The sequence below is a fragment of the Galendromus occidentalis genome, unplaced genomic scaffold, assembly GCF_000255335.2.
Source record: "Galendromus occidentalis unplaced genomic scaffold, Mocc_1.1 scf7180000076932, whole genome shotgun sequence".
In the NCBI taxonomy this organism is placed as follows: domain Eukaryota; kingdom Metazoa; phylum Arthropoda; class Arachnida; order Mesostigmata; family Phytoseiidae; genus Galendromus; species Galendromus occidentalis.
In genome coordinates this window covers 138,230-190,631 of record NW_003804921.1, presented here as the reverse complement: position 1 = coordinate 190,631, position 52,402 = coordinate 138,230, and the positions used below count along the sequence as shown (strand labels likewise).

Genomic DNA, 52,402 nt, shown 5'->3' with positions numbered 1-52,402 from the left:
CACATGGAGTCGCCATCCCTCCTCAACCCAGATGGATTGTGATTTACGGCTGAAAGAGTGGAATTCTGCGGCTGTCGTCTCTAGTCATTTTGCTTTGCCGTCGCGTCGCCTCCAATCAGCCCCGGGAGTTGAATATCCCAAATCAATTCGACGTCCAGTACATAGAGATCCGGAGTCAGTCAGTTGTGTTTGCTCTGAAGCGACGGTCACTATATCCTTAGAATTAACGACCGTCTCCGTAGTGTTTCGGAGGTGGCCAAAAGCTCGGTACACCGACCGTTGAGATTCAGTCCGATCCCCGCATCCGCCGATGGAAGTGACCTGAAAGTCAAATCCACCAGAATTTCACCTGTCCAGCGCACTGAATGTGACTTGGGTAGAGCAGGAGAGTCGCTGACTCACGGGATAGGCGCCTACATCGAGGCTCGTAGAGGTTAGGGCATGGAGCTTGCCCGGGATGACTACGTTTACACCATCCGACGCATTCGTGCTCAATCGTGAACAGGTAGATTTTTGTAATTGAAAGGCAGTGGTTGAGAAGTGTGAGGGTATATAAGAGAGCACGATTCAGTAGAATAAACAATTGGAGATAACGAAGAGTCTTTACTGGCGCAGTCGATTTGGAGAATGGCTAGGTCACCGTCCGGATCTATGCCTACAGATCTGTGAGTCACGCAGATTCATTCATGGAGAGTTGTTGGAGAACTTCATAATTCAAGGATCCCGTCTCTGTCCGAGACAAGGCACTGCTCAAAGCTGCGAGTCGCTCAGTCTGGCACCGTAGAAATTGAGTGCTGGTGTAGGACGTCAAGAAAATCGGAGGCCGGAATGACCTTACACTACAGTCCGAGTGGGGTCCCCCTTCGAGAATCTCGGCCCCGTTGGATTGAAGTTTTCCAAGAAGTGTCCGAATGATTCCCATTTTACGCTCAATCCCAGGAGGGATTGGATCAAAAGTCCGGGGGTGTGAGGGTATATAAGAGAGCACGATTCAGTAGAATAAACAATTGGAGATAACGAAGAGTCTTTACTAGAAGTAGTACATTTATCAATTGTTACCATAATCAGGTCTGAGGATACAAATTACAGTCATCCTTCATTGTTTACCAGTAGCGTACGAGAACTCTCTGACCAACAATAACGTGACGAACATCGAGAAACACAGCAAGGTTCGTTTGACTAGCTTTGATTCCATTCGTTTCTCTCTGCGTATATTCTCTGGGTTTCCGCTGTCGTTCATTTCCCGCTCTCAACAATATCATTATCGGTGCTTCTTTCCATGAAAAACTTCATCTCCCTGTTCCACGAACTTGATGGTATCGCTTTGGCAGGCTACGTTACTTTCCCGCATCAGAATCAGAAGTCAAGAAACAGGTCTCGCTTTGAAACTGGCGGTCCGGCGAGAAGGTACCGCCACACGGCGACAGTTATAATTATACACTTTTCAGAATCGATTGTTGAAATCATCCTGGCTCGATGACAACGCGTCCACCGACTGATTGAAAGGAAGAATCAGACGTGATCCGCTTCTCGGAATGATGACGCGCAGGTGCACACGGAGCCGTACTGTATGCCTTGCGCCGAGAATTCGTCTGCCCGTCCGTCAAGCATTCATTCATCTCTACATTCATGATACCACCGTTCCATTCATCAATTCATTCCTCCTTTGGAACAATGGTGATACTTGCGCTCGATCAGCATGGTCAACTAGTAAACATCCATTCCTTCGAACAAGCATACGCAAACAGATACGATGATCTCGCCGATTCAGTAAATCCGATCAGGCAGCTCTGTCAGCAGTGGTTGGCGTGGCGAAACTGGCGTGATCAACACCGACAGACGCGAGTGCCGGCCGTGACTCCAGTTCGGACAAAGCGAGACCGTAACCGTCCTTTCGAGCGTCCTGTCGAAACGGCGGCGGCGAAGATCATGCTAACAATAACCGAAACCATCTCCATGCGGAATGGCGCGCTCAAGCTCAGCAACTCCTCGCAGCTGGAAGGTTCGACAGTCCTCGCAGCTGGAAGGTTCGACAGTCCTCACAGCTTGGTGTAAAACTCCATCAAATCGACAGCTTGTGACTGCACCGCGTGGATTCAAGCTCAATTGCGACAACTCGCGCTCAATGCCGTCAGATCAAAAGTTCCGTTAGCTGATTACAAAATTATTACCTAACATAGATTAGCCAGGTACCTCAGGACAGCCAGGACTTCAGATGTCAGCTAGCGGATATAACTTACGTAACTGTCTCAGGACCCCAACGATAGCCTCGAGGATTATTTCGGGAGTTCCTCTCCATTGCATTGCATTAAGACCGTCACTTACAATTAGTCAGTCGAATCATTCGAGCGAGTTAGAGCTTCCGTATTTCGAGCAAACGACCGATAGATTCGAAAGCGGAGCATTTTTTCCTTCAGTAGGTTCGGGAAAACGGAAATTCCCCTGAAAGAAGACTTGCTTGCGAACATGAACGGATCAATTGGCAACGTCTGCGTACATATGCTGCCGGGATTCACGTCAACCGAACCAAGGTAGTATGAATCACGGAGGGCAGACATTCGAGCAGTGCTTCCTTTCTTGTAGAAGGTCAAGGTCATGATGGTCAACCATCCTTGGGTCGGGTTCTGTTTGGCAGTGATTCGGTGAACGGGTGAAATCATAATTTGTGGCGTGATACTCCGACTCTCGTCACAGTAAACGACCCCAAAAAATGCACGGTATCAAGGTATCGACAGAGGGTCCCGATGACCGACCAGGATTGCCTTCCTTCTTGGGGATTCTCTCGAATTGGCGCTCTTTCTCAGAAAGTAATTCTTCAACGTCGAAAATTTCGTCGCATTCTCAGGCCGGATTCCCTTGTTAAACACAGGCGTCAATGAGAAGACCCTTCCACTCTCTCACAGGATTCGCTGATTGACTTTTGGGCAAATCGTCGTGCGGTAGAGGCGGTTTTCAGCTTATCGTTGAGGCTTCCCGTCTCCTGCATCCAGTCCGGGAAATCCCTAATTATATCCGTTCCATGGTTTGATCAATTCCAAAACTCTCTTGTTCCTATTTGGAAGAATGACGATCATAAGTGTTACGAGCCGGATTCGAAGAAGCCCCCGTGATAACACGCCTCACGGGTGCGTGATCGGATCGAAAAGAGCAACCATCGACAAACATGGGAGCTTCTTTCTGCATCGTTCCTCCGAATTTGAATGTATCGGGACTCGCAGCTGAAGAGGTGTGATATCTCAGAGAAAGAGAGAGAGAGCAACGGCTTGTAAGGGAGCGGAAGCGCTCGATCGCGGCGAGGTGAGCTCCGGAACGTCCATCATTCAACAGCGACGTCATTTCGGCATACCCGCGTATGCCCGGAAGAAGCACACAGTGCCGAGTTTCTCGAAGGGATCGATCATATCTTGAGACGTCTTGGACAGACTATATGGGGAGAGTTCTTTGATGACTGGATCTACATCGGTAAGATGTAAAAAAAAAGATGCCATGAATCGCGGTTACTGAGAGCACTCCACAAAGCAACGTCGGCGTCGGTGGGAGATAGCTCATAATTATATCTTTTTCATACAAAGCCCGAGGGGAAAGTCAAAACGCTTCCTTCTTCTGTGAAGTCGTGGGGGTTGATCCCGTCGTGCGACTCATATGCACTCTCAATCTCTCAATACTTTGTTGCTTTGTGTGAATTTTGGCATGACGTTATCGATGATGATGATGATATTCATAATGATAACGCTTCGATGATGAATAGAAAAGCATGACCAACGTGATATTTGTCACGGCTCGTGATGATAAGGAGTACTAGGAGTGACGATAGCTTGTGGAAGGCTCGAGCAGTGTCGCTTCGGAATCTCAGAATGTCGGTGTGAAAGCTCCCAATCATTCGATGTACCGATTCTTCCAGGTTTGTCACATGAGTGTGAATATTTGCGCATTCATCGGAAGTTACCAGGGACTGATGATGGCTCGGAGTATCTCAGGAATAGGAGTCGAACTCGCAACAAGGCACGATGCAAAGCAAGCTGCGAATCGATCTATTGCAGTATCGAGGATGACTCCCTCCTTTCCGAATTCGCTCAGCATCGCCGTGTTCGCTCGCATTCCGTAGAAAACCGCTGTCCGATAGCCGTCGTGGACGCACGGTATGGGGAAGCGCTGCCCCGTAGGCGACCCCGGAGAAGTTCCCCGCCCGCTCCGGCAGCGCCCACTGATTTTCTCGCCGAAACTCTGTAGATAGTTCTATCTACCGACAGTTGGCGAATCTCTCAGCAGTTCCTGCCGGAGAGTGTCCCTGGTCGGACATGCCTGGTCGGTTTCCGATCTCCAGAAGGATATGATCAGAGATTCAGTATCTCTCGACCGAGATTCCCCTCCGATGGTCGGAAAAGTTTGTAGACTGATCCTCCGGGGAACTAAAGCTATGAGCTTAAGCTGCGTGGCTTCTTCCAGTACCGCCGTCGAGCCATATGAAACTTGGAACTTTGTAACGTTTTCCATGAACTAAGGCAGCAACCACGTTGAGCACTTTCGGGGGCTCGGTTGCACGGCGAACCCCGTGTGATGTTCTGGCTCTATTCGGACGTTCCTAATGACGATGATTGATGGGTGTCCTAAGTCGTCGCTGTCTTCTAGCATGATTTACTTTCTCGGCCTCCCCCTCCTCCGACTATTCGACGTATTTTCTTTCTCTGGTGAAGACTTTGTGTCTATCTCCTCTCATAAACGACGGCAAATGGGGGGAATGCCTCGTTTCCGGTGTTTCTGGTTGTCTTGGTGGTGCTGGTGGGAGCGGTTACGATATGCCGGAAAACAAACATGTTTCGTCGACGAAAAATTGGTCCACTGCATGACGCGTCTCATTACCAGAGTGAAGTCCGTTTCGCAAGTCCAATATCAACTTAAGCCTCCTACTTCGCACACTAAGATCATCATCATTTGACATTTCAACATTCAAACGAGTCTTCTCGACGGTGGTGGTCAAGTAGATGCGGGAGGGAGGGAAGGCAGATGCGACTGACTTCCCATTAACAATTCATGATTCGCCCGACGTTGTCGCAAAATATTTGCAGCTATGGATACTTGGAGAGGCTGCTCCCGCTTGTTCCGGCTGTCAAGCTCGATCACTATCGGAGTGATGCTGATGCGTGAAATCCCCTAAGAAGAACCCCCTAAATTGAGCTTCATCGGATACAAGGATGAGCATCTTCGACTTCAGCTCGAAACTTATCGACGGTCGCTCCAGCTCATTTTCGGCTCCGGAAATATTCTTCCCGTAGCCTACGGTACGAAAAAAAATCGAGTCTTCCTCGTCGAGGGCGAAACGGAGACGCTCCGGGAAAAAAAGTCTGAGGAAACGTGCGGCGCATGTACGAAGTGAAGTAATTCACAGAAAAACTATGAGTCGGGTGAGTTGTGCAATATGCAGCTACTGTAATGACCCTGCCGCGGATCATAGGCTCGAGATCCGAATATTTCCCGAGCAAAGTACGAAACACACATCGAGAATCCAATCAAGACGGGGAAAAAATTGTATACGTGCGCACAATGTGACGCGGGGGTTGATCAGCAGCCTCTCTGTCCTGCCAAAGGGGGCCCTTTATCGAGTGGTCAAGACAACTGGGATCAAGATCACATAGTGTCAAATCGACGTTATTTCTCTACGGTGTGCACGAACGATCACACAACGCTGTTGGCTAGACAGCTGGAAATCATCGACAGAAGCCTACGCTCGCTGAAAGAATAGAGAATATTTCTCAGACATAACTCGACGTCACGCGCTCACGACGTCATCCTCCTCATCCTCGTCCCATTCTACCTCTCCGATTTGCGAATCATCCATACAACACCACGGGTGAACCCCCGCTCTATCTCAGGCAGCTTGTCATTTGTTGCCTGCTTGTCGTCGGAAGCCTCTAAGGGAGTCTTCTTCTGAGGATTATGAGCTCTCAGCCTCTCATACTTTTTTGCGAGTCACACCGGTGATTTCCTGGCGCATGATGAATAGAAGGAAAACGATGAAGCGTTCATTCCTCAAGACGCGAGACCTGGGAGCGAGACGGTGGCATTTTGTCGCGCTCCTCTTGCTCCTTCTATAAGGTGACGATCACTGGCAGACCTGTGCCGTTCCTATTGAAGATGTCACCATCCTCATGAGATCCCGACGGTATCGACACGTTCACTGTCACCTTATTGGCATTGAATTCAACATCTCCGAGCCTGGCCGGAGGATATGGGGTCACGTAGACGACTCCTTCAAGCAAAAGCTTGTAATACAAGGCGACAATGAGGAAAAAGTAGATCTGGAAGGAAGAATTTCCCCTTATTGACCGACACATAGAAACTCACGGATTGCTTGATCGAAGGTCAAGGACATATGTATGTACATCGGTCGAACGACTCCCGAATCCAGTCCTCAAGCAAATCGACTGGTGTCTCCATGAATACTCACTCGAAGACTGAGGAAAACGACTAGGAAACTCCCAACGACTCCAGCGAATCCGACATAAAGCGATACCACGAAAAAATGAATCGCTCCAATAACGTTGTAAATGATACAGATCGAATTGTACACAAGCCAAGGCACCAAAAGGTACCGGTTGCCCTGAAAAATTGGATGTCGGACCGTTAACCCTGTGAGACGCCGACGGATCAACTCCAAGATGACGAGGAATTGTCTCGCTGTCAACTCACATTCTGGATAGCTTTGATTAGCAGAACACAACCTAAAATTTCCAAAACAGCATCGACGATATTTATCATCAAGATGATTGGTAGCCCTGGAATGGAAGATTCAGGGTTCAGATTTCTGATTGGGACCATACTCATCCCGATGAGCGTTTCTAAGGACGTCGCGTAGAGAACTGGGACGCGCGACACTCTCCTGATATTCGGGTCCCGAGCTTTCTTTAGGTCTTCATGATCCAGCATCACTTACACTGGTTTTTACTCGTTGGGCTGATATCATCATCAATGTAAGGTAGTTGAAAATATCCAAGACAGGCGAAGACTAAGTTTATGATACGGACAACCTGAAACGAAATGGACGGAGCTTAATTGAAGAACCACGCGATAAGATGGTGTACTCGGCTTCGGGAGATGCGGTGTCCTCTGCTAATCCTAGTGATTAGCATGAGCAGCTCGAGTCGCAATTCTGTAGCAATTCCGCACTCGATTGCGCGACGACGCGGCAATCGTCACAACCGTTTAACTGCCACCGATCGGGATTCCCCGGTTTTGTGAGAAAACTGAGGGACGCCGGCGTCCCTCAGCGGCCCTATAACGGTTTTAACGAACCTGCAAAGGTTCCAAGGAGTCGCTCTCCGAAGACAATAGCCACCTCCTAGCCCTCGTGGTCTCGATCTGAGTCCGGGATCTGCGTCCCCGCTCTCTACAACCCCCAGAGAAGTTCAGAAGTTTCTCGCCGGGATTCCGCCCGCATCATTTCTTCGACGCATAGCTCGAGGGAGAATGATGTCGGAGTGGAAAGTTATTAAGAAGGGTTGGGAGCATCAATGAAGGCTACAGGTGAATGGCTCGGTCTTGAGCCTGTTCGTCTAATCAGGGCCATAGCCCATTCATGATTGTAGTAATCGATCAGAGGTTACGAAGCAGACGAAGTCCCAAAGACCTAAAGTTGGGCGTCTCCCAGCTCGGCAGGCCTGCTCAATATCGAATTTCGTCGAGCGATCTCGTCAGGGGAACCAACCTTCGGTCCCAGACAACGTTCGCTTGGCCAGATCAACAGACTCAATGGTTGCCTGTCCAGTGCGATTTCCAGTGTATTGTATGCTGGGTTATCGCTGTTGGTTCTGGGATCGGTGATCGCAAGGATCATCGACGATTCATAAGCTCTGATCTATGAGCGCGATATCGAACCCTCCGGAAGTGAATCGCATACGTGTGGGCGATGCTTCAGCTCGAAGTGCACATGTGTAATCCAGAGCGAAGCTTCCCTGATCGAAATCATGATTTTCTTCGAAACATACGGATCCGACGGCAGAGTCGCTAGCCGACCATGATGTTTGCGCGTATCGGCAGCGAAAGAGTTGACGCGCAGGACTCGACAATCTCGGTTATATTTAGATACGACTAAATTAGTCTCTGTGCTCCTGCCGATAGCACTCGAAGCAGGCTCGAGGCAACGAATGGCAAAGACATGATTCGCTTTTCCGGAGCTCATGAGCATTAGCTACGCCGAGCAGTTATACTGAGAGGGGCTCCGAGCGGACAGTAGCCCCAACTGAAATTCTCGGCTCACTGTGCTGATGCACAAGTTTTTCAACGCGCACGGCACCCAATCCCGTTTCCCGAATGAAGTTTCCGGACAGGCCCCTGCTCATGAGGGTCACTCGGACCGGAACGAGTGATTCCTCTTGGACGCGAGCGTCATGGACGCTCCCCAGCCTGGCGGGAAAGATTTCACCAGCACCGTGACATTTTCGGTAGACGCTCGTCTAAGGCACCCATCGGAGCGGACACGAAGACGCGCTTTCAGCGAGTTCCGACCCCCGGCGGACACTCTATCAACAGATCCAGATGAGAGACGAGCGGCCCCCGACATCGACACCGAGGATTGAGAGGAATAAGCAAATCGAGGTCTTGGATAGCGAGAATTTGGCTGTACGTGCTCAACTTACAATGATCACAATTGCGATAACCATGGTGGCTTCCTTAACAGTGCAGCCGAAACAGCAGTATCGTGTTTTCCATAAAGCAGCGTTGTTGACAAAGCTACCAATTGAATTGTGGCGTGAGCTCGACGATGTCGTCGTCGGGTCGACGGGGCTCTTGGCCGCTGATGTTGACGACACTGATGGTTCGTTGCTGATGATGAGTTCATGTTGATGTCCTCTTCCCCTGGGTGTTTGGGGAGCAGCTTGGTGTATACTCGATGAGGAGCACGACGACGCACCATTGGGGTTCGACCTGGAGACCGCCACCGCGACTCGCGGTATCTCACCTTCGATCCAATGAAACAGTGGAACAGCTGCTGCTGGTGGCCCCGAAACGACTGACGATCTTCGTCGGGCCTGTACCCAATGAGCGACTCGTCGCTTGGAGTGCCAGGGCTACTTGAGAGATTTTGGGTCGGATATAGTTCGCACACACGCTTCGGTCACACGTCGAAGGCAAGCGCGAGCGAGCGCTTTCGCTCAGTCGTTCGCGAGCCACGCACAGTCGAGAGCTTCGAGTGCACCACAGAATCCAACGGAAATGGATTCGTTCATTCAATCAATCAATCCATGGATGGGCGAGATGAGAATTTACAAACGAAGTGGCTCCGAGCGGGGAATTTTCAGCGGGTTCAGGCACCTATTCGATCAGCCTGTAAAACAGCGAGTCGGCCCTTCCTCATTCCATCCGATGGATCTACGAATCGATGATTCCATTCATCCATTCATTCCTGGATCGGGGAATCGTTGTGCCGCTCATGAGCAATTCGATCAGATTGATTGACCAGCGGAAGGATTCGCCTCTCGATGGGCTACCTCTCAGTCAGTCAGTCAGTCAGTCACTCAGCCAGTGGTGCTGGTCGAGACTCACAAACGCACGAATCACACACGCGAGGATTTCTTGCGAGATGGAACTATACACTCGCGCCTGCCGTCGAGAACTGGGCTCCGAGTCCAGCTGCAGATTCACACAACCTCAAAATCAGCCAGGTCAACAGCTAACGACTATGCTCGATTTCCGCATGGCACACACTCGGATCGCTATTGTAAAGATGGCGGACATACTAGGAGTCCATAGCCGACCACCCATCCGAACAGCCAGCCAGCCCGCCCGTGTGCTCGCTTCCCTGCTGTGCCCTCCCTTTCAAGGGCCGTCTGAGCAGCTCGGGGGAGAACTGGGGCCCTGTAGTCGCCGCCGCTGCCGCCGCTGCTGCTGCTGCTGCCGTCGAAGGAGGCAGCAAAGTGCGCGCGCAGGACCGAACCAAAAGCAAGCCGGAAGCCCCTTCTAGCTCTCATCGTCCGCTCTGGCTCACTCCAGGCTCTTGCCCACCCCGAGACACATTCACCCACGCACGAGCGTGCAGGAGCAGTCACGCTCTCCCCGATCAGTTGACGCGCATAGGGGTTTCCTTAGGACGGAATACGGAAGCGATGAAAGTACTCTCTCTAATTTCCTCGCGAGCTAATTTCGCGCATTGTTTTGTTCCCGATGATCGCCTTTCATGGTTTTTAGGCAAATCGACTCGGAATAATTGGAGAGGCGCCACGGAAGCGGAGCTGAGCGCGCGGACGGATGGTCCTGGGCTTGGAAAGCTTCCGAGCTCCGGAGACTGGTCGGCAGAATTATGCAAAGATGTGAAACTGCGAAAAGAGCATGCTAATCGTCTTGGCGACGTGATATGACGAAATCGATGGTTAGGGAGAGGGGTAGGGCGGACTACCAAAAGGCGAAATGATAAAATAATTTGTTAAAGTTCTCACACGCATACGACATGTCATCTTGCGCTCGTGTACGTCGGAATAAGCATCTTACGATGTGTGCCTTCACACTTCACTTCGGGTACTTTGCATTGTCCGTCGTCGGTACCTCTCCGGGGAATGCATCCGCGCCAACGGGGCTTCGATCCTCCGGAAAGGTCCTCTCGGTAGAGACGATGCCTTCGCCGAGTAGACCCGTAATTTCGGCTGGCAGGTGGGTACTCTAGAGTTCTGGGCCGTGAGCTCTAGGATTGAAAACAAGAAAATTCAAGCTGCGCGTTTTATTCCAGGTATTCCGCTCCGAGAGGGTTCGCTAAAGCTCGTCTACAACATACTTGGCTTCCGAACACGGATCAGGACGCCGTGTTCCTCTGATCGGGTCAATTTTCAGGGTCTTCAACTGATGCAATGCGGAATGAGATTCCATGCCGCCGTGCCGAGTGGATGCTCAGCATCTGGGCCTATTGGCTCGGAATAGCGGCAGAGATGGAGATGAAAATCGCTTCCCTTGTCGAATAATTCCATCTGATTCGATGAGATTCTATATATCGTATTTTGGACTCCTTGCGAGAGCATCCGATTTACAGACCAGATGATGCGAAATTTTCAGGGCGGCAACTCCGATAACCCCTAACTAAATCGCGGAGAGCAGCAGAGATCGTGAGCACATTGGCTTTATTGGAGGGCCTCGTCCCTGCCTTGTCTCTCTGCGAAAATCCTCCTGAACGAAACGTCGCCGAAGATATCCGATAGGTAGATCCGACCATTGTATTGCGATATTGTGGTTTGCAGCTCATTGCATTGGTGCACGACGACATGGCTGCGGAACATCACTGTCGTTTCCTCGGATTTCGTCTCGAATTTTTCGGAACTCTGTGTTCTCACCGAAGCTATATATGTAACAACATTGAGTTCTTGTCTCTCTCCCCGTTTGCTTTCTAGCTCCTCCTATGTGTGAACAGTCGCGTAGAACCGAGAGCGAAACGTTCATGGTTTCCATCGGACACCAGTAGGACTCACTACCCTACACGGAATAGGATCGACTTAGAGGCTAAGCGCGAGGTTCTTCGTTTCCCGGACTTATGATGAGCGATCGACTAGGTGTTGACGGCAGCGCTTCCGGGGTTATAACAGTAATCATGATCTCTATGATTGAAGGTACATAGGATCTGTTCGTATTCCTTATGAATGATCTTCCGAATGGCAGGAGCAAGTTAACACGAGAAACTCTGTCCATCCCTCACGAATCGTGAGAAGAATCGCGGTGGAGTGAGGGTCTCGCTTTTAGTTTGTTCAGTTCCTTGGATTCGACACACTCGAAAGTGGTTTATTTACACGCTTTCTTCCTACTTTTCACCAGTTGAGTGTCCGAAGTTGCGGATTTCATAGAGAGTCCAGACGCCGAGGTTGAGGTGGACGAGGGAATTTCAGAGTTCAGGAATTTTTTTACTTGATCCGACTTCACATTAAGTGTAGGTCGGACGTTCCGCTCAACCGCTGCAAGGAGGAAAAATAAGGTTTGGGTGAAAACTGCGGGCACAAAAGCGGCGGGATGGCCAACCGACATTCATGCATGAGGGAAGCACTACGGGGTTATGATATCTAGAACGTCTAGTGTATGAAAAACATGATAGAGGAAAAGAGGCAAATCAGACGCTAAGTAAGATCCGACTGAGAACATAGTGTCACTACGTGAAGGCCAACATAAGCCGACCGATGCAAAATCAGCGGATGCGCTTGAAGCGATCAACAGCGAGATCAGAGCCAGGGTCTCGGGAGAGCGAAGAGAATTTCGGGAGAACGAAGGGAATTTCGGGAGAACGAAGAGAATTTCGGGACAGCGGAGAGAATCTCGGAAGTGATCCACCATGCCTATCCCTGGAAAATCAACACCCGAATGGGACACATGGCGACTGCTGCGATTGAAGCAGAAGAGGAGGAGAATGTCCCGGGGAGCCGGGGTCCGCTCGCGATCAGGGAAATCAGCGCAAACGATTTGAATCGAGACACAAAACCATGACGCTCCCGATAGTCCGCAAAAAAGCGATTCCGTGCATCGAATGGGGGTGGATCGCTGCAGCGAGAACGACTAGACGGGTGGAGCAGTCGCATGATCACACTCGACCGAAATGAAACCGAAGCCCGATTTCCGGGAAGTTCAAGAGGCAGCCCACGAGGAAGAGCCCCTGCCCCCACGGAGGAGCAACCTTTGAGAATCTGAACACTCTTCGGCTTCCGGAATCCCCTGGCCAGAGATCAACTGAAGTGGTTGCTGATCAACCGATGAGCAATCTCACACTATGAGGGAGGGCTCCAAAGAGCCCTTTAGGTCTGCAGGATCCGCGGCGATCCTGCGGAAATCGGGATAGCGAACCTTGAACAAGACTCCAACAACCGAATACAGGTCAACTGAACTCCCGTGTCTCCAGATGCCGTCCATAATGGCATTGTACCTGCTCACGTGATCTAACAGCTATAGAAGTCAAAAAGCCGTGCCCAGCTCGCACGTTTCGCTTCTACTTAAGTAGGTGTGTCGACGTAGTCGATGTGAAGCGCTCCGACGTTTCTAGGCTCATCAGGATATCCTTCGACGTTGATTACTTCAACCAGGAATGGCCGCTCCCGGGTATCGTCGTATTGCAGTGGCGGCCGATAATCGGATATCCATTCTACAGTGTATTTCACAAGTCGATGCGTAGCGCTTCTTCCTTCCTCTTCGTTTGTTCTTAGGCATCAAATGACTAATGATCCGTACTAGTTATTACTACCCATAGGCATAATCATATGATGATACAGATAGTAGTCGGTGGGGAAATCGACAGTCTCCGGTTGTTCTTCCTGACCTTATTGGATGGAAGAATAATACATACTCGAGAGAACAAAGGTCTCGGTAAGGACAGCGCCGGGAATCACAAGAGGCTTCGTTGGAGTTCACCGAATCGTTATCCGTGGAGCTGGTACAAGCGAATCTCGGAAGGAGGAAAAACGCTCAATGGAAGATCCTCGGAATCTCTGTCTTTTGGCACTCAAGTTTGAATATTTTTCGAGATCATCACGAGCTCGGAAACGATCCGTCCTAACAAATCCCGCTCGTGAACGAGCGAGGACTCTATGGTTGATCGCTTCTGCTTTTTTTTGTAACTTGCGAGTGCTCTGCGGAGATTCGCTAACACTTTGGGATTGGCTGGTGCTAATCGCAAGTCGTTCATTCAGAGTCGTCGCGATGACGTACTGGCTCTGTGCTGCTGGGGAGGATAATAGATTCCACCCAGACAAGCGGAAGATTGAGGAGCACTCGATCTTCGCGCTCAACCTCTAGTCCCCGCTTCTCTCGATGACGCATCTTCTTCGTCATCTTCGACTTCGTCATCGTCGTCATTGTTTTCATTATTGATATCGTCTTCGTCGTCGTCACATTCCTTAGACGAGTGCTTCCTGTCCTCTCTACCTTTGAACGCTTGCTTGAGTCCGCCCTTGATGCCCATCTTGTTGCGAGTCGATCCGCTCTTGGAACTTTTCTCCGAGTCGTCTCCGTCCTTGACACTCCTTCGACTGCCCCTGCGGCTGGAACCAGTGACGCTGTTGCCAGCCGAGTCGACATAAGTTTTCTCCTGAAATAGTTGCATGGGCCTCGTGACTAAACGATGCGTCCGAGCACTGGATCTTATACTTAGACCTTGGTCAATATTACTGTAAAAATCGATTCTCGGATGGGAATTCACCTCTCGGTTGGGTATCGGCTGCAGAGCCGTTCGCTGATCTTCCATGCGATTGCCTTGAACTCTCATGATGAGATTCAAGAAGTCGTCGTCCGGAACCGTCGGAGCGCTTCTCGCCTCTCCGCTAGATTCACCGGCAGCTCCCAAACGTCCAGATGAGTCGACTGATCCCATTGAGAGATTATCCGCGTGTTCTGGTAGTCGGGGTCGCTGTCCCTCCAAGCGAGTGCTCTGGCACCTTGCGAGGTTCTCGAAAAAAGCTTCGCCAGCTACCTGCATTCTGTTTGGAGCAACCTGTATCGAAAGGAGTTCCTCATGAGCTCGAGAATCAAGACCCAGACCTCGACCGAAAACTTGTTACCCCATCGTTCAATGGACAATAATGGTTTGGAGGAGCTTTTACGCTGGCTCCGACTCGCTCGCGCGCCCTCGATATCGGACTCCCACCTGCGAATTGTTGTTGTTGGCGGTGCTTGTATTGTTGTTGTTATTTGTACCAGGATTCGAAAGACCAGGCAACGAAGGCAGACTCGTCCTCTGTTCGTCCATGCGTCGACTTTGCATACCCTCAATCAGATCGAGTAAGTCCTCTCGAATCTGCAATGATTATTATTATGATGATCCATCAATTTCCTCCGGCTCAATCCGGATCATTGAGGAGGGCACACCAAGAGGTCATGAACCCTCGCTCCGTCCCCGAAGGCGAATCGTGAGAGCCAGAGTTCCAGAATGAGAAAAGGGTCGAACAGTATCTTACCTCTGCGGGTCCTGAAACGCCGTTCAGAGAGTTCCGCGGGCGGGTTGACGCTTGGCTTGCGGTCGCGTTGAGGCCTTGCGTGTCCATCGAAACCGATCTGTTGCGAAGAGCACTTCTCTTGGCGGATGCCGGAGGCGGACCAGCACGCGGACCAACGGAATCTTTCCTCGATTGTGAAATTGCAATACTGCAGCGTTGATCTTCCATCCGGTCTGCTTGGAACTCGCCGAGCATTTCCAGAAAGTTATCCTTTTCTTCAAGAGTGACTTCGGGCCGACTCGTCCCCGGCTCTAGACGGAAATCGTCTTTGTGGCCGAAGATGCGCTTCTTGAGACTAGACTTTCTGTTTTCCTTCTTCTCATCGCTGGAGGCGGACTCCGGTGTCATCTTCACGAGATCCATGTTCTCCATGGATCTTCGACGTAATTTCTGGGGCGGTTTCACAGGCGTGCCGAGTCTTGCCGAGATTTCTTCTACTGCTTGAATCGCTGTACTTTCCCCATCAACGTCTCCGGTCTGTTGAGTGAAAGGGTGAATGATTGAACTCCCAAACTGCTAGATAAGTTCTCAATGAGAAATTCTCCATCTTCGCTGGGAGCGCTGATCGTGTCCACGAAGTTCGATGCTTATAGGCAGGTACTCACTTCTCTCGTGAGCTCCAGATGTTGATTGGCAAAGCTGAGAGCTTTCTCCAACTCTCCGAGACCCTAGAATAGCGAGGCATCGTTCTCAGAGTCCGCACAGCATTCGTTCTCCGCGCAATCTGCATGACATTCTTTCTCAGTGGCCACATATTGTGTGCTCTGAGCATTTCGAGCTCACCTGGTGGCAATTCGAGAGTGATAGGTAAGCTTGACGCTCTCCGATGCGATCCTTGAGTTCCTTTGCGATTCCCAAATGCTTCCTATGGAAGTCGAGTGCCGTGTTCAAGTCGCCGATCAGAGTGTATATGTTTCCTAGAGAAAAAAATTAAGGTCATTCGGCTGCACTGTCTTCATCCTGGAGTCAAAGAGAGAGAGAGAAAGTTGGCAAAACATGATACGGGAAGACCCGTTTCCCGGAACTGACCCAACGAGTAGCAGGCCTGGGCTTCCACAGCACGGTCATTCAATTGTTGGGCGAGCTCCAAGGTTCTTCTGTAATACTCGGCCGCTCGATCGAACTCTCCGAGGAACACGTGGCAATTGCCGAGGTTCGAATACGCACGACGTTCTGCAGCGCGGTCACGGAACTCAGTGGCGAACTTCAATCTCTGCTCATGGAATGTGATCGCTTTGCGGAAGTTCCCCAGGAGATAATGTGTGTTGCCGAGGTTTCCGTAGGCGCGACCTTGTGCCACACGATCGGAGAGTCTCAGCATGAGATCGAGGTTCCGCCTGAAATTGAGCGTATCTCGTTGTCTCTCTAGATAACTGATTGCAGGGCTCCGGCAGTGAGCCCAGTCCCACCGACTGGGTATCACGTTCGAATTTCTCTCGCATCATCAGAAAGATATGGGCGGAAGTTGACTTACTCATAGCATTCGACCGCCTTGTGGAGGCAAACTCGAATTTCGAGCGGGTAGTCCCCTGGCTCTTGCCTCGTTTCTTTTGCTAACTGCTTGCCTTGTGAGTGGTAAACGTTGCCGAGGTTGTAGTAGGCGCGACCCTCTCCGATCTGTGGACCCATCGAAACTCATTTCAAAGGAGGCGAGAACCGAGTCAGAGTCCGCCGCCCTCTGTCAATATCTAACTGTGAGTTTAACTCGTACTGCCATTGGGGTCGACTCCGCTCACGCCTACCAGGCGATCAAGAATTTGCCGCGGGGAGTCTTCGCGAATTTCTGTCGGACGAACTACTGGGCCCAGCTCCGAGCCCCACTCGGACGTTCAGCGAGAAGAAAAATATGAAACATCGATACACCGAGAACTTTTCATTCCTTGGAAAAGGCCGATTCGGAGAAATTACGCTCTCTCATGCACTAATACTTTAGCGAAGGACACAGCTCATGCGGAATGGGTTGTATCGAATCATAATAATCATGACGGGTTAAAATGAATGACGTAGATGATTTAGTGATCTGTGCGTTTGTCGCTAGGGCTGGAAATGAAGTGACAGAGGTTAGTGCAGTTCGTGGAGATTCGCATCAGTCTGCCAAATCTATTGTCCCATTATGTGATGTCGGCTGCCCTCAGGATGTGTCAAGCTTGACAGTCTACTGGGACGCACAGCAATCGTTGGTCTATTCATCTACTCTGGAAGTAGCTCTTCCGTTCAGCTGCAGAGAAGCGTACAGGAGCACTCCCAGACTCTTGTGCGAAGAAAGATTCACACGCCCGCGTACAGTCTGAGCTCCAGGAAATAATCCCATGGAACGGAAAGTGCCCGGTGGTGATCATTCGAAAAATCGACTTCTCTCCCGAGCGTAGTGCGCGCAGCGGCGTGGTTGGTGCACGATAGCCTCATTAATGCGAAGTCCTGGGCTTCCAGGAAATTACCTTGTCGTTCTCCCTTTTTGAGATCAGGAGATGCGCTTCACAAAACTGGATGGCTTCCTCGAAACGTCCCAGCATTTTCAATGTGTTGCCCAGGTTTCCGCTGGCCTTGGCCTCGCCCAAAATATCGCCTTGGACCCTTTGAAAACTTCCGATTAGTTTTGGAAAAATTACGTGGAATCAGGATTCCCTCTCATCCAAGGATCGATTCATATCCGACCTCCTGGTCGAGGCTCAATCTCGAGAAAACTCACTTGACGATTTTCAAGTCCAACTCGTGGAATCTCAAGGCTTTCTCGTAGTCCGCGAGATAGAAATAAGCATTGCCCAGCTGAGAATATATGGCACTCAGCACGCGGCCATCATCGGTGCCGATCTGGACCGCCGCCTGGAACGCATCGGAAAAAAATCTTATGATCAGTGCTTCCGCTCGCCGAGCCTCGTCGAAGACGATCACGATCAAAATTTGATATAGGCAGGTGGCTGATCTTCTGAGACTCTCCTGAGGGATGAGAGGGCTCTCGATTCGACTCACCTCGAGGAACGCGACGCCAGCCGGGAAGTCTCCACTTTTACACAATCGCTCCCCTTCGAGCGCGAGTTCCAAACACGTGTTTGGCTGAACTTTGGGCGAAACGCCCTGCGTTGGTGGCGTCATGGTTCGAGCTGAATGAGAATTTGTAGGGGATTGGCAAACGATGGGGGTGAAAGCGACGCGAACATCCATTCATTCAAAATTATACTGGCAGGCAAAACTATAATATGATCTACGAGGAAGCATGATATCGAAAAGTCAGGCTCTCCGTCGAAATCCTCACACGGAACTCGGGTCGAGGCCTGCGGCCCAAGCTCACTGATCGATTAGGCATTCAAAATCAAGGTCTTTTCTACATGAGGGATTCAACTGATAGTGAAAATAAGCTCCACTCGACCACCTCCGAGGATCCGAGGAACGAGACAATGCTTACGGGATATCGATGAGGACAACTGAGGCCACGCGTTCATCAAAGATTCACCGGCATATGCCGAGGACATGCGCTCTCTTCCAACCGGAAGCGAGTAAACTACCCTGTCTACGAGAGCTATATGTGTACGAAATTTTCTTCTCAAATCAATCCGAGTTGTCAGCTATACACTATGCCGCCCATGGAGCTCACGGCCATGTAGCACCTATCAGCTGCCTGTAGACAGAAATGATCCGAAAATCAGCGCCCTTCCAACACATGTCAAACCCACAGACAGAAGGACCATTCGCGATCCTGAGTCGACTTTCGGATCTCATTCCCTGGGTTCTGAAGAAATCCTCCTCATGGAATCCTCATTGTTCACAAAAGTTGTTCGACCACCGCTGTCCGCATCAAGAACAGAAGGCGCTCGATGCCGTTTCTTCTCGCTGGAATATGCGAGGATCACATGTTCAGCCGCCCACAAGATATGAAGCTTCAGTTCCGGAGTTCCAGATCCGGAATAGGATAAATTTTAAATCGTTCCGTAAGTCAGTCCGATCAAACGGGGAGACCTGAGAGGGAATCTCTCTCGTGAGCAAGAGGAGGTTCAGCAGCTAATGGTTTCGCTCAGAAAGCTCATTGACTGAGACATCTCTTCGTGTCCTCTTGATTTCATGACTCCCCGATTCGGGTCAGGCGTCAGAGAAATCCTACCCGCGGAGCTGTGAACTGCCTTCAGACCCGGTACGAAAGCGATAATGCGAACCGAGTTCAGTGTTCAAACGTGAAGAGTTCTCGCGCTCTGAACTGCTGCTCGGGCTTGACGCATCAAGGTGTCACGCACTGTACCTGTGTATATCCTTCGCCGTGCTTCAGAACATGGCGTGACGGTGCTACCGAAGACCTCGAGTTATTGCTTCAAGTACAATGAAAACACTCACGCTGAGAAACTGTCAAACTCCTGATAACGGCTACGCGCAAACTGCCTCTCTCTCCTATCTGGCCGTTGGAGGGTCGTCGTCGGGGTGTACGATCTAAGCCTCAGAATGCTTCGGACGGGGAGAGACGGAGGACGCGCTCAACTTGGACCGGTGACCTCCTCAATTCGACATACGTCCGAGAGACCAGTGTTCCCTCCAGAGTGTACCTCGTTCGGAATGAACGGAGGTAGAATTTGTCGAAATGAAGTCTGTTGACGGATAATGGAAGACGATGATGTCCATGATCTTCGCTGGGCGGGAGATCCGAATCGTGTCTCCGCATCGTCTCGTTCACGTGTGGGTGCGCGGCCGTTATTTCGAAGCGAAACGCTTGAAATTCAAGCATTTCAAGCCTTGAAGGCATGCCAAGAAAGATTGAGGCGCGTGGTGGAGCCCCCTCCGCAATGTGGAAAATACCCCCGCGGAGGATAGCACCGTTCGGCCCGAGCGTCGAAGGTTGACAGTCAGTATCGATCCTTTCTAATGGAGTCGTCCCAGGACTTGTTGTCACCTCTCGCGTTGTCCGCCGTTCACCTGCTGGCTGACTCTCCATTTTGAGTAATTGGAGAGGTAAGAGGAAGCATGAACCCATGCTGTGCGTGCCCTGGAATTTTCCGATGTTGAAGCAGACCAGGAGCGAGGGACTCATCGGACAGAGAAGCAGACTCGTAAGTAGATTCCTTTCCGAGAAACTAGGTCGTACTCTTGCTGAGGACACCATACTCAGGGAACGCATCCTGCTGGAATTGTCCTCTCTCGTTGGAGCTGTCCTTCTCGATTCGCTCACCGTGAGAGTCAAGGAAAGACTCCCCCTGTTGAGGCTGAAATCTCCAAGACCATGATGAACCCGGGAATCGGAGATTCTCAAGCTTGTGGTCTCGATTGAGTTTTCGGCGCTGATAATGATGGAAGCTCGTTCGAACGATAATCAAAATTCTTCGTTCGTGGAGGACTGCTCTGTAACCGCTGGTCATTCCCAACTTCAAGAAGAAGACGCATCCATAACCAAACAAATTCCTCATCAGGAAAATTTCCCATAGGAGCCGTTCCTGTTAGGCTGGCGACCTCAGGGATTCAAGGAAGGGGGGGGGAGTCGTTTCAGGACATTCATTTCCGTTCCCAACGGATCGAGATATCATATGGAAGCTGTAGCCAGGAAAGGTGTCCGTCAACCGAAGTTCATTGGGCTCGGGAAAATAGAATCGATCTGCGGAGCAGCGAATGGTTTGAACAACTAGCTGCGGAGACTATTGTGGGACACTAGCATATACTATCCATGTACGCTTCTCTCAGGCGCCATATTTTTCTGTTTCGCTAGGTCTCGCATATAGAATGATCGATGGCTGCGCGGTATTCGAATCGAGTGAATACTGATTATGTCGTATCTCCCTATCGCGTTCCACAATCTTCCCCTACCCCACCCTACCAGTTCACGAATCTCTGTGCCCAAATCAGCGTGCAATGGGCAGGAAACTCTCCGTAGTCATTTCATGAGCGGAAACACTTGATGTTCTCGAGTCCTTAATCAGGTCTTTCTCAGATACAGACCGATATGAAGCCTCGAGCTCGCGCCCTCCTCCGAACTCACGGGATCCCGACGCTCTCGAGCAGAGATCATCGTCATCAGTGGCTGGCAAACATCCGTCTGCGAGCGAACTTCACCATCTCGGGATCGGGATACTCCATAGGTTGCTCCCTATAAAATTCTGCCGCTTTGCTCACCATATCTCGGAAACCTATGCTCAAGGTATGGTCTCCCTCCGTCCTGAGGAAACGCCCCCCGCCCGTCAGGCCGTCTCGGAGAGCTCAAGGTCCGCCCCGAGTTCTGAAAACCGCCCGACGCTCCGTGCTCGATCCCTGATTTCCTTAGCAGTATAATCAGCTGATTGCTTTAACGACTGCTGTTCCAGCTGATCTGAGAGTGCAGTCTACAGATGTCGTTCCGGCATCTCGGGCGTTCAGTCGTAGCGTCAGCGGCTTGGCTGAAAGAACATCCAACGGTTCGCATACGAGATACTCAGAATGTGCAAACGAAGATCAATGGTCTGATTCGCGAAGGTGAGTTACACAATCGCTTCCTCCAATCTCTGATTGATCAGCAATCGACGGCCACATGAGATGAATGACCTCGCCGACGACAAATTTCGCGGATTGCGTCTTTTGAAGACGTGGAGATTTTTTCTTTTGGTCTTGAGCTCAGCTTCGGGAGGAAGCCAGTCCTGATATGGTTCGTCGAGGAGACTTATTGACAGGACCCCTTACGGGAAACGATAACTCCCGTGTCATATTTTGTTCGGATGGGTTTATCAGACGAGCCAAAATACCTCAAGAACAAGGATGGCGTTGTGACCATATACGGTTGCTGCTATAGAGCGAAGCGTGCCCCTGGCGAGCACTCCCTCAGCTAGATACCTTTTCCTCTTCTCGCGATTTCTCGAATTCCACGTCGAGCATTAATTAAAATCAAGAACATTCTCAATCACGATGAGCTTCAGCCGATCGATGATATTCATGTGACGACTGACGACCCAGGAGAGTGTTTCTCCCCGTCTCCGAGACACTCTCGCCCGAACCGAACTCTCATCTCTCGTTACAGGTCCGTCGAGAGTCCAGCTGATCACCGATTTCGATCGCACACTTTCTCGCACGCACTACCATGGGAAACCTGTATCAACGTCTTATTGTATATTCGAGGACGATCATCACGTGAAGGAAGAGTACAGAGATCTCGCCGTCCAGCTACGGAACAAATATTATCCTATCGAAATCAACCCGAATCTCTCCAATGAACAGAAACTGCCCCACATGATTCAATGGTAGGTTGCTCTGCTTATAACTCTCCTGATATAGATTCTGAAACGAAGAGGCTCGTAAGCGAAAATACCCGGAGGCGATCGGGACTGCCGCTCTCGAGCCGACGGAAACTTCAGGATCAAATCACTCGAACGGAATGTTGCGTTCGCAGGTACAAAGAGAGCTTCGATATCGTCCTGAAGCTGAAAGTTCATATCGATGACCTGCCGGCGATGGTCCAGCGCGCAGATCTCCACTTGCGAGAACACACCGTGTCACTATTCAGTCTATTGGCTAAGAAGGGTATTCCAATCCTGGTATTCAGTGCTGGTTTGGGGGACGTAGTTCGCATATCCCTCGATCAGCAGGGCGCTCTCTGCGATAACGTCACTATACTATCGAACTTCCTCGAATACGATCAGCAGGGCTGGCCCGTGAAATTCAGTGACACTCTCCTGCACATGTACAACAAAAGCGCCCTCTTCCCACATGCTGGTGAATACTACAGGAGCGAAAAAGTCTCCAACCGGAAGAACGCTGTCCTACTCGGAGATTCGATAGGTGATTGCTCCATGGCAGACGGGGCTCCGCAAGTCAAACCGCCCCCCGATGGAGATAGTGTTGTCCTGAAGATCGGCTTCCTCGATCACGACGTCGAGAAGAGACTGGAAACATTTCTCTTCCTCTACGACCTCGTTCTTGTCGATGACCAAACCATGGACGTGGTTTCGGAACTCTTCGAAGATGTTTGTCAATCTTGACCAATATAGGTCTTTAGGCTTCACATACCATAATCTCAATATGATTTCCATGCGCTGCTGACATTATCGTAGGATGGAGTCGTTTGTAAATTAAGCTGTGGACTTGAGTACTTCGCGGCACAATTGTACAGGGTTCAGAATGAGCAATGCCGTCGCTCGTCTCCTCATCGAGTTTCGATGAGACGCTCCAAATAGTCATATGTATTGTGTGTCTGCTTGTCTGTTCCTATCCGATGAATGAACAGAATTCCCCCTAGGGATATCACATGTAACCTCTAGTAACATTTGCGGAAGCTCATTAACCCGATCTGACAGTATTTCTAGTCATAATGATTGGTGAATGAGTTTGCAAGAAACGTGTCTCAGCGAAGCTGGGACAACGCTCGGACCCCGTGCTCGAATGGGTTCAGTTTGAGCTTCATCTTATGCATCGAAGAACATGTAGCTGAAGGAAACTAGGACAAAATAAATCTTTAAAGCAATCGACTTTAGCTGAGTGAGAAATTTTGTCTTCGATACGACTCCTCCTGGGAAGACTGGCGGGGGACTCGCGAGAGATCATCTCTTCGTCAGAGCTCGATGGAACTCCTAAGCACAGTCTTTCTGTCTTGGAGAAACCAGTGCTTGTGAGGGGAGAACTCCGGGACGGTAATTTTCAGTTTGCGAGAGTTGAGTCTCGCCAAGAGCGTGTTCTTGGATTGTTGCGGTGCCGTTCCGATTCGCTTACATCGTCGGCAGCCATCTGATTGGCTCACGAAAAGCGCGAAATCGGCGTTAAGGGAATGAGCGGCGGACGAAAAACTCGAGCCTCGTTCCGAGTTGGCATCGTTTCTGCCGCTAGACTTTCCTCATCGTACCTGAGACGATCCACCTGAGAGCAGGGAAGGTAAGTTTCCCGGCATTACCTCACTCACACCTAAGTAGTATGTCGTGCGAATTATTTCAAGACACCTCGCTCCTCGCGCGGAAAATCGCACTTCTTTCGGAGTCAACTCCCTCGAACAAATCACGGACAGAGAATTTATGGTTCGGCAGATTGAATCACAGCTTGCGGAGGCCGTCACGATCGACGTTCGAATCAAGTCTCACCCACACGATTCGTCGTGAGCAGGTGATCGACAGCCAGTAAGGGATGAGTGCGCTCAGAGTGTAGGAAGGCTTCATATCTATGAGAGCTTTGCGAATAAACATTCGGAAGCGAGACACCTGCCAAGCTCCACCGAAGGGTCCCCGAAGAGCGCTCGATGAGCTCATTCGGGTAATTCAGTGGGAGAATGACTCCATTTTCGACGAGAGATTGCCACAAGTTTCCGGGTTCACCCGGACGAATCTTCGGATCCCCTCCACATTGCTTGAGCATCAGTTCCGGAGCTTATCCGTAACAACGTGGAATCCGCTAGCCTCATTCGAGTCCGGACGGCGACCGTGGTTCAGAGGGATCCCCGATGCCAATGAATAGCCTGGCTATTCGAGTTTTTCTCCCGCTTCTCACTGCCCGAATTTCAATTCGAGATATTCACATGTACGTTGATCTCTCCTACCGCTGGGATACACAGATCGATTCAAGGCGCCTCAAGGGATCGCTGCGAAGGACAAAATTTATTCTCTAAACTTTGTGAGGTCCGTATTCGGAAAAAGCGATAGAAAACTCCAGTCATTCCGGCTGACCAAGCGGCATTGACAAGTACTGCTCCAGGGAAAATACTTGTCAGTTGTCTGCGGGCAACGACTTCTCGTAGTCCGCGATAATCCGCTTCAAGTCGTCCTGGAAAACAATTTCGAAAACTAAGATATCAATTCTGGGTTGAATGGAATCCTGAAATGTATCGGAATTCAAATTAAGCTGACTGAATAGCCAATATAAGATCGGCCTACCTCCCAGCCAAGACGCCGCGCGAGCTCCTCGCACCCTTCGTCGCAAGTGCCGAGCAGGGCAACGTCCCTGCGAAAAAAAATGCGCGTTCGATGAAAGACCGCTTGTCGACCGGTACGATGAGATCCTGGGATCCGATGACCAGCCAGCGTAATGGAGTGAATCAGTATCCTCACCTGTAGTTATTCTCCGAGTCGAAATCAAGGCCGCAGCCGAAACCGAGCAATCTCGAGACGAGGTCCTTCTGATGTCCGCATTTCTCGAGGTTTATGAGAAGCCGAGGGACTGCTGAGTGCACTCTGCGGAACAGGGGTTTCATTAGAATCATTGCTAGCACTTAGACGACTTCCCGGCCTTTCTCCCCAGACGAGTGCCCAACGCCCGGTATCCTAAGAGAAATACGCAAGTAAGAGTTGAGCGCAATTATTACCTGTCTACCAAACCCGCGAAAGGTTGAACCTGGAGAGACGTTCCGATTATCACCAGAAGATCGCACTTTGCGAAATCCTCATCGGCCAATTCGAAAAAGCTGGGAAAAGACGATGGTGATCAGAATCGTTTCCGTCCTCCGCCGCACACCGGAGACTGGACCACGAAGGAAAATACCGCAAAACTCACCGACTCGGGAGGTTCTCCCCAAAGAAGACAATGTCTGGCTTCACAACGTCTTTGCAAACTGTACATTTTGGAACATTGTCTACTTTCGCGATCTCGGCTGGAATTGAACTTTACTGTTTCGTTGTTCTAAAGCCCGATTTCGATGGAAGGATGAATGTTCAAGGAGGACAGCGAGTCCTACCGAAACTTTAACCGAGGCGGTGATCCATACCTTTCATCCACTCCAGGGAGTATTCCTTCTTGCAGCTCAGACAGCGCGACGTATTGAACGTGCCGTGTCCCTCGACCAGTTTCTCGGCAGGGATCCCCGTTTCTCTCTCGAGCGTGTCGATGTTTTGGGTATACAAACGCAGCAGCAAGCCCTGAAAAGATGGGGCCGAGTTGATTCAGGGCAGGATTTCGGTCGAGTGGGGATTCCTCCACGTCTTCTGAGCTCATATGCTTGTGCCCCGCTTCTCTAGACTCTCACCTTCTCGTCCATGAGTTTCAAGAAATGGTGAGCTAATGTGGGTTTCAGTTTTTGTGGCATGAGCTCCTTGGCCAATTCGAAAAAGGGGACTGGATTTCTCTTGAAGTACCCGATATCGAATATAGCCTCTGGTGACGGCAGATTGAACCTTCCCAATTTCGAGTAGAGGCCAGAGGACGGACTGAAACGGAAACACCATCTTGGAGAACTCTCTTCTATCAAGATGAAAAATAGACAACGGTGGATCGATTCGTCTTGGATTAAATGCTCGAGAATCGCTCACCTCCGGAAATCGGGGATTCCAGCTGCCGTAGAGATTCCTGCTCCGACCATGAAGATTATGTTGCGGCACTTATCGCTTTTTATGTACTTCACGACCGAGTCGATCGTGGGTTCCTCCAAGAAGTGAGCCGGCTGTGAAGGGCCGGCGCTACTCGTCGATCCTCCATCCCTGCAAGGTCGCGATGGTCCAAATGTATCGAGCAAAATCGGAGCTCTGAGCGTAGTCATCCAACGTCACATGATCTCCAGAACCCACCTTTCGGATCCAAAACCGAGTTTACGAGAGAAATAACTCGATAAATTCGATATGAAGTCCTCCCGGTTTCTGCCGTCTGCAACGAGAGAGCGATCATCAGATAAGGAGTCTTTCCCTGAAATGAATCGAAACCCTCCGACCGATTTCGTACTGTTGCGCCGGGCCATGAGAATATGTCTCCTCTTGACTAGCTTGGGCTTTCGCGGGCGGCACGGACAACAGGTCGGCCCACTCGCGATTTCGATCAAGTCGGACGAGTTTGAGCCTTCGCTTCCTCGCGATCGTTTGCCGCGTGGCTTTCCCCCACGGAGCATCGTTATCCCGCAGGCCTGACTGTGTACGACGGCTCAGCACGACGGGGCAGAGATCTTCTCCGAGGAATGTTGCCGAAAACACCTTCTGTGACTGATCGTGTCTAGTAATGTTTAGGCGCGAAGACGAGACAGGAGGAAACACGAATTCGCGCGGAAGCGGCGGTCTCAATACTCACCGGTGGGCGAATCCGGAGATGCGCTGCGCTGAGGCTTCTTGCAACTGCCGCCGAGGCAAGAAGTTGTTCTCCCCTCCGATGACGTTCTGAAATATTCAAGAACGAGATGGACTGAGCTCCAGATCTCGGAATCGATATTTTCGGAGCCGAAAGTTCCGCCCGGATCGCAGCTCACTCATAAGGATTATATTGATGTCCAGGATGCTCACCTGGAGAATGTAGGCGAGGGAGGCTCATTTGACGGCCCTGAAACGTCCAGGAGATCCGTGGAGGCGGTCTTGCCGCTCGTTTCGTCATTAACGTGGCTACTCGCTCTGTCGTGGTTTTCTGTGGAGAATCCATTTGGGTAAAAAATTATGTCGACGATGTTGCGAAACCTGGCGGAAGTATCGAAGCTCATCTTTCGAGTTTCGACGCCATCAGACTATTCCACTGGGATGAGGGCACAGTCCGCTCCGCAACGTGCGACGCTGATGAATCGGGCGCCGCGTCGTTCAACCTCGACTCCGTGTCTCCGAAGAGCAAAACTCATGACCACACTCTTAGATTACTCGAAGACTGGCTAAGACTGAGCTTCTCACCAATAATAGATACGAGGAAATTCGCACACAGAGAGCCACGCTCACTGGCTTCAACATCCGGGATATTCTTCTGCGATTTGCCCGGACTAACTCAATATGCTCCATTCCGGATAGATCCATCGAAAGCTGATGTCGGTCTGGGCGCTGACCCATAATTCATCATGCTACACTCTCGCTATATCTCATTCCGACTCGGACAAAACCTACTCATTGTGAGAAATCGGGATCTGATCCTCGTTCCCGACCTCACTGAAGTTGAAGTTGAGCGGGACTGGGAATCCCGGAATCGACGATGACGAGCGGAACTCTTGTAATGAAGTGCTCTCGAACTAGCTGATAGTTCCCGAGAAGGGACGTCTCCCGTGGTGAGGACTCCCGCACGATGTCGAGCGTCCATTCCATCGCGATATGCATGGATATCTGAGCCTATTCAATACCCGTTGCATCATAGAAATGTCTATCCGGGAAGAGTGCGGGCAGCTCGGTGCTCCGGCACGCAGCGAATCTCCCGAAAACATTTCTGCGCAATTCGCGACTCCTCCTTACCAGACCCCCGGATTCGGCGAGCCGCGAGAACCCTCTACGTTCAACTCATCGATTTCGCGACATCGGACTTGTGTCCACTGGATTCCTCGGAGCGTGGAGATCATGTGCGCGTTTTTATGATTTGTTCTGCTGCGCGGATATTCGACACTATTTCATCAGAGGCGCATCCTGAGGAGACACATCGCATCGGATCATGTTTTCCAGGCAAAATTCGATTGCCGTGGAATCAAGCGCAAGGCAAAATGGATGAAGGCGGTCGGATTTCGCTCTCCGATCATCTGTTGACAGCTGAATGACATTTCCCAGTGGAGCGGATAATTTCTGCAGGACTCACCCATGATCCTCGGCGCCAACTCACTGTGGAAATTTACTGAGTCGCTGAAGAGCGAAGCCAATCTACATTGAGTTTCAAGGGATCGGATCCATCCGCCTCGGCTGCCGCACCGAACAGAAAAACTGAGGACTCCCCTGAGCATGAAAACACACACCGCAACTTCTCTCTAATCCGCGGAACAACACAGCTCAGCAGACTTATGAGCAGTTCCGCTCAAGCGCCACTCCGACCGTGCGCGAGAGCCGATTCGGGGTATCGTCCCTTCTGAGATGAAGTTCGCGAGAAGAATCATCCAACATCTTTTTTTTTCCGAGGTCTCACTCGTGAGACCTTAGTTTTCCTCCCGCTCAATGGGAACAGGCAATCCGTTGGATGGTCCCGCGATTCGCGCGCAATTCGAAGTCGGCGGTGCGATGCTCGCTACTTCACTAGGCTTGATCTGTGAAATGAAATCCCGGTTTGCGCTGCGAAAGTAGGCATTTGGACGACTGCAGCCGTCCACGATCATGTCGACTGAATGCTCCGACTACGCGTGGACGAGACGGAGTTCTGATGGCTCTTGAGCGAATGATCAGTTTCATGTGTACGGTGGTATCAGACGGAAGGGTTCCGAGGCTTTAGCTGAAACGCGGAACTCGGTACGCGAAATGAGGCTGCAGGCGAGAGCCACCGGGCGAAGGGATGAACCCGACCGGAACAGCAGACAAAAAGTTTCCGGAATGAAAAATTCTCCTCTGTAGGAACGGATTCCCCAGAGCATGCATTTGTCAGATGCACTCTCAGGTCTCCTGATACTTGCAATAATCAGTATGAGCGAGGAGGATTGAATAATAGTGATGTGGTTGTGGTATCTCATTCATGAACACAGTAAGAGAGGAGGTTAGTCAGTTCTTGTCAAGAGAGCAGGAGTCGAATATTCGCTGTCAGCACACTACTTGAGCTTTTCCAAAACAAGCATTCACGGACCGTAGACATCTGCGACGAATGTGATGTTTTTGCGAATCCGTAGCCTCTCCTGAGTTGAAACTACCCGTTTGAAGAATTTGTGAATGGTGAATACGCTCGCGGTTCGTTTATTCCAATGAGCTCGTCGGGTGCTGCGCCAGTAAGAGCTGGCCTAGATAGATTTCACCGCGCTCCGCTCGGATACTTTGTTCTAAAATCAGCCGCGACCGATCCAGGCAAGGTGCACCATACTACTTGTGGAGGTGTCGGCGGTGTGATGTGACAGTGATCGGTGACCGCCGCGCAGACGGAGCCTACGTGGCTTTTCTACTCTGTAGGGAAAAAAAAAACGGGCAAATGTGAGTACCGAGCCTCTGAGCGAGTGGAATTCACTCCGTTTTTTTCGGATGTATTCCTTGACCATGGCTCGTTCGATTCCCTTGACAGATTCGACGTGGATGTCTAATGCAATTCACGACTATGCCGCCGCCTCTGACCCGCCTGGTTATCATATCGTTAGTGGTGTGGCTCTTAGTTGTTATCCTAATGAGCGGCTCGTTCCTGCGGCCCGGAATTTCGGAGGATCAGATCACTGCGAGGTGAGTTACTCGACCGAGGCTCCCTTTCTGGAAGAGCTCCCGCGCCCCCAGCGTCCGAAGCACCGAGTGTGATTTGGGAACAAGCTGCAACACAGAGTAATGTCGATGAGGTCTCGCAATCGAGGAAAACTCTATCCCGACCGGTTCGGTATTGATTCCAGAGTCAACCGAGCACTCGACGAGCTGGAAGATCTCAAGCGACAAAACACTGAGTTGAGATTAGTGATTCAAGCTCTGAATGGAGGGAAGCCGATCCCTCAGCAGGAGCTGAGGATCGCCCCGCCAACGGACTACGAGGTGCACAGGAGGGCTGCAGAGAACGACGTGAGAGAGTTATGGTTCTTCGCGAGGGCGCAACTCGACAAACTACTCAAGGAAGCCAAGGGTGCGGATCGTGACGTGTTCAAAAGACTGCGTCAAGGAATTTACGAGCGACAACTGTCCGCACTGGTGAATTTAGATAAGATGACTCGACGGGACGGCTATGAGATGTGGAGGAAGCAAGAAGCTGAGGATCTTCAGAGAATCGTTCTAGACAGGTGAGTGAGATCTGCTCCTGTTTTGGTGAGATAGGCCAACCGGTCCAAATTCCATTCATTCTGCACTGCCGCATATGAGCGATTCATCAGATAAGAGAATCGTTCTTCGGTGTCTATGAGCACAGAATCAGAGAAATCTGAGAAATGAGAGCTCAGAGTGGAATACTTTGAATGCGGATATCGGGGAGGAGCAAAAATTATTTTAAAAAAATGGGAGGCTAAGAATGTATCCGGAATCCTTGGACGTAAAATCTCATGTTGGTTGGAGCCCCATAGTATGCCGTGGAGATTTCTGAAGAGGGGCGATTCAGGGCAGCAGGGTGCTCCTTCACTGATAAAGGAAGACCTCTCGAAGAACGGATACTTCGTGACGAATACGTGCAGGGGTGGGGAAATCCCCTGGGGTTATGTTCGATTGGAATCGGATGACTGTAAAGCACGGACGGTCTCCGAAAAACGGTCAGGTTCTGAACGCTCAAAAATGGAGATCCGATCTCGAATCTGAATGTGGATTCCAACTGAACGGTATTCAGTACGTCTCTTCGGACGGTATCCGTTCAAGGAGGGCTGTAGCGTCTCAGACCTGCTGGGGGAAAGGAGACGCGATGAAGATCCGAGTCCAAAGAAGGCGTCTGATAAACCAGATCTCGTTCTGCAGAATTCGAGTCCTACAAAATCCAGCGGACTGCTCCTCGGCCAAGAAGCTTTTCTGCAACCTCAACAAAGGCTGTGGATACGGTTGTCAGTTGCATCATGCCACCTACTGCATGATAATGGCCATCTCCATGAAGCGAACTCTGATTCTTCAATCGAAAGGCTGGCGCTACAATCCTAGAGGATATGAAGACATTTTTCAGCCAGTCAGCAACTCCTGCATAGCGGAAACAGGCGGGAGTAGGTCCAAGTACCCTGCTTCGGGGGACGAGGTGAGTCGATGACCGACCAGGTAGAGCGAGAGCATCGATGTCCTGTACAGCTCATGTTTCCCCAGGGGCTACGACCCGCCGTCGAAGTGGATCTCAATTGGATCTTCCTCCGTGAAGCTCTCGGGAAAACATTGCTTCTTTGAAAGATCCTCCCATACTGACGAAATCCGCCGGAGTTCCAGGTGGTCAACCTCGAGATGCCCATCATCGACGGCCTAATCCAGAAACCGGACTGCTTGCCGTTGGCAGTTCCTAAAGCCTTAGTGCCGCGGCTCAGTCAACTACACGCGAACCCTGCGCTTTGGTGGATATCGCAAATCGTAGGATTCCTTCAGAGACCCCAGAGAGGAACGTCCGATTTCCTCAAAGAGGTAGGGACTCTCCGTCGGAGAACCGAGACGCACTGGTGCAATTGTTCTTACAATGAGACGAGGGATCGAAAGAAGAAAAAAACTCTCAGGAACGAGGTGCCGGATCACCCTCGATTCACCGGTATTTTCACACTTTTTTCCCTTTCAAGGTTCGAGATCATCATGGGATCAAGGGTCCCTATGCGGGCATCCATGTGCGCCGCACGGACAAAATCGGGACGGAGGCCGATTATCACGGCATTGACGAATACATGTCTTGGGTTGCGGAGTATTTCGATAAGTGAGTCTCAGGATACAGATCTGACCTATGTGGTCGCGGCTGGTTTCTGACGATTCCTCACGAATTTTTACCCTATTGCCAGATACGAAGCAATACACGGCCCTTTGGACAAGCGGCGAGTCTACATCGCTTCAGATGACGCCTCCGTTCTGAAAGATGCGGCTAAACTCTTCCCGGATTATGAGTTTTCAGGGGACCAAGACATCGCAAAGAGCGCGGCGTTAAAGAGCCGGTGAGTGATCGGAAAGGAGTCCTCCTGAATGAATTTCTTCCCCTGACCTAGCTCGCGAGCCGTGCTACCATTTACGAGAATACGAGTTTCGCCGGATAATGACGACGACGGAGCCTGATTCTTCCAGGTATTCGGTCGAGTCTCTCCGCGGTGTCATCGCCGACATCCACATGCTGGCCCAGAGTGACTATTTGGTGTGCACTTTGTCATCTCAGGTTAGTTCCCGCAGCTGGTCGAATTGCGTCTTCTCTTTCGGACTCATACCTCGGAAGGAATCTGTCGATTCGCGAACTAGGGAAAAATTAATATACTGCAATCAAAGTCGAGCCGTACAGAAAGAAAAAATGCAGAAAAAGGTAATCCCTCTAATTTGTGCTTGATGTGCTGGTACAGCGCCTAGAATAAAATCACAACTGTTCGCACAGGTGTGTCGCGTGGCATTCGAGCTCATGCAACTAAGGTATCCAGATGCGTCGCAGAGGTGAGCTTCCTCAGCCTCCCTTTCAGTTGATCAAGGTGCAGTCACGTTTCCTCATGACTTTAGAATGACTTCTCTGCAAATCGTTACAGGTGCCAAAGTTTGGACGATATCTTCTATTTCGGAGGTCAGAAAGACCACGACGAGGAAGCTATAGCGGATAACCTTCAACCGGACTCTGGGGGAGAAATTGCATTTAAGAAAGGGGACATTATCGGCATTGCCGGCAACCATTGGGACGGTTATTCTAAAGGCATCAACAGAAGAACCAAGCAACGTGGTCTCTATCCATCGTTCAAGACGAAAGAACACGTGGACGCCGTCGATTTCGGGGACTTCATACTTTAGGTTCGAAAATAGGGAGGAGCTCTAGCATCGAAGATCGCACAGTGCAAAGCCAGTTCGATGGCAGTGCCAAGCTGTACCCTGACGCATCGGCTGACCTCTTTGTTATAATAATTCTCATTTGTCCTGTCGATTCTGAGAGCCAGTGAGTGAGGCGGAATGCTTCCACAGAAGAGCAATCATTCGGCAGAGTCCATCTCTCGCTCGTAAACTGTTTCTGCAGAGGTTTCTCTGAAGAAGGACTCACTCAAAAGCGATATGTATAGGCTTCGGAAGTTGAAAACGAACCTCAGTCGAGATTCTGCTCCGATGCTACGATTATTGAGTCAATGTACATATGAATGGATCTCCGCGAAACTCGGCTCTGAGCCCTCTCGCTCGAAACGAGTCAGCATACAGCTGCGAGGCCTGACGGTCGAGAGCGTTTATTATGATTCGGTTTTGTATGTCTTGCGACCCATAGTGAGCTACTTTAGCACAACTGCGAGTCCAGGGGTAGCGTTGACAGTATATCGCCGGATATCTTTGTTATCTGGTTTTGTTTTTCATCGAATAGTTTCCAGCAATATATAGAGAGCATTGTCTGCCTGAGACTGGAGCGAGCTTGACGAGCATCTTTGAATGGAGTAGAGGAGAATTGTGCAATGAATACAAATAAAAAGCGACTTGTTCTACGAAATTGCCTCACTGGAGTCTGCGAGATGATCCCTATCCGGCCCACATGGCAGAGATTGGAATTCCGATATCCCGGCCTTGTGCAGCACGTGGGCCCCATCGAACACTGGAGCTCCGATTCACGTGACGATTCTTTCAGCGCGGCTGGAACTGAAGATTAGCCCAATGCTCAACACCTACTCGGAACTTTGTTCGATAGAATAGGTCCGAGAAATAGGATTCGTGCTTCCGGATTCGATAGCATTCGGAGGAAAGCAGGAAGCGCCCTGAGCTCCTCGGAGGATTCTACCACGAGGAGGAACTTCTGCATCTCCTGTACCGTGCTTCTCTCTCGATTTCATGGTGGAAATGAACAAACTAGCCGATATCAGGGATTCCGTTAGCAAGGCCAGACATTTGAAGATGAAGAGTTAGCGAGAGGATCACATTTCTCTGTCACAAGCTGAGCACAGGTGACATCTGGCGTCACTTGTGATCAGACGAGACATCTGTGGTTTTTGGCTCTCTGTCATCCGAGGCCGTACCATATCAGCTGCGGGGGAATACCTCGCGCTCCTCGTGATTTGGGTCTAATTTTGTCTCAATCCCGGAGCGTGGTGGAATCTACGCCGACTGAAATGGCTATCAGGATTCACCGAGCTCATTATTCAAATCCATCCGCGGACGGGAACAACGCGCGGGTCAATAGATTTCTGCGGATCCGCCTCACTTAGATTGATGCAACGGCGGTTGTCGCTAATGGAAACTACTTAATGAGTCGGTCTCTCTGTTCATTGGAATTCCCATCCGGGGATGCGTTGAGACAGACCGCGCCCCAATCGCACGACCCCGGAGTGATGATGCCGATATGGGGCCTGGTCTGAAACGAGTCAGTCTCGACGCCGAATGCTCGACAGCTTGACCGCCGGGAGGGACCCCTGCCGTCCTCGAATAGCACCCCTAGATCCGGGAGAGCCGCGAAATGACACTCTCCAGAGAAAAACTTCGATAGACGAGGACAAGAAAGAAAAATCAACAGAAATGGTATTGAAACACGCGCAGTGACGCAAACTCACGTCGGCTTTTGGGATTGGAGGATAATTCCTGAACGGATTTCAGCTCGAAGGACGGATTGCGGCTCTCCGCGAGAAAGCCTCCTTTCAGTGAAGCTGTTCGTACAATTCGTTTTCATCTATGTGGACGCGATTCTTCCAAAAATGAGCGCATGGCAACCTAGGGGTCTAATCAGACCAGCACTCTCCGAGCTCGATGATCCTCCCGAATGACGGCGCGGTTGAGCGAATTCGCATACGCCGAAGTTCCCGCGAAGTGGGGTCCGCGTATGACAAACTCAGCAGGATGGTTCAGCAACAGATGAGTTATGAGAACTCATAACGGGATCTTCATGCGGGACGATGATTCGGTTTACACCGACACCTATCCCGAGAACCCGTTGCGAACAGCTCCGAACCCATTCCAGCCCGGTCATTCGATCAGTCGATCATGGGGACGTCCCCTCACTCTGCGTCGGAAGTCTTTCTCATCGCTACGGATGCTTGAAAAGAGTCTTTAGACCCAGGACTGCGGAGAAGAGGCGATTTGATCACTACTTTCGGCCTCGATCAAATGCATGATCGAGCCAGATATCTCTGTCGGAGGCCGAGGTAAGCCGTCAGCCCTATGACGAGATCGCGAATATATGGCTTGCTTCGGTTCTTCGGTGGCCAGAGGTTCGTGAATTCGATCACTGTCCCCCGAGGTTCCATGATCTGTAAGAGAATGTCCTCGCATGCGATTCCATCATGTGCATGAAATCTCGGTAATAAGCACAGCTTAGCTTACCTCCAGTACTTTTGATAGTCATGATGGGGATTCACTCACTACTATGTCATTCCCGCCTTTTTCGGAGCACCCTCCGGATCAGATACTGGAAACTTTGACGCTTCACCGCACGGGAGGCAATGGAGCGTGGCTCATGCATGCTAGTTACGTCGGAATTGTGTGCATTTGGGAAAAGTTTAGCCCTCGATGTTCGCATCGTGGATGGGAATTCGAGCGAATCGCTCCGCCAGAGTACTTGATCCTCGAGATGCCGTTCCATCCGGGGAAGGCATGACTCGCTCGGGAGAAACTCATTCCTGGCCCACGTGGCTTTTTCCTCCGAGGAGGTGGTCAGGGCTCGATTTCCTTATCCATAGGCTCAGACCACGTTCGGTAGTTTTTAGCGAGTTCGCAATCAATCTAGGTACCTATACTTAAATGCGAAACATAAGCCTTGGAAGCGAACGGTAACACCGCGAACCGTTCGCTCTTCTCTGTCTCAGATGAAGTGAAACGCAAGGAAGCTCGAGAAGTATCCGGAACAAGCGGAATTAGCTCGCGACATCACCAGTTCCGGTGGACTCCACTCAGACGTCGCACTCTCTCTCCTTCCTTCCTCGATACTCTCTCATGGCGCCGCAAGATCGGAGAAGGTTAGCAACGGGCGAGAAACCTCTCACAGGAACCCCGTTATAAGGAATTGCGGCTCAGAAGCGGTACACTCCTCTCGAAACTTTCCGAGACAATGGAACACGTCAAGAATCTACTCAAGATGTCTATCAACGCCCGAAGCCCCCCGTCGTCGAGGAGGGCGATCGAGACAATCGTCAAAATGACCGGGCGAAAATGCGTCATCCCGAAAGCGAAGAACTTGGCTTTTTTGGTGTCCTGCACGAAAAGCTTCAATGTGCCCCTGTTCCGGATCGCCAATGCCCTGAAGACGAGGACCGGACATTCAGACTGTGTCGTTGTGCTCAAGGCTTTGGTCTTCGTCCATCACCTGATGTGCTTCGGGAGTGAAGATTTCGCGCGATATCTGGGCTTATCTGGCTGCACCTTCACCCGCAATCCGAAGATGCGTCTCCCGGAACAATGCACGATGGGAGTCTTTATTGACAATTACATGGAGTACCTCAACGGGCGGCTACGTTCGAAACGCGACCTCTCTCTCGATTTCTCTTGTGATTTTCTGCAGGAATCTTCAGTAGATGCAACGAGTTTGCGCATGGACGAAGCTCTCCGAACGATAAAGTCGGTCCAATGTCAATTGAGCACCCTCCTACAATTTGCCAAAGCATCGAAGAGCGATTTCTGCGATCCGATCGTATCCTTCGCCTTCAGTCACATTTTCGAAGACCTCATCAACTTGTTTCGATACCAGACAGTGCTCATGATGAGACTACTGAATGGGTTCCACGCCTCGGATCTCGGCGTTCGCGAGGACATCCTCCGTTGCTTGCGAAGCTATGAGGGAACGATCGAGCGCATTCGAAGCTTTGAGTTCATTACTGACGTCATCGATCAATACATCAATTTCGAGCATATATCGGATGGGTTTTCTGCCGAACTTTCGAAGAGCGATCCGGGAAGGCTTCGAGACTCGAGTTGGTCTCGGGAACATCCGAATTCATCGCGCGAGGATCTTCTCAACCAAGCTGCTCTGCGCTCGAAAATTTTGGCCTCTCCCGAAGAAGTACCATTTGAGGAGAATCTTATTGTTTTCGACGACACCAATCAGGGGGACGGGTCCTGCTCCGCTGGTGGGCGACGTCTCTTGTACTCTGATTGCAAATGAGTTCGTCACTCGACCTTTGGAAGATCCATGGAGCTGCGATCAGGACACCCAGCCGCGGGGGCATTAGGATAGAAAAAAAATCTGCCCGTGAGATGAAAACCCGACCCTTTCGGAACATCAGTACAATCCTCACAGAATGTGGAATAAAACCTGTCCGATATCGGACTTTCTTTCACCCGCGAATCTTGGAGCTTTTCTTGGTCAGGATCGGAGAAAAATAGCAGATTCCAGCGTTTTCGCCTCCGCTAGCCCGGCTCGTTAGGGGCTGTCCATGATATTCGATGACTACGTAAGGATCCGACGCAGCGCCCGGATTTCTCTTAACCCAAGACCATCCGTCCGCCGGCCGACAAAGAACTAGAGAAAAGCGCATCTAGGCCCTGATCGGTGAGGCTAAGAAGAGATCATGGGGATGTCGAAAAACACGATTCCCGGCAACTCCGGTCGTTTTCCGCGGAGGAGAGTTCCCGTGTCTACCGCGATCTTTGAAAGAGGTGGATTCGATTGATCTTCTCGGCAGCTCGCCGAGATATTCGGTGACCTCGGCCGCTTTTCCCCTCAAAAAATATACGTCGGCTATCGTTGAAAAGAGAGATCATTAGGAAACAAATGAAGTGGGAACAGAGGGCTCGCAACGAGTTCTACTGAGTATCACAGCATTTCTGTCGTCGAAGGACTGCAAGGAGGTTCTGGCGAGGAGCCGGCTCTCATGCAGCACGATAATCCCTTCATCCTGCAAGAGCAAGAAAAATCTCGCGGGAAGTCCTCCTGCTCCAAACACGCGTGAGAATCATCGGAACTCTTGCGTCATGTATGATGAGCATAATTCGAACGCCATTCTGGCTCAGATGCTGATTGATGGAGTCGTCCTAGGGAATCGGGGATATATCCGTAGCGACGACCGCGGAACAAATGCACATGCTGATTCTCATGGTCATGGACGTCACGTAGACATTTACAAGGGGCGAGTGCAGTCTGATCCCAGAGAGCACGAGTTTGAACCTGGCAACAGCCGACCAGCAGGACTGCGGCCGTCGCTCATTGTGAGTCGACCGCAAAGATCCTAGTCTTTGATCTCAACTTCGAAATCGATTCGTCAAACCGCATGAAACCTCAGATGCCTCGGCAACATGACGAATAGCAAGGTTTCCGATTGATCCTATGTATTTGCTTGAATTTGCTCGCGGCTCTCGTCTGAGCTTGTCACTAAGAGGCTCGAGGTTGGAAGTGTCACGTGTCTTCTCTGTGCTCCACCGGAAGTTCCGATGGCAGAAAGACCGCGTAACACAGACCAGACGCGCCGAAAGAGCCGACGCGGGGCGACTCCCCCACAGGTTCGGCGAGCGAATCGCAATCTCGAGACCTCTAGTCTCGCGCGCACCGAGAACCGACGGAAGCTCATCCGGACATTCCAGAAACAGGTTCGTGGCTTCGCGGCCAGTACGCTCAACCACCACATTCCTCGGGCACCAGTATATTTTGCTGCTCTCGGAACGTGACGGGTCTCTCGGGAGCTCAAGGTCGATCCGAGAAACATTTGATCGGCGAGTCGCATATCGACAACACCACGTCTCTTCTGAGCGACCGGATTTAGAGGATTCCCCCGTAAAGGGGGAGTATGGAGCCCAGGCGTGCTCGATTTTAAATCGTTTCCGTTGGGATATCAGAGGGCTTTCCCATGTCGGTCTCTCGCCGATCGGTCCCTGAACGTGTGTCTGGACATCCATCGAGGACCATGGAAGGGGGAACCCTATGGTTTCGGGCTCGAGCACACCACTTTATCCATGTAGAGCTACATCTCGCGAGAATGCGGAGGCATGCGGACTAATCCAGAACACAGAAGTGTTCTACAGATAGCTTCGCGAAGGCTATCTTTCGAATCCTGGTCATTCAGTCGTGCCTCAGGTCTCCTATTGCGTCGGAGGCTCCGACATTCACTGAGTTTCCCTTCTCTGCCGTTGACGAGCCATAGGGGGGATGTCCGCCAAGTTCCCAAGAAGCCCGGGGGCCGCCCCTCAGGCAGGATCGGAAGCCCTGGATAAGAGCATACCTGGTAATGAGTTATGACACATATCGAGCTTTCGATGCGGCTGCGGGCAACTAAGTGAATCCCAAACTCTCGAATTTACGGGCCGTTTTGGACTGAGCCCCACACGTTCAAAATGTGCTTTCTTCTGAGAAGCCCCACGCCGACTGGGCCGGTTCTTGACGCCAGAAATGACGGAATGGGGCTATTTTCGTGACAATTAACATCAAAATCGCTCGACCGATTCTATCTCGGGATAGTGTGTCCTGAATATCGCCGATGAAATTCCTGTACAGTCGGATATTCGATGGTAGACGGGGATTCTGATCAGATTGATCGAGTTTGTTCTCGCTTGAGGGATCGACCACAATAACTGGTCGTTGACCGACCTCAGGAGCTCCGAGGTCCGTAAGGTCAGTGAGGCGGTTTCATCGACAACTCTCCTCTCTTTAATGTCGCTTCTGGACTTCACTAGACAGCCGATGATCGACTTCTTCGGGAGAACATCGATCGATGTGCCTGTTTGCAAGGCATCAGAGAGTTCTACGATATTCTTTCGCTCTTGGGGAAATGAAGAACGAAACTAGCTCCGCATTTTCCTTGAGTTCGGAGGTCGCTGAGCCGAGATCCTGCGAACGGGTGAATATGAACGAACACAACGGGAAGCAACAAACTTTCATCCTCTTTTCCGCTTGGACAATGTGACATCTTTGATGCGGGGATCTCGATGCCAGTCCGCGTATTTGGACATTGGAACGAGCCTCGCCATCGCAGTAGGCTCGTCCAGTTCCGAAAGTTCCACGAATGGTCCACCCGTGGGAGCATACGCTCTCCTCATCAACAATACAGCTCGCCGTATATGATCTGGTAGAAGACTTGCGCGCTCAAATTTTTCGACAGTCCGGAATCCGCCTAGAACTCAGGGACTGTCCATCTATCGGAGACTGCTCATCTATTGAGTCCGGTCCTCTCAATTATGACTTCACCGAACAAAAACCGCGATCATGCTAGAAAATCACTTATGCATACAAGCCGCGAGAGGAGCTCCGCAATCTCTGCGACTCTGGTAAGCACCGAAATTCTGTTCCTCAAAAGTGACCCTTCAATGGAGACTGCCCAGCAATCTCATGTCTCCTTCGAAACCCTGTCGTTAACCGGGGACTGCACTCCGATTCTCTATATCTACAGTATATGGGGCACCCTGCCAGTCTCCTAAGGAAGAAGCGCGGTGTGAAACATGTAAATTCAACATTTTATTTACATTCAAAAATCGTATTTTCGCTCCTGCTTCGAATTTTCTCGTCTGTTCGGTCCTTCGTCCCTTTGGAAACATTCGGCAGTTGGTTAATATATGTTTATACTCTTATGGATCTCATATCAGATCCGCAGAAGTCCTGATTGTTGACGCTCCCTCATCATTTGTGCCGTCCTAAAGGTTCAGGCAAGCATTTTCCGTAAAACAATCGTGGAATCAGCTTCCGAGTGATTCTGCGCGAATCTTCCGAAAGCTGTTCCGGACGAACTCTAGTGAAGGAGCGTTAGTACCACTCATCATATATCGAGAACCCGATGAGTGGTTTCGAGTAATTTCTTGGGGCCTCTGCCATGAGACAAGAGTCCGAGAAGCTCGAAGGTCAATCGAAGCTCTCGGATGCGCTTGAAGACAGAAGAATGTTGCTGGCGGCGGGTTTACGTTTCGTTGTTCGGAATAAAGTAACTGTCTTTGTCGAAATTGGAAGAATATTGTGTGTATAAAGGGATTCTTCCGGATGTTCCGATCTCCTCTACATTGGAGTCCTCGGGAGCATCCGGGGGTCTCGCCTACTTCGATAAAAATCGCTCAACGATTCGAAAGTACATCTGGCCGACGGGAAGATATTGTAGATGATTGGAAGTCCGCGAGCTTTGATAATGATTGCTTTCCCCTCTTTCCTCGGCATTCGTGCCTCTTCTTCCTTGTTGGGAAATTGGACTCCAGAAGTAGACCGAGTGACTAGATATCTATGGCGAACTGCTCGTCGTCGGCACCTGCAACGAATTCGAACATCATGAATATGCGAATGTCCTATTCCTGCTTCCTGGGGTCTGACCTGGAAGCTCACGAGAGATTTGAGCCGTATAATAGCTTGAGCTCTGTTCATCGTGGTTTGCTGTCTCACCTGTCTTACTGCTGCGACGATCCACCGCTTGAGGCACATGAAATTCTTTTTTCGGCGAGACCGATAGAGATCCCTGACAGAAAAAAAAGCATGGTTGTCAGCGCATTCTTTCGTGTCGACCACACGCTCATCGTGGTTATCTACCGCGAGCAAACAGAGTTCACGGGATGAAGAGACGAAAAAGATCCCTTGACTTGCGGAAGTAAAAGAGCGGTGATAGTACGAAATCGAATCAGGATCGAGTAAGCCTGTAATCCTATATCTCTCGACAACGATATCATGAACGTGCAGAGAAAGGATCAAATGACTTGTACCCAGAATAATCTGTGGGAGCCGCCAGTATCGGCAGGGACGTCGTAATTCCGAACGATCCTTGTCCAGAGGGTTGTAATGGGAACAAATCGCGGTGGGAATAGACGCCCGAATCGCTGGCTCCATGCTGACCGAAAACATCAGCTAGGAGATCCACCATCATTCTCTTAAACTAAACGCCTATCTATCGCTCACCTTTGGCACTGTGCAACCTGGGATCGTTGGCAATGACGGTGGTGTTTGGGATAGTGGTGACTGTTGAAGTGACAACAGAAATGTCCTATCATAAACGATTCGAGTTCCTGAAAGAAGGAAGAAAATCTTCCGGTGAGCGCAAGATTCCAGAGCTGCTGGTCGATTCTCGTTTCGATGAAGCGCCTTGTCCATCCGAGAGCTTGCGCGGGGGCTTCAGTTGACCGATCACGGGAAAAATCGGCCCCCGGCCTAGCTTGCTCCTCTGAGGCTCTACGTGGGTATGTATGAGCGAGAAACTCCGTCCTTCAACGTCTCGAAAAAGCTGTCGAGAACACTTCCGAAACCAGAAAACGCGCCCATAGGATTCCCGTCACTCTAAAACCTTCATCGCGATGACCAACAATAAGTGTCGACGCTGGCGAGGATGATCGAATTATTATGCTTCCATCCAGTTCAAAGACCCGTCAGTCCCTTTGTTGATATTCCCGCCGAAGTTGAATCACGCAGCCGTCGCTAAGAGTCTCCGCTTTCGAGAGATCATTCGTCAAACGCGATGCAGGCCCTACTCGCTGAACTCTCGACGTCCCGTTCGAGAGTAGCGGACACCCTTTACAACAAGCAGATCGTTGGTGTCAAAAAACCAAGTCGCACGCATAGAGCAGACCAACGTCGTCGAGCCGCGAGAAATCTACATTCTGAAGGCGACGGCGCTCGAAAATAGCGGGAATTTTCCTGAGAGCTTTCACTCAGGCCGTTTGTTCCGAGGCGACGCGACAGTCGTCTGGTGCCGCGCTCGGCGCTAGAAAGAAGCCTTCCCCGATCGATTTTGGTCGGAAATCGATCCTTTCAAGCGAACTCCTTCATTCCGTCTCGAATGAATTTATCATTATTTTATGGTAGGGAGCAGAAGAACTCCTATCGCCAATGACGGGCGAGCGAGGCTTTCTCCAAGTGAAAGTCAGGGACGATTCCGTCCAGAAGCTTGCGATTACTCGCTTGTTTCAGCTCTCTGCGTCGATGGTAGAGAAACTCAGAGCGACGCATTATATGTAAGTCATGACAATGACATTACGGCTTCTCTATAAATGAGTCATGCAACACCAACGACAAGAGCGGCTGTACCGCCATCCGCCACGCCGGCTGTGGCAGTCAATCCTCATGTCAAAAAGCAATAGATTCGCACACAGAGACTTGGGGTCCGATCCTGAGCTCCAGGGTAGGATCCCGTACGGCGGTTATTATAATAATAATCGTCGGTGTCGCATCCCCGGCAACGGACGCGGTTTGAATTGATGGAAGATTAGTGTTTTTCCGATGAGGACTACTTCCTCGGTTAATACGTAGACCATCGTTTAGAATCCGCGAGCGAATAGTCCCCTGGAGATCCACGCAATTATACAGAATTTCTCGCTCAAGCCGCGTCGGAGAAACTCTTATCGATTCGCGAGGAAAATCTGCCAAATGTGGTAGTAGAAAGGCAAACGACGCAGAATCGCTGGCCAATAGAGAATATCGCAATAAATGATCTTCGTCTTTTCCGATATCTCGCAAATCTTTAAAGCCGTTCTCGCGCTGCGCCGAAGCAGCAGCGTCGCACATGCCGTCGACGGCACCGAGAAGCGGAACAGTGCGCGGAGCGGCGATGATGTCGACCACTACGGCACACACGTCGTCGCCGGCTTTCTACGCAGCAACAACGGCGGTGGCGGCGGCGGCAAGGAAATTGCCGGCTGCCGCTTACCAGCAGCAGGCGCTCGATATTCAGGCGGCAGGCAGGTACGGAGTCAGGGTGTGAGGCTGCTGCTCCGTCCGGCTGCCAGCCTGGCTGCGCTCGGTTTGCTGTCCAGCGGCGGCGGCGCGGCGGCGACCACCGGAGATCGGCGACGAAGACGACAACACCGGCAGCAGGAGGGACGACGCACTTAAACTTTTCGTTTGCAAAACACGAGCCCCGCTCCAGAGCGAGCCGCCTCGGCCCAACCGCGCAGTTGCCAACGGGCGACGCGAGTCGTGGTCAGCTGCGCACTTGTTCTAGCCCGGAGCATTCCCTGACTCTTGAACTCTTCCACTCTCTTCCGGAACTTCCGACCGGGAGCAAGTCCCGGGAACCGGATCGGGGAAAGGTCCCGGTCCCGATCTCAGAGAGCCGGCCGAAGGATTCGAGCGCTCCTCGTTCAGAGCGTCACAGAAAGAGGCCGGGAACGACGAAAGCATGGGCAGATCACCAAGACGCAATAAAAACGGTCACCAGCCAGGGATCGGCGCAGTAGCGCGCAGGAGCTCACCACGAACTCTATTCCATGTTTTTCCTTCAACTTCGCCGCCAGAAGAATATCGCAGCCATGATTCCACAACGTACCTCCCGGAGTTGTGCTGAACAAGGTGCCTCCCGGCGTTCGAGAATAGTCAGATGGCAGTTGGCTGGGATCCGTAACCAGACGTCGGATCGGAATGGAGCTCGACGTGATTGACATCGTAGCTTGTTATCGGTGACTTTCTCGTGGTTTGTTGGATCTAAAATGATCGATGATCCCGAATAGAGCCATGTCAGTGAGCCGATAGCTCCCGTGGTGAGCGAAGTTGAAACTTGAGAGGCGTCCGATACTCACCGAGGTCCGGGGAGGACTAATGCTCGCGACTGGCCGTGTGTCTATTCAATGTTGTGAGTGAGCTGGCTAGCCGGCTGGCTCGCTCGCTCGCTGCTGCGCTGTCGTTCTCTCGTGATGGAGAGAAGGTTCGCCGCTGCTACTTCTATCAGTGGTTAGGTCCTATGTTGTATGTATATGCGACTGCGAGGAAGGCCGGCCGAAACGGTTATTTCATCACCTTCGAGGGCTGCTCCCGACCGATCAATCGCGGTGACCTCTGCGGCGGCTCACAGTTTGCGTTGGACAAGACGCAACATTCGTCCAGAGCTTCCTTCGGACTCTCACGACACAAGCGGGAAAATCGGAATCTCTCAAGAGCCGGATATCGGTGACCGCTTTGATCGGACGAATGCGAGCAACAAGTCGCAAAAACCTCACACAAGCAAAGGGGAGTCGGGGATTATACGGGGAAGAAATGCTGCACCAAAAGCTTCTCTCACCTTTCGATGGACTCACAGTCTATCGTCGCGGAGCTGAGGTCTACTTCGCGATGCTCTATCGGGGGGCAGTCTCCGTCTCCGAAGCCGAGATTCCCCTACTTGCAGGAACTTCACGTTGAATTTTTTTTTTTTTAAATTCAAAAAATTTAAACTTAATTATGTTCAACTAAACCATCAAGACGACGAGCTCAAGAATGAAGTTTTGTGCTTTCCTCGAGCGTGAGGCGCACAAACGAACGATGGATCATCCCGCGGATACTCGGGATACGTTCATCACGAGGGGCAGTAGGAGCTTAAGGATGCGGGGCGAGTACTGGTGATTACGGCGAGCCGTCCTCTGGCGACAACAGGAACCCGCTCGAGAGCTTTGTAGACACCGGGAGATCTGAGCTCGTTTTGTGCTCTTTTTTTCCATCCTCGACGCATAGATGACCGGAGCGTTTTCTTCCTCAAGAAGATTTGGGCGGAAGTACAATGCGTGGGGATCGAATGAAAATTTTCCGATCCTGAACCGACCCGTTTCCCTACAGCAGCCAGTTTCCCTGTGAGGGAAAAACCCTTCTGGGATCACTTCTGGGTACGCGGCGCGGGAGGGTCGAGCTCCTCATTATCCTCCAGATTCGTCGTCGATTCACGACAGCTCAGTAGGCAGGAGGGACGATTCCTGATCAGCTGATCACTACCGATCAGCCGATGATTACGGAGGGAACAGAGTTTTCGAGGGACAAACAAGAGCCGTACCCTCGCAGCGGGGTGGCGAGGTATGAGGATCGCACTTTCCGAATGAAATCCCTCGTCGTTCTTGTTCCGCTCGGACATTCGCGACATCGAAACGGCTTGATCAATACCATCACACCCAGTGACTGAGACCTGACATCATCTAGATGCGGGAGAGTCACCATCAAGGGCAGAAAAATCTCTTCTGAATGAAAGGAGCAACCTCCAGGCGCTCGACCGCAGCTGCCGCCCTCTTAGGTCACGATCGCAGAGACCGAAAAATATCTATCGATTCTTTGAGTGGGTGTCGAAAGAGTTCGTGCTTTTATTTTTCTCATCGTGTCACTCCCCTCTGCTCGCTGAATTAGTGGCTAGGCGTTCAAGCCGAAGGCAAAGTCTTCGATCGTCACGGTCCGGGGCGAGGTTTTTCTTCATCTAATATAAGATGTGAATCTCGATAGAAATCCCCGCTTTGTCGCCGAACCTTGCACTCAGCTTCTCATCTGCGCAGCTAGGGGACAACAATGCCCCGTGCACAAAGAGAAAGCACCCCAGGGGCCTTGTCGTCGGACTCGCTCTGCACTTGTTGGAGGCCTCTTCGAGGACAACCGATCTGGGACGGCTCTGCGGAGAGCCGCCACGCTACCATTCGACTCCTCCTCCACAGTATCCACATCTGGGAATACATCGAAGCCTCGACGCCGTTTATTGGGGAGTGGGGGCGTGGCGAAATGAAAGAGTTCGCGGACGATCCTCGCTGCGCCAGTCAGAAAATCTTGTTCCGATGACCGGGAAAATGCCCTCGTTTTCCGGAGCAGACCGCGTGGCTCATCTCATCCATCACCTTCAACCAGCACGGATTCACGGAAGACGAATATTTTATGTTACCTGAATACTTCAGTGAACTTGCTATATTGGTCTCGAATAGCGCTGTTGGCTCCCTTCCCCGCTCATTGCTTCATCGATTTTCGCCCGATCATCAAGCCTTTCCCCCCGACCACGATACTGATGGTGACATCGCCCCTTCAAACTCCAGCAGCTTCTCGTAGCAGCGTCGACTAGAACTTTCTGCAGAACCGTTAGTTTCCGACGTATTCTGAGCCGCCGTCCTCGGGAATAGTGGCGCAGGCGCGGCGGTGGGTCAAATGAAATGACGGGCAAGTCTCGTATCAGAAACAGGCAGTAACACATTTATTCCCTGTCTTTTATCGCCTCGGACTCTACAACAGCTGCTTTCGGGATATTGCCCCCGGGTCCACAACTTCGAAACGGGAACACTTGGGGGAAGGGGAAGGATTCCGGTCCCGACGGCGACCTAATTGATAGGGAATAAGCACGTCAAGATCCGTCTGCGAGAGAGGCTTGTGCTACGACGCGAGCGAAACCCCCTGGATTCCCTGAAGATCCGGTATCCTCCCGCGGAGTTCCACGAGCGGCTGTGCTCTGGCGCCCTCATGTCCGCTTGCTTTCATCAACGCTGGTCCTAATCCTCGTCTTCACTGGACTCCTCATCGGTACTCCCGGTCATAAGCGTGGCGAATTTGTTCGTCACTTTCGCAACAGTTTTCTTCGCAGTTTTCTTGTTTCCCAGATCGTCGGAGCCATCGTCCTGGTCTTCATCATCGTCGGCATCTTCATCGTCCTCGCCTTCATCGGACGAGAAGGAAGATTCGGCAGCTTCTTCCTCCGCGATTTTTTCACCGCGTAGCTAAGGGGAGGATCGGAGCAATTCGTCAGTATCACCCGATTGAGTCCGCATTTATATTCAGAAAGGCTTTACGAAGGAGAGCTATACCTTGGTGATCTTCGCGAGGAGCACCGGATCTATCACAAGCTCCTCATCTCTGGGCGGTTTGAAGGAAACACAAATTGTTCGTCCGTCCAGAGCCATTCTCAGAATTTGGTTTGCAGCTCTGAAAAGCGAAGCTCGGTTAACATCGACTCTCAGGTCCCATAAGCACTGCACGAGATTCTACTCTCTCAACGTCTGAGCTCCTACGGAATAGGATAGCCGACGAGAGCTTCTTATGGCGTCTGCGATGCTCCTCGAGGCAGCCATTTCCTAAATACCTGTTGACGTCCGGACGGCCGGCCATAGCCGTCATGTAGCCCCGTTGTTCCGCGAACGATTGACAGATTTCGTTGGCTGACCACTCCGACACTGTGGTTTCAAGTTTCTCCAAACTGTGCGCGATCAACGAGAAAATAGGGACGATTAAGTAAACTGCTCCCGCGTAGGAAGTGATCGGGATCGAACGCTGTATTTTAGATGAAAAACAGAAAAACTCACTTCAGTATTCTCTCTACGGGGACGCGCTCCGCAACATACTGAACTACTGTCAATGGCACTCTGAGCTGCGATATGGGGAAACTCCCAGATATAACCTGAATGGGAAGAATGGTCTATTCTCAATTCTGATGCGGGAGACGGAAGAAAATAAAGAATATGCCTCAGCTTGTTCAGAATCGTGACTCGTTCACAAAATGTATCGCTGAATGCAAAGACTCGGCAAACCTGCAGCTCTCTGGGATGCATTGTGGGGAATACGATACCAGGTGAGTCGCAAAGTCGCAGCGTTTGTGTGAGGAAATAGGTTTGGAAATATTTCGTGTGCCCAGGCGTTCTCGACACAGAAACAACCTGAAAGAGCGAATTAAATAATCAATAATTGGCACAAGAAGAGCGCGGGATCCCTGATTGCCTTGTTAGACGTTCCATACCTTCTTTCCTATGAGAGCATTGAGTACTGAGCTCTTTCCAACATTGGGATGGCCCACCATACCGACCGTCAGGAATTTAGCTGAGGGTCGGGTGGGTTCCCCGTTTTCGTCTACGGTCCCTATCTGCAGACGACAGGAAGGATACTTCGATTACTGCTCCGTGCAGAAGACTTGAGTCCCCTGGAGGCTTGGTTGATAGCGGGGCGGACGTACCTGAAGAATTTCGTCCTCATCTCCGGGGAGGCCATCTTCGAGAATCTTCCGCTGCCACGATGACAAATCCACCTGGAGTAGATTCATATGGAATTTTAATTTTTTTTCATTCATTAAACTTCTCGCATTTGGTTGGGGAAGATGTGAGCCTGAACAATACGAGGGACGAACCTCGATTTTCGTCTCCGAGACAATGTCTCTGATCGCAGAGTACAGAGCGAGGCAGGAGTCGACGGGAGAGTGCAACTTCCCTCGACGTCCACGATCTGAAATGAAAAATCGAATGAATCGAATGAAATCCCTCACCATTGACGATCCAGACAGTTCCCGATGGATCCTAAATCCGTGAATCAAGACCGAAATACAGAACTGAAGGCAGAACTCACTCAAGGCTTTGCATCCCGCGTAGCTGGCGAAGGGGACGCATCTGATACCAGGATGTTGTGCTTCAAGGTATTGGACCCAATGAGCGGTCACCTCAGGTGGGACTAGATCAATCTTGAATGAGACACGTCCAATGTAAATATAGTATGAACACGACCCGACTACGTTTGGAAGATCGTATAACTCGAATGATACAAATAAGAAAATCCTCCGTCTTCCCACGTTCGTTGCTCTTCGAGGGGAAAAAATTCACCTTGTTGAGAACGATCACGAGATGCTTCCCCAAATCTCGTATATGCTCGATGAGAGAAATAGGAACGTGAATTATTGGGTATCTGGAAACGCACGGTGGCGAGCCGGGAGGTTAGTTCGCAGCAAGCTGTCAGCGAATCCGGAATGTCTTTCGAATTCCACGATATCGGTCCGAATCATTCCTCACCGAATATCCGCGATCAACAAGAGAATTTCACTCTTCTCCAGAACCCGCCACAGTTGACGCCATGTTTCGAGATTCATCTCGAAGAAAGATATTTTCGGATAATCCTTCAGTAGCTGTTGGAAAAGAAATATCGACACTAAAATTTTCATCCATTCACACATGAACTTGATCGTTGTGGTCGAGAAGCTCCTCCTGACATCTGTCTCAGTTCGAACTCTCCGAATATTGATCGGTGACGAACCTGATCAACGAACACACGGAAGTATTTGGCTTCGGCTTCTTCGAGCTGCTTCTTCGTCCACGTCTGATCCCAGAGCGGCCTCTTCGGCAGGGGCAGGTTCGGCACATCGCCAGGAGTGAAGTACAACGCTTGCTGAAGAACGGATCTCTTAGTGAGCTGAGCTCATGAGGAAGACCTCAACGGCTTGAACGAAGATAGATATGCCAGTAATAGCTGTCATCACTGCTAACAGCGGCGATCTCTATATGAGTATCTTACCGATCCTTTGTAAGTGAAAACCTCTCGGCACCTCTGTTTTAATTCCTGAATTTCATCTGGCGTCATTTGTTGAAAGAGCAGGGCGTATCTGAAGAGAATCCATGTCAAAACCTCTCCATCGGAAGGTAAACCGATGTGATGAAATTATCCCGAGGGAATCGCTGGACGTTGTGACCTATTCACCTTTGCTTTCTGGAATTCGACTCCTTGCCACCCGTGTTAGGTCTCAAAGGGACCTTTGAGCTGCTGAGAGCAGAAGAAGACTTCGAGTGGCGAGTGTCTCCACAGGAGCGCGGATCGTCCTTCGAGGTACTTTGAGTTGGAGCCTTCCGGTCGCGCTTCGCCTGTGAATTTTAAAAATTCCCTTCTTAGGAGTCTACAGGAGTCGATGCTCCTACCCCCGATCAGAAGATGTTCTGTCACTCATCATTCTTCTTTCTCTCATTATAGCTCTGAATAAAATCAAAATCGGATGCTGACCTTTAACTGTTCCTTCTTTTTTTTGCCGCTAAACGGCGTTTTCCGCGCACCCATTGGCATGTCTGAAAACACGGAATCGACAGCTTGCATTCTCATTCCGACGTAAATTCTATCTCTTGGAAAGCAATAGTGTTCGAGAGAGTTCTCGATGCTCCGACAACTTCGACGTTCTGATCAAAAGTTATTTCCGGCCCCGTCACGCCAAAAAGCAGGCGACTGTGGGACTCCACGGAGAGCGCTTCTCCAGAGTTGAGGATCAGAGCGATCTTAGGCAGCCTCCCGAACCTCCTCGTAAGAATTACGCGATACCCGACTCGTAGGAAACCCCTCAAGTATCTCACTCTCCCGCTGTGATACACTGCGGCAGATTACACTGGATGGTGCAGTCCTTCTTACCGCTCGGAATGAGAAATGTCAAGTTCTCGAAGATTCGATTGAGTCGGAACGGAAAAGATGAGCTCTTGCGCTGTTTACTAGTGCACTACTCTGCGGAATACTGTCACTCTACTAAAGGCTTCCGTGTGCCTAGGCCAATCGACCTGGTGGGTATATACGACGACATCCGTCCTCCAAACAAACCGCTTCTGCTGCCGGCAGAGGCGCCGAAGTTTGAATGGCCAGGGTACTGAGCCGATCGCTCGATCCATCACGAACCACGTCCGAACGTAGATATCTTGTCGTTTTACGGCTCCACGCCGACGCGGTCCCTCACGGCACCGTGGTGGCGCTTGTTTGAACGTCCCAGGCACGGCTGGAAGACTTCGTCGGCTTTATATTGATATGTAAAATAATGTAAAATAATCGCGATGTTATGGTATACCTACATACCAAGATACCTCGTGGTCTGACCCTCATCAGTCATAAACTTCCGACCGCCATGTGGTACTTGAGAATTTTTCGAGCCATGGGCTCATGGAGCTTCCTACGGACCCGCTGGAGTCAAGGACTCGGTGGTCTGCCTCCCACAGAAGTCTATGGAGGCTCGAAGCTCTCCATTGACTCCCGGGGCTTCAAACCCCTTTGGGGGTACTGGGCTCATATTCCAGAAAGACATCCCCGAGAAATAAATCCTCCTTTTGAATAGAGCGCTTGATTAATTGATTGAATTTACACGGGGCGTCTTAATTGGTTATTCCGAATCTAACTCTCGGTGCCGTCCAGCAGTCCTCTGAATCTGCCCGAAGCAGATGATCAAGATGATCGAAGGCAGGACGTGAATATCGTCATCGCGTCCCCCTTGTCGGGCTTGGTGGGTTTCGAGCGAGAATCTCGCAAGGTCGAATCCACCGACGAAAACTACACTGCCTTTTGGGGCAAGCCTTTCGACCAACCTGGGTATGATGCGGACTCCGAGGCAACACGCACGGTAGCTCAAGCTCGACCCATCGGAATGGTACTCAAGGTACCCGGGAGGCAGCGCCAAGGAAACATTGGGCGCCATTTAGGGCAGTGCCGTTGAGGGCCTACTAACCCAAACCGACTCGATATACTGACCCTGCTCCGAGAAGCGCCGAATTGATTGTGCAGCACACTGCGGCGTTGCCTCTTTCAGGGAAATCCCCCACAGATTCAGTGCCCAGAACCGCGCGCCGTTTTGGCCGCGCCGTTTTGTCCGCGCCGTTTTGTCGTAGACCCGAATTCTGGAGCCGATCCTCCTCGATTTTTGGAAGCGGCTCCGTGAGCACGGAGAGAAGAGCAGCTTTCCGCTTCCCGTTCTCGGGTCGAGGAGAACGGCCCGCCCGATAGGGCCGTCTATTGAAGGTATTTTATGAATGCTCTCCGATGGTACGGCGACTAAATGCTTCCCGAGTCATGACATGTTGATTCAAAGGTAGTTAGCGTGAAGGATTAGAGAGCCTTGGTGAAACAGCCGCCAC

At 50.9% G+C, this 52,402-nt stretch overlaps 7 protein-coding genes across 7 annotated transcripts; 3 read left to right on the top strand and 4 right to left on the bottom strand.

Moving 5' to 3' along the window:
* Window positions 1-13,735: 13,735 nt before the first annotated feature.
* On the bottom strand, window positions 13,736-18,035 carry LOC100907215 (G-protein-signaling modulator pins). The gene is made up of 11 exons (XM_018638343.1): window positions 17,913-18,035; window positions 17,632-17,765; window positions 17,381-17,516; window positions 16,417-16,559; window positions 15,972-16,279; window positions 15,726-15,859; window positions 15,548-15,610; window positions 14,904-15,419; window positions 14,594-14,743; window positions 14,150-14,440; window positions 13,736-14,038 (listed from the first exon to the last, which is right to left on the bottom strand). Exons 1-11 carry the CDS (start codon window positions 18,033-18,035, stop codon window positions 13,736-13,738), a joined length of 2,301 nt encoding a protein of 766 aa, XP_018493859.1.
* A 2,912-nt stretch (window positions 18,036-20,947) lies between these two features.
* Window positions 20,948-23,268, top strand: LOC100907071 (cytosolic 5'-nucleotidase 3). The gene is made up of 4 exons (XM_003740373.2): window positions 20,948-21,051; window positions 21,215-21,362; window positions 21,901-22,120; window positions 22,270-23,268. Exons 2-4 carry the CDS (start codon window positions 21,239-21,241, stop codon window positions 22,856-22,858), a joined length of 933 nt encoding a protein of 310 aa, XP_003740421.1. The 5' UTR covers window positions 20,948-21,051; window positions 21,215-21,238; the 3' UTR covers window positions 22,859-23,268.
* A 1,205-nt stretch (window positions 23,269-24,473) lies between these two features.
* Window positions 24,474-28,451, bottom strand: Sirt2 (Sirtuin 2). The gene is made up of 12 exons (XM_003740352.1): window positions 28,308-28,451; window positions 27,056-27,173; window positions 26,847-26,932; window positions 26,357-26,432; window positions 26,102-26,269; window positions 25,819-25,999; window positions 25,561-25,711; window positions 25,350-25,446; window positions 25,162-25,260; window positions 24,908-25,030; window positions 24,734-24,800; window positions 24,474-24,623 (listed from the first exon to the last, which is right to left on the bottom strand). The coding sequence occupies exons 1-12, from the start codon at window positions 28,447-28,449 to the stop codon at window positions 24,567-24,569; spliced, it is 1,365 nt and encodes a 454-aa protein (XP_003740400.1). The 5' UTR covers window positions 28,450-28,451; the 3' UTR covers window positions 24,474-24,566.
* Window positions 28,452-29,267: 816 nt separating this feature from the next.
* Window positions 29,268-33,693, top strand: LOC100906923 (alpha-(1,6)-fucosyltransferase). The gene is made up of 10 exons (XM_003740372.3): window positions 29,268-29,611; window positions 29,700-29,851; window positions 30,013-30,390; window positions 31,049-31,316; window positions 31,499-31,687; window positions 31,837-31,967; window positions 32,050-32,199; window positions 32,327-32,414; window positions 32,625-32,680; window positions 32,770-33,693. Exons 2-10 carry the CDS (start codon window positions 29,718-29,720, stop codon window positions 33,023-33,025), a joined length of 1,650 nt encoding a protein of 549 aa, XP_003740420.2. The 5' UTR covers window positions 29,268-29,611; window positions 29,700-29,717; the 3' UTR covers window positions 33,026-33,693.
* A 2,549-nt stretch (window positions 33,694-36,242) lies between these two features.
* On the top strand, window positions 36,243-37,292 carry LOC100903736 (phosphatidylinositol-binding clathrin assembly protein LAP-like). The gene has a single exon (XM_003740351.2). The coding sequence runs from the start codon at window positions 36,243-36,245 to the stop codon at window positions 37,290-37,292; it is 1,050 nt and encodes a 349-aa protein (XP_003740399.2).
* A 3,254-nt stretch (window positions 37,293-40,546) lies between these two features.
* On the bottom strand, window positions 40,547-44,674 carry Thor (eukaryotic translation initiation factor 4E binding protein thor). The gene is made up of 5 exons (XM_003740350.1): window positions 44,594-44,674; window positions 44,344-44,498; window positions 41,985-42,091; window positions 41,478-41,550; window positions 40,547-41,346 (listed from the first exon to the last, which is right to left on the bottom strand). Exons 2-5 carry the CDS (start codon window positions 44,456-44,458, stop codon window positions 41,312-41,314), a joined length of 330 nt encoding a protein of 109 aa, XP_003740398.1. The 5' UTR covers window positions 44,459-44,498; window positions 44,594-44,674; the 3' UTR covers window positions 40,547-41,311.
* A 2,409-nt stretch (window positions 44,675-47,083) lies between these two features.
* Window positions 47,084-51,036, bottom strand: Ns4 (Nucleostemin 4). Its single transcript, XM_029110627.1, has 16 exons — window positions 50,922-51,036; window positions 50,526-50,587; window positions 50,229-50,389; window positions 50,046-50,133; window positions 49,784-49,919; window positions 49,547-49,682; window positions 49,361-49,442; window positions 49,110-49,221; window positions 48,895-48,989; window positions 48,724-48,795; window positions 48,511-48,633; window positions 48,305-48,430; window positions 48,080-48,174; window positions 47,860-47,973; window positions 47,585-47,702; window positions 47,084-47,497 (listed from the first exon to the last, which is right to left on the bottom strand). Exons 2-16 carry the CDS (start codon window positions 50,583-50,585, stop codon window positions 47,273-47,275), a joined length of 1,743 nt encoding a protein of 580 aa, XP_028966460.1. The 5' UTR covers window positions 50,586-50,587; window positions 50,922-51,036; the 3' UTR covers window positions 47,084-47,272.
* Window positions 51,037-52,402: the final 1,366 nt, after the last annotated feature.

Bases quoted from the DNA above. Each gene is read 5' to 3' on its own strand.
- Sirt2 (XM_003740352.1), bottom strand. From the start codon at position 28,449: ATGCTCAGGGGAGTCCTCAGTTTTTCTGTTCGGTGCGGCAGCCGAGGC. The intron at 26,270-26,356 runs GTGGGTTCTGGA...GCGACCTTGCAG, and splicing joins CTCGGTTTTGGATCCGAAAG to GGATGGAGGATCGACGAGTA. The intron at 25,447-25,560 runs GTATGGATCACC...GTTCAATTCCAG, and splicing joins CTCCCTGGAGTGGATGAAAG to CCGAGATCGCGAAAGTAGAC.
- LOC100907071 (XM_003740373.2), top strand. From the start codon at position 21,239: ATGTCGTTCCGGCATCTCGGGCGTTCAGTCGTAGCGTCAGCGGCTTGG. The intron at 21,363-21,900 runs GTGAGTTACACA...CTCTCGTTACAG, and splicing joins CAATGGTCTGATTCGCGAAG to GTCCGTCGAGAGTCCAGCTG. The intron at 22,121-22,269 runs GTAGGTTGCTCT...TTGCGTTCGCAG, and splicing joins CTGCCCCACATGATTCAATG to GTACAAAGAGAGCTTCGATA.
- LOC100907215 (XM_018638343.1), bottom strand. From the start codon at position 18,035: ATGACGCCACCAACGCAGGGCGTTTCGCCCAAAGTTCAGCCAAACACG. The intron at 14,744-14,903 runs GTAAGATACTGT...TAATCATTGCAG, and splicing joins GCGTTTCAGGACCCGCAGAG to ATTCGAGAGGACTTACTCGA. The intron at 14,441-14,593 runs GTGGGAGTCCGA...CTTTCGATACAG, and splicing joins CCAACAACAACAATTCGCAG to GTTGCTCCAAACAGAATGCA.
- LOC100906923 (XM_003740372.3), top strand. From the start codon at position 29,718: ATGCAATTCACGACTATGCCGCCGCCTCTGACCCGCCTGGTTATCATA. The intron at 32,200-32,326 runs GTGAGTGATCGG...TGATTCTTCCAG, and splicing joins AGCGCGGCGTTAAAGAGCCG to GTATTCGGTCGAGTCTCTCC. The intron at 32,681-32,769 runs GTGAGCTTCCTC...AAATCGTTACAG, and splicing joins TATCCAGATGCGTCGCAGAG to GTGCCAAAGTTTGGACGATA.
- LOC100903736 (XM_003740351.2), top strand. From the start codon at position 36,243: ATGGAACACGTCAAGAATCTACTCAAGATGTCTATCAACGCCCGAAGC.
- Ns4 (XM_029110627.1), bottom strand. From the start codon at position 50,585: ATGCCAATGGGTGCGCGGAAAACGCCGTTTAGCGGCAAAAAAAAGAAG. The intron at 49,222-49,360 runs GTGAATTTTTTC...GTCTCATTCAAG, and splicing joins TCGTGATCGTTCTCAACAAG to ATTGATCTAGTCCCACCTGA. The intron at 47,498-47,584 runs GTATAGCTCTCC...TCCTCCCCTTAG, and splicing joins TCCTCGCGAAGATCACCAAG to CTACGCGGTGAAAAAATCGC.
- Thor (XM_003740350.1), bottom strand. From the start codon at position 44,458: ATGTCAATCACGTCGAGCTCCATTCCGATCCGACGTCTGGTTACGGAT. The intron at 41,551-41,984 runs GTGAGCGATAGA...TTTTTCTGTCAG, and splicing joins CAGGTTGCACAGTGCCAAAG to GGATCTCTATCGGTCTCGCC. The intron at 41,347-41,477 runs GTGAGACAGCAA...AATTCGTTGCAG, and splicing joins TCGTCGCAGCAGTAAGACAG to GTGCCGACGACGAGCAGTTC.